This window comes from Paramormyrops kingsleyae, chromosome 23 (assembly GCF_048594095.1).
Source record: "Paramormyrops kingsleyae isolate MSU_618 chromosome 23, PKINGS_0.4, whole genome shotgun sequence".
Taxonomy (NCBI): Eukaryota; Metazoa; Chordata; class Actinopteri; order Osteoglossiformes; family Mormyridae; genus Paramormyrops; species Paramormyrops kingsleyae.
The window spans coordinates 24,551,564-24,622,599 of record NC_132819.1 but is presented as its reverse complement, the minus strand read 5'-3'; the positions used below and the strand labels follow the sequence as shown (position 1 = coordinate 24,622,599).

The 71,036-nt window shown below is 45.0% G+C and overlaps 3 protein-coding genes and 1 long non-coding RNA gene across 10 annotated transcripts; 1 reads left to right on the top strand and 3 right to left on the bottom strand.

Annotated features, from left to right (window-relative positions):
- Nucleotides 1-36,689: 36,689 nt before the first annotated feature.
- On the bottom strand, nt 36,690-41,124 carry arl4ab (ADP-ribosylation factor-like 4ab). Of its 5 annotated transcripts, XM_023809657.2 has the most exons (4): nt 41,051-41,124; nt 40,444-40,636; nt 39,456-39,545; nt 36,690-38,403 (listed from the first exon to the last, which is right to left on the bottom strand). In XM_023809657.2, exons 3-4 carry the CDS (start codon nt 39,513-39,515, stop codon nt 37,744-37,746), a joined length of 720 nt encoding a protein of 239 aa, XP_023665425.1. In that variant the 5' UTR covers nt 39,516-39,545; nt 40,444-40,636; nt 41,051-41,124; the 3' UTR covers nt 36,690-37,743. The 5 variants fall into 5 exon arrangements, with proteins under 5 accessions (XP_023665425.1, XP_023665424.1, XP_023665429.1 ...); XM_023809656.2 differs by lacking the exon at nt 41,051-41,124 and having other exon boundaries at nt 40,444-40,987; XM_023809661.2 differs by lacking the exons at nt 39,456-39,545; nt 41,051-41,124 and having other exon boundaries at nt 40,444-40,979.
- Nucleotides 41,125-43,624: 2,500 nt separating this feature from the next.
- scin (scinderin) lies at nt 43,625-56,144 on the bottom strand. 2 transcript variants are annotated; one of them, XM_023809886.2, is made up of 16 exons: nt 55,863-56,144; nt 54,092-54,246; nt 53,344-53,505; nt 52,306-52,455; nt 50,878-50,970; nt 50,620-50,752; nt 50,056-50,144; nt 49,631-49,846; nt 48,860-48,981; nt 47,868-47,958; nt 46,057-46,227; nt 45,788-45,965; nt 45,404-45,525; nt 44,678-44,755; nt 44,538-44,598; nt 43,625-44,265 (listed from the first exon to the last, which is right to left on the bottom strand). In XM_023809886.2, exons 1-16 carry the CDS (start codon nt 56,053-56,055, stop codon nt 44,093-44,095), a joined length of 2,187 nt encoding a protein of 728 aa, XP_023665654.1. In that variant the 5' UTR covers nt 56,056-56,144; the 3' UTR covers nt 43,625-44,092. The 2 variants fall into 2 exon arrangements, with proteins under 2 accessions (XP_023665654.1, XP_023665655.1); XM_023809887.2 differs by lacking the exons at nt 53,344-53,505; nt 54,092-54,246; nt 55,863-56,144 and adding an exon at nt 52,660-52,732.
- Nucleotides 56,145-58,213: 2,069 nt separating this feature from the next.
- LOC140581855 (uncharacterized) lies at nt 58,214-60,458 on the top strand. Its single transcript, XR_011984888.1, has 2 exons — nt 58,214-58,574; nt 59,776-60,458. It is a non-coding gene; the product is annotated as an uncharacterized lncRNA (long non-coding RNA).
- Nucleotides 60,459-60,703: 245 nt separating this feature from the next.
- Nucleotides 60,704-68,737, bottom strand: LOC111842799 (transmembrane protein 106B-like). 2 transcript variants are annotated; one of them, XM_023809794.2, is made up of 8 exons: nt 68,620-68,737; nt 66,473-66,695; nt 66,067-66,130; nt 65,282-65,441; nt 64,799-64,939; nt 64,206-64,255; nt 64,057-64,110; nt 60,704-63,194 (listed from the first exon to the last, which is right to left on the bottom strand). In XM_023809794.2, the coding sequence occupies exons 2-8, from the start codon at nt 66,675-66,677 to the stop codon at nt 63,056-63,058; spliced, it is 813 nt and encodes a 270-aa protein (XP_023665562.1). In that variant the 5' UTR covers nt 66,678-66,695; nt 68,620-68,737; the 3' UTR covers nt 60,704-63,055. The 2 variants fall into 2 exon arrangements, with proteins under 2 accessions (XP_023665562.1, XP_023665563.1); XM_023809795.2 differs by having other exon boundaries at nt 68,615-68,731.
- Nucleotides 68,738-71,036: the final 2,299 nt, after the last annotated feature.

The following is a 71,036-nucleotide window of genomic DNA, read 5'->3' as shown; positions in this document are numbered from 1 at the left end:
ACGGCCAGATTCCAACACTCCAGATTGCTGATTGTGATGGAGAAGCAAATAAATCCAGCCTGGCTGGGCCTCATGATTATAGAAACATTGATAATGATTCAACCGCAAAATGGAAGAAGACATAGACATTTGCCCAGGTGGAAAGAATCACAATAATAATACAGTCATCTTTGAGTGGGATGGGGGCTCCAATCTTGCTGTGAACATATGACAACTGGCATCTATGAAGTCTGTTTTACTGGCAGTATGGAAGAGTGGTCAGACCAGTAGGGGTCACTGTGGAGCAGTGGTCAATTATTATGTACAAAACATGGAACACCCCCCAGACTGCAAATCCAAGCCAAAAGCACGTGTCGCGGCCCAATCTGTTTTTACCGCATTTCCCCTCATTGTTATCACGTTCATCCACCCCCCCCCCCCCACTCCATCCAGGTTCAGCTTGTGATGTATTGCTTCAGATGAACGGTGCAATTGACCATAAAATTGGGGAGTGTTTCTGGCTCTGGGGCAGCAGAGAGCGGCGGGTCACTGCCGACCTCTCATTATTCCTCATCCTGTCCCGCCGTCGCTGCCCAAGCGGCCCTCCAGCATCTGGAATCAATTAGGAGCCCGACGCTAACTAGGGACTTGATGAGATTTGCACATGAGTTAAAAGAAAAAGAAAGAAAAATCTTCACTTTTGTAATGTTTCATACTTCTTTTATATCACATCTGCTGGCTCAGGTGTTACACTCTTGTGGGGATTTTATTTTCTCCCCACCAGGGTTTTATATACAATAAAAAGGATATTAATTTCAAATTGCAGCCATCCGCTACAGTGAAATCAATGCAAGATGATTAATAAAACTCAACTCTAACAGTTGACTGAAACTGAAACTTCTGCAAAGCAGGCTGCTTGTTTTTGTTTGTTTACATAAAACAACCTCCCCAGTCCCAGTAAGAAGTAGATCCACTAGACCCAGAAAGAGCCAGTAAGCCCAGTACGTCTGTGGTCAAACGCGCATGGGGGTCAGTGGTGACGGAAGTCGATGATGGATGGGTGGAGGCTTAGGGAGGGTTTACTGTAGCTTTCGCTCTGATGATGTAACACTTGGCCCCCTCGCTGAGTCAGGGCCGAGGGCCGAGGGCCCCGTGTGAGCAGCATTCCAGTAAAAATACACCTGCCCAGCTATAGCCAACCAACCTTTAATGGCGTCACTTTGAACCCCACACTGCCATGACGTCCCGACTGAAGGCGCTGGAGATTTACGGCCTCGCCGTGAGTGATCAGAGTCAGCTGAGCCCCGACTGGACATGGGCAGGGGGAGGTAAACCCCGCCTGGCGCGCACGCGGACTGTGGATTAAAGCCTCGTGTAAAAACCGCAGCTTTAAGAATTTGCAGAAAGGCTTTGGAATTCGGCAGTTACATGTGGCTGTGAAGGTTTATTAAAAGATAAAAGGAATATCAAATAAGATAATGGCTCTGTGAGAGACATTTAAGGAAGAACATTTCCCACCAGAGCTCTGCTATGAGATTTTAGAAGCTTAATTTAATTCAATTACTGGCAGTGAGTAACAAACAACAAGGATTGACTGGTGTCCTACTGTTGTTAGTTAATGATATACAAGTTATGACCACTTAAAAGCACTTAAAAGGGCACTTAAAAGTGAGGCAGAGATGGGGGAGAGATTGTCAAAGGGCACTTAAAAGTGAGGCAGAGGTGGGGGAGGGACTGTCAGAGTGCACTTAAAAGTGAGGCAGATGTGGGGGAGGGACTGTCAGAGTGCACTTAAAAGTGAGGCAGATGTGGGGGAGGGACTGTCAGAGTGCACTTAAAAGTGAGGCAGATGTGGGGGAGGGACTGTCAGAGTGCACTTAAAAGTGAGGCAGAGATGGGGGAGAGATTGTCAAAGGGCACTTAAAAGTGAGGCAGAGGTGGGGGAGGGACTGTCAAAGGGCACTTAAAAGTGAGGCAGACGTGGGGGAGGGACTATCAAAGGGCACTTAAAAGTGAGGCAGAGGTGGGGAAGGGACTGTCAGAGTGCACTTAAAAGTGAGGCAGATGTGGGGGAGGGACTGTCAAAGGCCACTTAAAAGTGAGGCAGAGGTGGGGGAGGGACTGTCAAAGGGCACTTAAAAGTGAGGCAGAGGTGGGGGAGAGACTGTCAGAGTGCACTTAAAAGTGAGGCAGAGGTGGCGGAGGGACTGTCAGAGTGCACTTAAAAGTGAGGCAGAGGTGGGGGAGGGACTGTCAGAGTGCACTTAAAAGTGAGGCAGAGGTGGGGGAGGGACTGTCAAAGGGCACTTAAAAGTGAGGCAGAGGTGTGGGAGAGACTGTCAGAGTGCATTTAAAAGTGAGGCAGACACGGGGCAGGCACTGTCAAAGGGCACTTAAAAGTGAGGCAGAGGTGTGGGAGAGACTGTCAGAGTGCATTTAAAAGTGAGGCAGACATGGGGCAGGCACTGTCAAAGGGCACTTAAAAGTGAGGCGGGGGGGAGAGACTGTCAGAGTGCATTTAAAAGTGAGGCAGACATGGGGCAGGGACTGTCAAAGGGCACTTAAAAGTGAGGCAGAGGTGAGGGAGGGACTGTCAAAGGGCACTTAAAAGTGAGGCAGAGGTGGGGTAAGGACTGTCAGAGTGCACTTAAAAGTGAGGCAGAGGTGGGGCAGGGACTGTCAAAGGGCACTTAAAAGTGAGGCAGAGGTGGGGGAGGGACTGTCAAAGGGCACTTAAAAGTGAGGCAGAGGTGGGGGAGGGACTGTCAAAGGCCACTTAAAAGTGAGGCAGAGGTGGGGGAGGGACTGTCAAAGGCCACTTAAAAGTGAGGCAGAGGTGGGGCAGGGACTGTCAAAGGGCACTTAAAAGTGAGGCAGAGGTGGGGGAGGGACTGTCAAAGGGCACTTAAAAGTGAGGCAGAGGTGGGGGACATAACTGGTAAATAAACTAGGCGAATGATTTGCATGTCAAATATCAAAAGTCAAAAAGACAAAATGAGCTTACACACAAATTCAATGATTTAATGAAGAAAATTAATGGGGATGTGGATTCGTTATATTTCTCATATTTCTTTTACTTTTGTGTTATATACATCAGATATATACACTGTGAAGTTTTTGTTTTAGTATTTGTGCTTGAAACGCTTTTCAAAAACGTAGAAAATGCACTGGGACAATACTGACCAGATGATAACAGAGTAGCTGTCATTTTTAATGGTTTACTTTGTGTGATTTCAAAAATGATCTAAAAAATTATTTCACTTGTACAAACTTTTTGTTGAAATAAGACGGCACGAAAACAGGACATCACAAGGACAGAAAAAAAGAGAAAGAAAGAGAAAATGTCCTCTGGGTTCAAAATAGTGACGGTTTGGCTCAGAAAAGATAAATTCCCCTTCAGCTTCTTGACAGTTGTGACACACAGTATATTCATTAAATGCCAAGGCTGCCGGTAGATGTTTCCTCATGTCACTTAAATGCCGTCCTTGGAAGACAGACATAACGAGATAACAGGGAATTAAGTCCATCTTTTATGAATTAAAGAAACACCCAGCACACTGAGCTTTGATTAGGCCAGATGTCCACCACAAAGGCAGTGTAAGTGAATCACTTCCATCCATTTCATTGTCCTGTGTTTATGGTAGCTAAGAACCTCCCTCATAATGCGGTTTACAGACGAACAACTTTTGTTAAGTAGCGATTTTCCTGCTACTTGGCTGAATAATCACCTGTCTGTGGGTCCCTGAGCAAGACCCTTAACGCCCAACAGGAGGCGCTGCACGCTGATTAACCCTCTGCCGTGACCCCCACGCTTACTCTGACACCTTCTTTTGTGTGTCTCATGGAGAACAGGATGGGGCAGAGGGTTCAGTGGGTTTGGGGTTTAAATCCCCCTCCTTCTCTCTCCCTGTGTTGCAGAAATTTCCCCTGGGCTCCCGTCTCCTGCAGTCCAAAAACATGCGGCTAGATGAATTGGTGTTTCTAAAAAAAAACACGTTCCATAGTTTGGAAGAGAGCGTGTTCCCCTGTCTTGTGCCCTGCGTTTCCTGGGATGGGTTCCATGCTCTGCGTAACCCTGTACTGGGTAAGCGGTTGGAAGATAGATGGATGGGTGGTTTTTAATACTCTGGGAATAATCAGTTTCCATACCAGGCAAAACAGCCACGGGCAGGCGGTCAGTTTAACTAGACAGTGCAGAGTAGGAGACCCAGAAGTTCATCTGGCACTATTTAAACATCTAAACAGCCTAGTAGCTGGGTGCATGCCCCCCATCATGGGCTGTTTCCTGGGGGGTCAATGGGTGTCCGCAGAGACGGACAAAAGGTGAGGCCAGACCCTGCACACCCCCAAAATACCGGCGCCCCCTGAGTCCACAGCTACTCAGCAGGGGCGGAAATACCTCCACGGTCCTCCTCGTTTAATTTATCCTCCTTCCTCCCCGTGGTGGGCAGCCCGCAGCTGGGGGGGCGTAGGGTGGGGGGACGTCACACCGCGGAGGCTGGATGCTGCCAAACTCAGCCTGGGGGAGGGCCCCCGGAGTCTTGTCCATCTTCACCCCTCTCTGGCAGCTCAGCGTTCCATTAAGCCACCCTACTGCCCCCCCACCCCCCCGCAGGACTTACCCTTCATCAGAAAATTGCTACAGAAGGTGCCTCATGCCAGCTTAGCTCTCCTCAGAAGGTCTGCTTGCCAAGGCTGTTTAAAATACATGGGACCCATTAGCCTGGACTGGCTTTGCCTCACTTTCTGGAACCTTCCACGGTGTCATGAGTGGACCCCCCGAACCCAGCTTCAGAGCCGACCCGCATTTACTGAGCCCTACAATTTCTGAGTCTTATGATTTATACAAACTGCATATCATATTCATTACCAACCCAAAGCTATGCTTAATGCATGTAATATTATACTGTATATTTAATAATAATATTTAATTATCAACTTCCTGGCTGAGTAAAGGACACCGAGTGTTGGGACAGAAAAGTAGCCCGAAAACACAAAACTCAGGCTGTGGAGTTTTGGCTGCCGTGTTTGACGTGTGATCCCCCAACCCCCCCCCCACCCCCACCAGGGCCCCGGTTCGGCGCCGAAGCAACACCAGGAGATTCACATTTTGCGCCTTTTCGCCGCACAGCGCTGACACGACAAAGAGCCCATTCAGAAGCTCCAGGTGTCTCTGTCAAAACGTTTGGCGGTTTTGAAACGATTGGGATCCATTCATATTTATCTGACTGCATCACGGGACTTGCTGAGATTAACGGTGAGATCTTAGACAGCTTTCCCCAACAAATTAATCATAATTGTAGCAATAACAAGATCAAGATGCATTCTTGCCATGTTGAAACCAAGGCCTGTTTTTAGGTTTTATGCAAGATCAGGGAATCATGGGACAATACTGCCTTTTTAAGTGGCACATTTTTTTTCACAGCCCCCTCCCTGAGCAATGGGGAGACCTAGAAAATCAGGGTGCTCCCTGTTATGTCTATCTATTCATTTGGCAAACACTCTAATTCAGAGCCATCAATAGGGAAAAGGACCAGAAACACGCACTTAGGTCAGCTGACATCACTAACTTGTCCCTCATGTAGCTGTGCGTGCCCCAGCCCGGCGTCCGGCCCCTCGCACCCGTGACCCTATACTGGATAAGTGGCTGGAAGATGGACGTAATGGAAGGATGTGTGAGTTTGTTTGAAATCCCCTACTGATCACTATATGTGCCAGCATTATTCAAACTGAATTCAGGCATTTCTCAATGTTAATCAGAATCCATTCCAGACAGTAGATCTAATGCTATGTTGGGCAACAAGTAACTGAAGGTCGTGATGCTTGCAGATGCCAAGCGAAGATCATGTGCCCTGCATCCTGCGCTGTGATGCAACGCATGGGCGAAAAATTAAGGTCTTCTGCTGGACGTCTTTAAATGAGAAGTTTGGACACTTCAGTGAAGACCCACTAGGGGGCGCTGCTGATTAAAATGTGCGGGCCATATGTGAAGCAGCGGCTCGCCGGCTCCGTAGGCGGCGTGTGTTAAATAACGTGTCGGCAGCCATATGGATGGAAGGTTCGGAAACAATCCCGTTACAAGTCGTACATCACGCGGCTTGTTTTGACTCCTGTCACGGACACAGCTGCGCAGGACACCTGGAGTTTGGCCATTTTAACACCCCACCTAGCTTGGACTTCCTGGGGTCTTCACACCCATGTGCTCCACCGGATCCCTCTCGGAAATACGCGGGGATGTAGCCCATGAGAGAGGCGGCGTAAAAAAAAATTACAAATAACACTCCTGGCTACTGAAGAACAACATGACTTCAGGCCGCAGACGGTGTGGCCGGGGGACGTTTACAATCCCACAATGCCCCTAGAAGCGGGGAGCTTCAGCCTGGGGTTGTCCTTCACTCCGTTTTACAGTCAGAAGCACAGGATCTGGGCAAACGGCACACAGCTGGACAGAAGATTTACTGCCCATATTCTGCGAGTTAAAGCTTCTCATTTGTGGTGACAGTTCTTAAAGGCCCAGTCCAGTCCAAGATGAAACAATAAAATTCATAAACATCTATATATTCCGTACAATCCGGTCTGTGACTTTCCCTTTACACGTTATAAAATTCTAAAAAGAACACAACATCAGCAGATGATGCTCCTAACTCAGTGCCTCTTTCGTTAGTGTGCTTCCACACTAGTTGTGGTGATATTCCACCATATTGCCAGTGTCCTACCCTAAGACAGTTCCCAGGATTAAAGGAGACTGCAGAAGTGGGAAGTCGTCCACTCCCCACCCCTCCCCACCACTCCTACGGCTCCCAGAGGGTGACCTGCTGCCAGGACAGGCTGTGGGGGCGGGACCTGGGCCGACACTGGCCCCACCCACTTTCTCTCCCTCTCTCTCCGAGGAGCGCAGCTGGGTTCGGTCCAGAGAGGAGCCAATCCTCGCAGACCGGCAGTCTGGGCTGGACTGGGGGGGGGGGGGGGGGGGGGGGGGTTGGCGCGGCTCACAGGATGAAGTGGGATGCAGACCGTGGCCTGCAGCTGGGGGGGCTGGGGGCCAGGGGCTCTCCATGAAACCTTTCAGCATATTTCCTTGGCAAACACGGCTGCCCCTCTGACCCTCTGCAGTGATGCATCTTGGGATATTTTTATCTCTCTTCTGGATGAAGTTTACAATCATTAACTTTAAATGTATTCATTATTAGCAATGCAGTGCTCTGAGAGCTTAATTTACACAAAACATTCTCAATGTACTCACTACTTCCTTATATTCCAATATCAAGTATAATTTTTCTGAAACATGTTTTTCTGCAGGGGGAAAATGAATAGTTTCAATTGCCTGATTATTATTATATGAGCAGTGTGGTGGCTCTGAGGGTGTCGCACTACATGCAGGGAATCCTGATAAATAAACACAGCATACAATGTATTGTGCCAGATGGGGGTGAAATGTGTCACCAACTCTGAAACATTAGTTTTTTTTTTTTAATGGTAAAATTACCGGCTCCTCTTGAGCCGGTGTGACAGTAAGCAGACACACGTCCCCAGGACTGCGGTTGGACTACTTCATGTCAATCAGAGACACACGCAGCTCTTTCAGTACACTGACTCTCTCAGCATATTGACTCTTTCAGTACACTGACTCTCTCAGCATATTGACTCTTTCAATACACTGACTCTCTCAGCATATTGACTCTTTCAATACACTGACTCTCTCAGCATATTGACTCTTTCAATACACTGACTCTTTCTGCATACACTATCAAAAAAGTTTTGACACACGCAGCTCTTTCAGTACACTGACTCTCTCAGCATATTGACTCTTTCAGTACACTGACTCTCTCAGCATATTGACTCTCTCAGCATATTGACTCTTTCAGTACACTGACTCTCTCAGTATATTGACTCTTTCAATACACTGACTCTCTCAGCATATTGACTCTTTCAATACACTGACTCTCTCAGCATATTGACTCTTTCAACACACTCACTCTTTCTGCATACACTATCAAAAAAGTTTTGAGGGTACAATTTGTTGTCAATGGGGCTGTACCCTCAAGCGTCTGCCAGATGTACCATAGTTGTGGGTAAATGTACCTTTTAACATACAGAAATGGACTCTGAGGAAATTTTTGTATCATTAGGGGTATATTATAGATATCCTACAGATACCCCCAGTGCTAATTAGCGTCTCTAATTTGCCTATAGTGTGTGGTTGAGTGTGAGTACATGCATAGCCTTTGTACTTTACCTTTCTGGCTTTTGCTGTCTCCAAGTTCATTGCAATCCCGTATTGATTAAACAATATAGAAGATAGATGGACGAATATAATGATATTTTATAGAACAAAACAAAGGGTGTTAAGCAAAACAATCGAATATTCCCTTCAATATCTTTCAATTCGAAAACTTCGAAAACGTATTTCTGAAAGGTGACATATAGTTCGGGATAGCAGAGCCCCCTGCTGGTGACTGCGCGCAACATGCATTCTCGTCCGAAAAACAGGCCCACCGGCGATGGTTTTGAGTTACCGCGATCGATATTAGATAACCCAGAACAAATTGTGCTTAGGTAACCGATGGCCCCACGCTTTAGCGGTTTAAGACGGTACATGTAAAATTAGTTACATTTTTCATAACTTGCTGACATGTTTGACTTTGAACAGCAGAGCCACAGAGACCTGTAACAGAAATGATCTGGAAACGCTGAAAGGACAATAAAAATTATTGAGTGCCTGTAGCCTGTTCTTATTCTATAACATTTTAATAACTAAAGTTATTTAATAACTTTGGATATAACTCATATCGTTTTTATTTAATCATTTGTCTTATATATAGGCCTAGCGCAGTGTGTACCTTGGCTTGTGGACACCAGGCTGTGAACGTCGAGTGAAAACGGCAGGTTAATTAAAATAGGTCTTCTCTCAGTTTGGAGCAGTGAAGGTCTTTTCATTAAACACTCCTTGGCTTAGGCTAGGATTACAGTCACATTTATCTATGACTTTGAAACTATCTAATGACTTATCTAAGAAAATAATTTTGTTTATTTACATTAAACCAGTTTGACATCCACCTAAAACAGCCACAACGCCATATATTTGCTTGTATACAAGTCAGCAGCCATATAAAGAAGTCAGGGTCAAAATCAAAATCAATCTGAAATTATATTAATTTGCAATATGAGGAATCTGGAATAATTCAACCAACAGTGATTACAAATGAATAGATTTGAGCTCAGTTCAAAAACGCTTCCAGTTACATAATTACAGCATGTTCGTGTACTTAAGCAAGAATTTAGACGACAGGACAGCCTGGTAACAAATATAGGCTTATTTCACAGAAGGAAGAGCACGCAGCTCACACAAACGTCGCGTTTCAAATCCGTCTGAGTCGATCCGTCGATGAATGTTTCCTATAATTATCTTTGCGGCTATGTAGATTCTGGCAGGACTAATCGCTCAGTAGAAGCTAACTCACAACTGATAAAACGGACCCAGAGGCACAGGCTCAGTGTGTCCCATGTAACCACAAGATTTTTTTATGATTTCATATAGATTCAGTCAAAATTCATGCAATATTCTGTTGTAGGCCGACTTGTCAGCAAAAAAACACATGCAGTGAATGTGCAGTTTTCGCTTCATGCTTTATTATTTTACACGCCATCGACAGAAGTATTTTACATAGATAATCCTCTGTTATAATAGTAAATAAATTAAATATCTGATCATTCCAGTCCTTAACTCACATTTTAATGCATGCCAGTAACGGTCCTAGCCGACGAAGCGCCCTAGGCGAGCATCAGCGCTGGTGCCCTCCGTCCCAGGCACAGGGAAATTGGCTGGCAAACGGCGTCCCCGAAGAAGTTGGCGCCCTAGGCGGCCGCCTATGTCCCCTATAAGATCAATTAATTATTATTACTACTACTTAATAGGCTTTGCTAAGCAGGTAAATTCATGTGGGCTTGTTCTTTTCATATTAAGACACATTAATACCAACTAGTTTTAAGAATAGTGGAATGTTACACTTCTTTCTTCCTCCGTTTATGGCCCCCCCTGGATGGATGGCGCCCTTAGCATTTGCCTATATTGCCTATGCCACGGGCCACCCTGATGCATGCAAACAAGCAGCTGATTTAAAATTTGCTTTCAATACACATGAAAAAATGTGGAAAACTCACTTCAACAATCAGCTAAAATGGTAATTTGAATAAATGTAAAGATATCATTTTGTTTGTGACAACTTCCTTCCTGAATCCCTACCCAGCCTTAACCTTAACAATAAACAATGTTGGTATTTTTACTTTTTTGATTGCATTCACAGATATTTCTGGTGACCTGAAAAATGGTCCCCACAACGTCAAAATAACAGGTTTTTATTACATTGTGGGGAACATTTGGTCCTCATAATGTAATATAAACATAATCCACACACACACACACACACACACACACACACACACACACACACACACACACACACACACACACACACACACACACACACACAGACAGCTGTTAGCATATACTATGCCGGTGAAAGGTGGCAGCACTAGTCGCTTAGCCAAAACGGCACCCTTTATTTTTACTGGTGCAGGTCAAACTGGCAAACTGCAAAGAGTTTATTATCATCCATATACTGAACTTGGCAGGTGTCCTGAGAGAAAGTCTGGAAAACAGCTGTCAGTTTAATCAGCACTTTACCCAGTATGAGCAATGTTTACACTCCCAATTAACCATTCTGTTCCCAAACAGTACTTCTCTGGTTTAATGTCTATCTGTCCAAAATGTGTAAGAAACAAAATAACATCAGGAATAGCAGGGATCACCATGGTTACACAGCTTCGGATCCATTTCCCAGTCCAAATATAGAGCTTTTCCATGATGAGTGCTGGATTGAAATCTCAAGGCACACTAGAATCGAATTTGATACGACATGCTTTGAATCTACTGGCATCCCATCCAGAGTGGCCCCTGGCCCAGACAGACACATGTCTCTACTAGATACGTAGTTATGGACAGTGGATGGTTTCAATCTTGCTGTAATATTCTTGAAACAACATGAATTCTGAGCTCTATATATATCAGAAACCTACTTGCACAACTCGAGCCAGTAAGAAACAATTTGATCTGTGCCATATTGTTGTATTTGGCTTATTAGTGTCTCTCGCACTACATTCCACTGTCTTTTCGGCCCACATACTCATTAAACACAGTTGATCATCCCCTAATGGACACCTGTACAGTTAGGTCCTCTTCTGTCTGCACACCATAACACCTAATGGTCTGTATGGCCCAACAGCACCCTCCAGTGGCCTCACGGTGATAATTCAACCAAATTCAGCAGTTTACCAGCACAGTCCTTCATAGGCTGCATATCAGGTTGCTTGATCGGTCAAATTTAGGTACCGCCTGTCTCAGTTTAAACCTATGCGTTTGTTTTAATGTGAATTTATTCAATATCCAAAACGTACCAGCGATGTCCTTACAGGCAGACTCAACGGCTGCCCTGTAACATAGAGATACATAACCCCAGATCTCAATGGTTGAAGGTTTTCATTGAGCTTCAGCTGCTGATTTGACTGGATAATAAATCACTTAATCTGATATTTTCAGAGGCCAATCAGGCTTAATTAAAATGCAGAGAAACAGGCCGGGTTGCATTACTGGTGTATATAAACCTACAGGTAAATTTCAGTACTTTGTGAAACAGGATATATTATGAAAGACGTGGCAGGCTATCAGGCTTCCCAGTGCCTTGTGTCCTTAGGTTCCTGAGACAGGCTGCAGGATCAAAGTGATTCTATACTAAATAAGCAGTCATGGAAAATGGATGATGAATATAAAGTTAGACAAGTGAAGTATTCAGAACTTTAGTGACATAAAATGCATTTAAATTAATGATTAAAATATCAAGAAGCTTTGAACAAAACTTTCTGTTTAGCTGCAGTGATAAAAGCTGCCAGTTCAAACTCAGCTTCCATTCCACGACTGCTTTCACTTACCAACTGACACTGGATGCCTACAGCAGAATTGTTAGACCACCCTTAACCTCACTGTGTTTTCACTTTCAGTTTGACGCTTTAGACAAACATGTCACTTCCCATTCATGCTACTGCTCAAGCTGACTGTGACATAAATGATTTTCTCCCTCTCAGCCAGCAGGGGGAGCCGTCTGCCTCCCTTCCCATGTATATATGCCCAGCTGCTAACTCTTAAAAATGACGTGGAGGTATAATATAACTAAACTGTCTATCCCTTTCATCTGGAGTGTGTTAAATAGTCACGTGTGGCGGGGGGGAGGGGGGAGGGGCACCATCAGCAGCACTTTTAGGGCCTGGAATGTGGAGAAGCAGATGGACCAGAAGCCGAAGACAGATCTTGCAACAACTGTTCATCGGAAAAGAAGAACTTACAACCAGTTACACACATTCTAGATGCTTCCATGTTCCAGGGTAGGGTCAGGGGGTACATTCTACATCAGACACGGGTATGGCACGCCATTAAGGATACTGCATGCTTCGTCATACCCTGGGGAGGGGGTTGGATTTTCAAGCTCTCAAACTATGAGGTCGGCAAAATATAATCTACAGGCTGGACTGGAATGCTGCGAAACAACCCGTAAGTCTATCAGAGCCAGAGTGACCCCCCCACGAAACCTCACTCCTCAGCTTACACAGACACCACCCACCACACCGTAATCAGCTGACCTCATACCACACAGAATACATTATTTTTTTTAGCGGGACAAACTGATACATTGGTTCTCAATACCCTGATGTTCGGCGTCAATGTTTATGCTATTTACAATATTGTCATTAAGAAACACCCTTTCTTAAGCAACACACATTAGTCTGATTGATCTAGGGGCGTCACACGAGCCCTCAGGACCGAAAGCATGTGTCACATGTATAATTCACCTTATATTTAAACATTCTATTTATACAGGGCCTCACTGGATTCATCAGTCTATAAGCCAATAAAGTGATGGTTATGTAACGGACACCTGCTCAGACACTTAGAAACACTGTTTTGCGGTCCAAAAATCATTAATGTATCCTAAACTACAGAGCTATCTGAACTGTATCATTACATATAAAAAGAGAAAAAAAATCCCTTTTCTTGGGATCATTCCATCCGTCTTCTTGACTCCTGTCTTGTCCAAGGTTAAGGTAGGGGAGCCTCCCACGTGATACAGGGAGAACGCAAACTTCTGGGAAGTGGGATTTAAACTCCTGAGCCTGGAGGTGTGACGCAATAGGGGTACCGACAGCGGTGCCATATCAGCCTTACGGGAAAAACAGATAGAAATAAGCCGTTTTTGCCTCTGCCTGAAAACCAGGGGTCCGTTAAAAAAACAACCTCCCACGAAAGTTCACAAACAACCAATATTACTGGCTGCAACTAAGCTGAAGCTATAAACTCAATAACGTACAAAGTTGTAGTTTTTTTTTTTTCCCAGGAAGAGCTTTTACTGCAGCCCGGAGCGCTTATGTGGAAGAAGGAATTATTAAAGGAGCTGCACTGGAGCTATTAGGGATTTATGCCTTTGTAGCCATTTACAGAGTAAAAAAAAAAAAAAACTTTTTATCATTTATTTAAAGAGACGTCCATAAGAGGGCAAACTGGCTGTATTGCGAAAGGGCAAAACGCAGCGGGGAACCAGAAAAATGAAGAAAGGTATGGGAAAAACACAAAAACTAAACACGAAACTTGCATATTTGCAAAAGTACAGAACGGTGTCGGCCTGCGCTTAACCCGGCTCACACAGAAGCGCCGGAGCGTGGCGTCCTTGCGTAAAGACGATAAAGGTTATTTAAATGAGCTGCTAAAAGGAATAAATGACACCGTGCTCGAAGAAACAAAAGAGGTACTTTTAATGGTGGGCGTGCTGAGCGCCATTTCCCTGGCGTTAATGCCACCCCATCTGGTCCCGTTCCTTATGTAGGTAAAAGTAAGCAGGACGCAATCCGCCCTCCGCAGGCCGAGCTGCCGATATAAACACATGGGGGTAAATTAACATCAACAGGAAAGACAGGAAAATTACGCTGATTTGCGGAGCCTCATTTACGTAGCAACATGTGCCGTATGGAGGGATGGATAATGTGTACTATGGACAGACATGGGCAAAATCAGCACAAGACATGTCATTCCCAGATATGATAGCCTGTTTGCGGTGGGCTGTCTGCAGTGCTGTAAAGAGACTGCAAACAGACTGCTGTGATCAGCAGGGCCGCGCAGCCTGACCGCCTCCAGATTTCTGCTGTCTTTAAGATTTAAGGGTCCCTTTCCGGCTGTGTTGTGCAACTCTTTAAACGTAGCTGGGGTCCTTCTTTTGGGGGACGTAATGTTTCAGTAATTCATGGCACTGGTTTCAGTTTCTAGGAACCGTCTGAAACGCTCCAAATCGGTGACGATTTTCGGATGGCAAAATGTTTGGGCGATTCTTGTTTTTTTATTAATTAATTTCCATTGCATTCCTTTGAAGCAACGGAAAGCGGCCTTATCTGTTTATAAATGCCTCAAGACAAAGAAACACATGAGAATAAACCGTACTGTATAAGTGTTACTGCGTAAATTGTTCCCTGTCAAACTTGCGGTGCAAATATTGCGTTTGACGGTGAGTGTTTCATTGCATCACATTGCTTAATCGTACATGTTTAATCGATTCATTCTGTCTCCTTGAAAAATATGTCACTTGGAAGCGAGCGAGCCGAGTCGAAAGTATGAGGCAACTTTCCGGTAAAGGCCCTGGCCGCTGCTTCCTTGGCAGGCGATCTGGGGACAAACTGCTTTGGCGGCCCCAGCTGCGGCTGCCTGCGCGTCAGATAGTCACCGTGCGGTCAGAGGTCCCGCTGGCGAAGGAGAGCCTGAGTCAGAGCTTACAGACGAGATATATATCCGCGTCCAGAAAAGGCGTCCTGCCAAACAGGAACCGTGACGCTGAAGAGGTGGAGACGAACTTAACTGGGGAGGGGCTAGGTTGTTTTGTCCTAGGCCCCCAAGATCTCTGTTTATTTAGAGGAAATAATACATCCATTGACGTCAGTACTACGCTGTGCAGATTTTTTTAAATAACTCTGCATTTTTTAATAAGGGATTTCACAAATTTGAAATATCAGGCTGAAATCCCAGGAGAGGCGCCATTTAATCTTTAATGAGCCTGAATTTATTTACACACACACACACATACAGACACGAACATGTATTGTAAACATATCCTTATGGGGACCGCTCATTCATTTCAATGGGAAAAATGCTAACGCTAACTATGACAACCTTAACCCCTACCCTGCCCTAACCATAACCATAAGTAACTAAACAAAATACAAGAGTTTTTGCATTTTTAGTTTTTTCATAGCAGTCACCGATTTTTATAAAATAGAGTTTTCCCTTATGGGGACCAGGAAACCGGTCCCCATAAGGGAAAAAAAACAGATATTTATCACGTTATGGGGACATTATGTCCCCATAAGGATAGGTAAACCCGCTCGCACACACACTCGCACGCACACGCGCGCACACACACACACGCACGCACACATGACTTCAGAGTGGTTAGGGTTACTCCCAAGTCTGTTTGTGTCCCTAACCTCCAAGGGTTGCATGATGCCAGAATGCAGAGGAAGCAGACAGAACAGACGGTTTCACTTGGGCAGGATTGTATAGGAGATCCCCCCCCCCCCCCCCCCCCAATTTAAAAACTGGCATTTTACTTTGGTTTCTGAATGAAGGGGCTTGTGGCTCAAAGTAAATCAGGCACAGATCTTTACTGGACAGAGAGATCAAGGCTTTAAAAGTTGCAGTGGATGGACATTAATCAGGGACTGTATGGTCACTTCATTGGCTGGCACTCAGTTATACCAGGCAAAGACTGAGGTTATCCAGTTTGCTGTTGGCAGAGAGCTCCTCTTTGCCTCATCGTTTCTCTATTTCATGTAGCGACAGCATGAGTTTGGACTGACAGGTTCATTCCACGTCCTGGAAAGGGGGAGTGTGCGTGTATCAGGACGGGGCACAACCTCTTGATAATCCCGCTCACCTAAGCGGCGTTCCTGCTTAAATGAAACTGGCTGCTCTTTTGTTTCTAGACCCAGAACACATGCTGAGAGCCGGATGCATGGCTGTACGCCTCCCAAGACCTCAGGACCGGGGTTCTGTTCCTATGATGCTACATGTTTATACCTTTAAAGCTAAAATCAGGATGAATTTTAAAGATAAACAAACTGTGAGGCGAGAGCTTTGGTTCCGTTAGACGTGTACCTTATCGAACTCTCCCCATCACACGATTCTCCTGCATTTCGTCCCTGGGCTTTGGGTGACAGGTTGATACCGATGTGCTGGACATGAGATTCATGGCAGCAGAACCAGAAATGCAAACAATGTGGTGGCTTTGTTTATAAACCCCCCCACCCCCCCAGGCCCACATGCTAACTAATCTCAGCTTTTCCTCCGAGCTAGAAACGCCGATCACATGATTACATCCCTGAATCCGATGGGGCGGGCTTTTTCCAAATCTGCGCATAATCCATGGGACGTCACGCTGTGTCCCACCCCTCAAAGGTGTCCCCCTCCAAAGCAGTGTAATTACAGTCACACTAAGGAGGGCGTCAAATACCAGGAAAGGAGGAGGATGGTGATTTGCATGCTGGATGAGTTTTGGGCGCCTATTTCACCGGCGAGAGGCAGCTGCAGCCCACGATGGGCATCGGCCCGGCGCTCCTTACGCGTCTGCCCACGATGGGCATCGGCCCGGCGCTCCTTACGCGTCTGCCCACGATGGGCATCGGCCCGGCGCTCCTTACGCGTCTGCCCACGATGGGCATCGGCCCGGCGCTCCGTACGCGTCTGCCCACGATGGGCATCGGCACGCCGCTCCGTACGCGTCTGCCCGACGTCGCTGGGTGAAAAGGAAGAGCGAGAAAAGACAGAGTGGCCCAGCTGGAGCTGCCCAGCCTCTCTGTCACGCACCTAATGACCTTTCAGGCAGTCATGAGATGGAGTCGCTCCGTGATCCGGAAGCCAGCGGCACAGTCTGGCCTGTCGTTTGCATGTCGTCTGCTCATTTGTCTGAGGTTTAGGGCCGCCTGATTGTTTGTTTGGTTAGGGGGGTGTGGCAAGGAATATTTAGCAGTGAGTAAACTATTCACATCAAAGCACAGGGTCTGGCTTATATGACAAATATGGAATACTGACAACAACCAACAAAGACAGGCTATTCAGCCCAAAGTGATTGTTTTATTGCTTGGTTCTTTAATATCCAAATGATGGTGACATTTTTATCTAGAGCTGATTTGAATGACATTGAGGTTTTTGCCTCTGCTATAAGGATGACTTATTCCAAACCCCACCATCCATTGTCCAGGTCTCAACTGGATTCCAGCTAGTTTTCATTTGTGGCACAATTCATGGCCACGTCTCCAGATTGTTTTAAAATGTATTTTTTCATCATATCTGCCAGTTGCCCTTGGGAAAGCCTGTACCTAGTCAGTATGAGACACCTAGCCCGTATTATTTACCCAGAAACAAATCCCATAATAAAGTGTCAGAACAAATTAATGGAGGCAAAAAATTGTAGCGTATATTGAGAGATTTTGAAAGGGAAAACCAGAAACTTTGTGTAAAAATGGTTTAATGTGATCCAAACAGTGCCCTGAGCCCTGGGGTTGGTATCTGCCTTTAAGAGGAGCGACTTGTTGTGTGTGTGTGTGTGTGTGTGTGTGTGTGTATATATTCTTTTTCATGCCATAGATTCCACTTGGCTGTCTGTCACCTTGGAGCAATAAAAAGTTCAGCTTTCTTCCCATTTGAGTAGCTGTTGAGGGGCTGCTGTCTCCCTTTATCCCACATATTCTCCGTGCCTGATGGTCCCAGACAGGGAGTTTTCAAAGCCATGACATCCTCTCTCTCTCTCTCTCTCTCTCTGTCTCCACACTGTCGAAAAACCGTGGAACAAAAACACAAAACAGGGGTGGGGAGGGACTATGAAGAGATGAGCAAGTCTCGGGGAAGTCAGGACGTCTCGGTACAGATTTATCCCCTCTAACTTTAGATTATTCGTTGGGGGAGGGGGGCTGGTTGGTTTTAAAATCATAACCTCTCTGCTATTCTGCTGAGGATTGATATCACACATTTACCATATGGGATACACAATATATTGGTCATTGTGCAACACACAATAGGATGGTCATTATGATTTTCTTTGTTGAATGTGTGAAAACACATTTTGCCAGATTTTTTACATGTGAGTTTAATAATTGCGGGTAAAACAGCACAAATGAGAGGATTAATATTGCCAGTTCAGGCTTGGCTGTGGGACAGTGGACCAGGTCCTTAGGGGCAGAGGGTTTGTGGCGAGTGCTGCAGGAGTGTCAGTCACCTGGGCTGCCGCTCTGTGCTTTCTCGGCCATGCATGAATGCGCCAGGAGTGTCAGTCACCTGGGCTGCCGCCCTGTGCTTTCTCGGCCATGCATGAATGTGCCAGGAGTTTCAGTCACCTGGGCTGCCTCCCTGTGCTTTCTCGGCCATGCATGAATGTGCCAGGAGTTTCAGTCACCTGGGCTGCCGCCCTGTGCTTTCTCGGCCATGCATGAATGTGCCAGGAGTTTCAGTCACCTGCGCTGCCGCCCTGTGCTTTCTCGGCCATGCATGAATGTGCCAGGAGTTGTGTCTGCAATACTTGGCAAAAACACAAAGCTGTTTCAGGTGGGAGTCGGTATCTTGCAAGTGTGAATCTCGTTTCCTATTTTTGATTTTAATGGACAGGACATCAGGGCACAGCTGAGGCAGGAAGGGTGACTATTATGGAAGTATGAGGGCGATATCACTGCTGTTAGCCCATGATCTTCTGGTCTGATCTGAAGAGGACCTCCAGGATGCACTAGAGCTGTGGTTCTCCTTTTCCATGCCAGCTCAGTCGCAACCCTATATCAAGTACAGGTTTAAATTAATGCTGTAATCAAACACGCAGGGCACTCTGCAATTTACGCCAATCGATGCCTATCACAGAAATCTGACTGGATGTGCCTGTGAATTTTAAATTAAGCATTTGTGGTTTGTTTTTTTTGGATTGGTTGAGTGTTTACTAATTTTGTGCTAAACATTTGCAGACCCAAGACCCATTTACTGTATATAGATTAATTCTAGGATTGGCTCTGGGAAATCTGATCGTGGATCAGCATAGGAGCTTGCTGGATTTAAAATGCTTACATTTCCACCACTTCCTCATGACCCTTTCAACTTGCCTCGACCCAAATTTGGAGTGTGAAGAGAGAGTCAGCGCCTTTATAACCAAGGTAACGGTGACCTCTCAGAAAACAGCGGACTGCTCCATTCAGGTGTGGGGGGGAGCCTGTTCTTAGTGAAGAAGCATCTTTTTCTTGAGCGATGTTAAGGGGGAGTGTGACACTGACAAGTGGATTGGTTTCCGTGCCTAGTTTTGCAGGCACTGAGGACGTTTGTGGTGGTGAAGTTGTCAGTCTCCAGTTAATCTTTGTCCCTCTCCTCATCTCTCGCCATCAGCTGTGGGAAACAACTGGAAGGACAAGGTCGCGAGGCACAATCCAGAATAACAAATACGGAATACGGTTTCTCCACGGCGTCGCCAGGCTCACACGCCATGGTGGGGTGAGGAGTTTTGAAAGCCAGAAGGACCTTCGGAGACTTAGAAACGTGCCGCCTGCTCTGGACTAACCTGTAATCGGTTGTCGGTGTTTAATTCTGCAGGGTTTTTTGTGATCCAACCCCTGCTTATCTTTCCCAAACTGTGGAGCAAGCTGGGCGAATCACAATCACAGGGAATGACAGGTCTGGCTTGCCGCCTTGCAGTCCAGCGGCTAAACGTTCTCCTAGAGCCAAGATGGATGCACACAACAACATTCTCCTCCATTGTTGTGTTATTCTCATTTTCCAATAATAAGGAAGAGAAAATATCTACAAATACAAACCGAAAAAAATTCCTGAAGCTGGACGATAAGCAGTAACAGACTAATCACCTTAAACTGGCAATAGTGTTGCACACTTTTTATCGGATAAAAACGAAACACAACAAAGAAGGATATGCTTTTACTGAAAAGACGTTAAAAAAGGGAGGAAATTAAATCATGTGTTTACAAGAATATGTTTCTGCAGTGTAGGATCATGAGCCTCCTAATTAATACCATCAGAGCCGTGTAGAAATGAGTGTGCGGCATCTGGGCTGGAACTCTGCTACGTTAAAGGGACAGTTGGTGTTTACCCTGAAGGGCTTTGATGGCAGCCGTCTCAGCGGGGCTCTGCACATCTCCACTGCTTCTTTCTCTTTGTAGAAGGCCGGCTGGTAGCTTCAAATCACAATGGCACCTGTTCATCCTTAATATAAGCAATGGCTGGATCTGACTTGGTTGTTACAGTTCAATCTCTCTTTGGTTGAGTCTTGTGTGGGTGATGTTCTGCCAGAGGCATATACAGGGGCAGGGCCACAGTGCACTGGCCTCAGTTGAATGCTGATTGGCCCATGGAGTGCTCCTTCCCCTGTCACTCACTGATCCAAAACATATCATTGGCTAATGATAAGGTTGGTCCCCTCTGTATAAATTATGCACCCCGACCTTAAAACAAACCTAAAATCGCCTCTGTGTTCTGCTGCCTTCTTGCTCATTAATCTTTCATTTAAAATATCCAGCTGTATAAATGATTAAATCGGTAAGCTAGTTCCACCCACCAATCTTCCATTTCCAGTGTGGGGTTGCTGGGAATATAGAGCTTCGGGATGAGAGGCTGCCTTAAGGAAGGCTATTTACAGAGGCAGGGAGGTGGAGGATGTTCATCGGGACACGTTACAGTCATGGTGCTTCAGCGTTCTGAAGACGATCCGTATTTCTGCATCTGTCAGCCACTCTGTCCGAATGCCCCCCCCCCCCCCCCGTTCTGTGTTTGCGAGACAAGCTAGTGTAAGCGCATTTTTTCACAAACTGTCTGTTAGGAAAGAGTGCCTCTCTGGCAACGAGTTGACCTACTTCCATCTTACATCGCATTGACTGTGCTGGGGTGGGGGGTGGGGGGGGGGCAGAGAGAGCCTGGGAGATGGGGGGGAGGCTCATCGCCAAGCACTGATGCCATAGCGTAGATCAGGAGATCAGCCACACTCCCAGCAACACAGACCAATCTGGGGGCAGCAAAGAGCAGAGTGGGGGGGGGGGGGGGGGGGCAGCGGCAGCATCAGACATGAAAGACCATTCCAGAAGGGGTTCAGAGCGTGGACCTGTGACCGGAAGGGGTGCTGGTTTAAGGTCCGGCATGGAAGTCTGCTCCTATGGAAAGGCAGGAAATGTTTAGCGGCCGGAAATGTCTGACGTGAAACTTGAGTGCCGAAAATTTCAGATATCACAATGCGTTTTTTTTGTGATAAATATTGCAAAAAGTTAAAAATAAAGGAATTCAAATACATTTCTGACACGATGACGACTCGGACAGTGCATGCAGAGCGCATGCAGAGCTCATGCAGCAGTAAACTTTGAACTGATTTGTAAACATATGATAGATAATCTTGAAAAGGAACAATTATTAAAATTGCAAGGCTTGCTAAGTTTTGTTTCCTATGACAGAGTAAAAATGCTTTAACAAAACTTAACCCCCCTACGTGCTGTAATGTCCAGACAGTATGAAAAAGCCTGATCCTAGCCTAGCTGGTGTGAGGATTGCATGTGCATAACATTAATCAGTATTAATATGCCGCATTACCCAGCCATAATTGTGATTGGTGGTTCATTTTGCATGCAGACCCTGTATGTGACTTTGTGCACCAAAAACCCTTAAATTGGAGTAAATTATATCAGACAGACTTCTCTTGTAGATTAGTCATAGAAGATGCGAACTGTGTAAGTTTTCCTTTTGTATCAAGCAGCAAAAAATTGTCGCATGGCATGTTTGATTTAATTTGTCTTACTTGACATCACATGTGTCGCGATGTGATTATTGCTACTGCGCACAATGCAATGACGTCGTTGAGATGATACATCATGCAGCCTGACTTTGGATTTAAGCCAAGATGAACATGTAGCCGTGCTGGTGGAAGCCTGTGTCGCACCCCCTGTGACCCCCCCTCTGCTAGCGGTTTGCTAGGTTAGCATCCCTCAGGATATGGATCGGACCTGATCTCCTTCCCCAGCCATGGTTCTCGAGATCCGGCTCCACACCACGACTTTCTTTCTTTCTTTGACATATATTCTGGCTGGTGGGGGGGTTGAGAGTATTAATCATCGGTCAGAAAATGCTGCAATAACACGAGAATAGGGGCCTTAACAGAGACGCAGGGTGTGTGAGAACATCCCGTGATAGGATGGGTTTCTGAGAGTGGGGGGGCAGTAATTTCCTGAGCAGAGAGAGGAACCTGCTATTGTCTCAGAGTGATTCTTTATGGGCTTTGTTCTGTGACCCCCCCACCCCACCCCCCCGAGTGGCTGTGGGCAGCAGCGTCAGGCAGACAGCCCTAACACGTCACCGGCTGCCCCCCACATCACCCATGACCTTGCCGCCTCTTAGTGGCGGCCGTTGAGAGTCTTGTGGATTTGAGCGCTGAGCCGCGCGTCAGCGATCTGTGTGACAGAGAAGTGCCCAGAGGCAACCGCTGCCCCTGATACTCTCATACACACACACACACACACACACACACACATACACACACACACACATACACACACACACACACACACACACACACACCACACGCATACATATACACACACGGACATACACACACACACATACGCATACACACTGTGTACTTGTGTGTGTTTGCATTAACGTGAGCTCAGTGGGGCTGCCTGTATTTCTGTAAGGGTCACCCTGCTGTATTAACTTCAGGCTGTTCTGTGTGTCAGGACTTGATTATGATTATGTATGTAGGTGCAGCAGCAACCAGATCCCAGCACTGTGGGCTCCGTGCCCCCCCCTGTCTTCCTGCCCCTGCAATGTTCTCCTTCCTTCCTTTTGCCGCTTTTCGATCGCCCACCCCCCACCCCCCCACTTCCCCATTGTGTCCTTAAACACTGTTGGTCCACTCTGTCCAGACACCCGACGTAAACAACCCTGCCGGCCCCCTCCCCCACTGCACACGGAAATGTCACAGCGCACGTGTGTGTGTGTGTCTGTGTGTGTGTCTGTGTGTGTGTGTGTGTGTGTATGTGTGTGTGTGTGTATGTGTGTGTGTGTGTGTGTGTGTGTGTGTACCGCGTCCATCAGTCTCTCCCCGCTCTCTGATCTGCGGCGTCTGATTGAGCTTAGCTAGCAGCTGTGCCCTAGTTTGCCGTTTCGTAAACAAATAATCGCTTAATCACATCGCCAGAGTCCCCCTTTCCGTTCGGACACATCGAACAATAACCTCTGAAGTCGCGTCTCTGTTATGACGGTCTGGCCTTTTCTCATTAGCGTCTCCAGCTACCTCCTGACAGCTGTAACCAAATGTAAAAAATAAAAAGGAATATTCCTTCCTGTTTTGGATTAGCGTATTTTATATCCGTGCATGGGTCCAGGCTCGCACATCAGAGGGAACAAATAAAAAAACATGTTGTTGCTTATCAAAGTGCAGGAAGAAAGCATGTAAAGCCACAGACCTTCCTCACAACCTCTGGAATGCAACCGATGTTGACTTCCTGTCCTCACAAAGTACTAATTCCTGCTCTTTCATCCTTGTAACCAGGGAAACCGCAGACAAACGACTTGTTCGATCTATATATGGATGAGACAACTCTTTTGGTTATCACAAGGATCTGGAGGCTTTGTACAAATCACTTAATCAGAGGAAAAATGGCTGATTATCCAATCGCATTTAGGTAACAGACCAAATAATAAAATCAGTTTGTGTTTGTTCTGCTCAAAAATCATTGTTGATCAGTCCTGCTCCACATAAGGACATTTCAGTCAATGACAGACCGCATATACTCACATAATGGAGCTGAAAAATTCCTATCAGCTAGTGACATCGTAGCTGTTTTAATGCATCACTCACGTGTTCGCAGTGATCCTGGTGTAAACAAATGTACGGCACTGTCAGCTGTGTGAAAGCACATACAATTATGTACAGCACATGATACTCGTTAATGATAATAAATAACAATGTTACTGTACTGTCCTTCTTATCGTTATTCAGGCTACACCATATAGTTCAAGTGTGTTATAGGCTATACCATCTAGGTCTGTCTAAGTACATTCTATGATGTTCGCACAATGATAAAATCGCTTGATGACGCATTTCTCAGGACGCATCTCTGTTGTCAAGCGACGCATGGCTGTAGTTAAGTGTTTGTGCTTTCTGAGTGAAGTCAAGAAAATCAAGAACGTTTCTTTTTGAAAGTGATGAAACCAACATGAAAGAGGGGTTTAATAGTAGGAAGCAAAATATGAAAAACAAACATTTAATTTCAAACAATGTGTATACAATGTATATATAAACAAGTGTGTGCGGCACAGGATGTGTCACACTTCACAGGCTAATTGATAAAGATCTATTAAAGAAATGGGTCACACACAGTTATAAAAAAAGATTGATCCGGAACCATGTCTGAACTGTGGGGTAAGTGGGTCAAACTGAGATGAACGAGCCCTAAGGTACGTAAAGACTAGCAGGTGTGCTGATGATGACCTTCAGAGGAGCTTCTTTGGCAACCAGCACGAGGTTCCAGTGCTTGGTGGGTATTTATGGGACTGCAGCCATTCTAGGTCTTACATGCATCTTAGCTTATTTATTCTCTTCTAAGACCAGTGGCACGTTGTGTTCCCTAACGGAGACGCCCGTCGGCTGCAGATCCCGGGAAGCGCTTCAGTGGCTGGTCCCCTCCCTGCCTCATCTGGGGGCATCGGGGTCAGGGGTCAGGGGTCAGGAACATCCCCAGCTGAAGTCAGTCCCTCTATTTAAAGTGGCTACTGCGCTCGTTACTCTGGGAGGCGACGGGCAGCTGGGACGACGGGCACCAGAGGGACGACGGGCACCAGAGGGACGACGGGCACCAGAGGGATGGCGCAGGCTGGAGCCGAGCGGGGGGAGGAATCTGGAGCGGGGAGTTTGTCAGGGCTGGATCTGAGGTGGGGTGGGGTAGGGGGGTATCTTTCCACCCAACTGGGTCATTTTATTCCAGGCCAAATGCTGCATGTGGTTCATCTCCCTGCCCAACAGCCAATCCACTTTCACTGCAAGGTGCAGGGGGATTATGGGAAATACGCCCTCTCTTTCCGTCAGTCCTGTCTGAGGGAGCTGCTTTTGCTTAAGTGGTGTCATACGCTGCCAGCGTGTTGCTCTTTAGACGACACAGGTGATCCCCCCCCCAATCTCTACTTCTCAGTGTCACTCTCCCTTCGGTGATTTAATCTGCCCGGGGACTGTTGGTCTGTGTCATCCTTGCTTACCCCCCTGTTATTGATTTTGTCTGTATGCGTGAAGGTGTGTGTGTGGGGGCTGCTGGACATGCTGAATAGATTATTTACAGCTGTGACAGTTGCCTCGTTACACTCTTGTTTGTAATCGAACCCCATCGGCTGTCAGCCGGCGTCCGAGCTCAGCCCCAAATGCAGCCGCGGTGTCGAGTTACATCATAAAGTGATAAAAATGTCAATATAGGAGTGAGAACATCTGGAACAATCACAGACTGCTAGTGATGTAAGAGGGTTCACCTGGACAGTTGTGGGCATTGTGGGTACGTCTGGCTCCTCTACGGTTTCCACGCAGCTCCTGTTGCCTGATAACGGAGAAGTATCTTCCTGGACAATTTCCAGCCCTGGGTCAGTATGGGGGATGGTGAGCAGTGTGTTTGCGGCCCCTCCTTTCCCGTGTACGATGTGGCCTCCTTCTGCAAACAGACCTTCGGCCTCTCGGCCTCGCCCTGCTTTCTGAATTCCTCCCACCCCCTCCTGGGGCAGAGGGCAGCACTCACTGCCCCTACAGTCCCGCCTCCACAGTGCCGGGTGTGATGAGGCGACTGTCACCTACAGTCGTCCTCAGTGAATGGTTTGCCCATGACATTGGTTAGATTGTTACACTGTATCCCTTGAACCCTCAAGGGCAGAGTATCTCAGCAGCTCTTTCCACTGTCCGAAAAATTTAAAGAAATAAACAGATATTTTAGCAGTGCTATATGTCTGCATGAAATCCTCTGTGCGTCTTTATGCCTTAAGCATTCACCGAGACACAATTCGGCAAGGCAAATGACTGCATCCACAAAACCGAACTTTATAAGCAATTATAGAAAAAGGATGTATGTATAGACATAATTACATGGTACTTTAGTGGGTTTGAGAGTGTGGGGGGTGTCACCATTCAGTCAGAGTCTGAACAATTTCCCACTGAGAACACATAAGGAAAGCAGACAGCTGAAGAAGACAAGTAGTGACAGGAGTTCGTTGAGTTAACAAATAAAATGATGAAAAGCACAGAACGTGTTTTTAACATGACAAGGAGCTGATTTGTTTTATTTAATCACAAACCTGTATTATCATTTAAAAAGGACCGTTTGTCCTTTTTGAGTTTGTATTGGAGTATTTAGTGGTTAATGACTAAGGATGCATCTTAAAGCAAAACATAAGTGCAGGTGAAAGTGATCCTGCTGTAGAAGCTTCTGTTCAGCTTATTGCCCCATGTCCTCATTTCCAGCTGCGGCGTCCTCAAGGACCAGTGCCTTGAGTCACTGGCAGTGAGTCACCAGGCGATGGGTACTTCCTGTCACAGATAACGCTGAGCGATGGGATGCATGTGGGGCAGGACGGTGACGTCCACCTCCACATAGGATAATCACTCGGTTTTATGTCCGAGATACGGAATGAGGAGACGTCCAATCATGCAGGCTCAGCTGTTTGCAGCTGCCTCTGCACCCGTCATGGGCTGGGAGGGGCAGTGATTTGAATCAAAGTGGCCTATCAGACTGGACCAAAGACCTTCCTGTGCCCAATCACGTGTCTCCGACCAAGACTCAATGTGATGCAGAAATCGATGTTGTCATAACTACCCAGCATGTGCCTGGGCGTGTCACTGCCAGCTGGGGGGGGGCTGGGGGGGGGTGTTGAAAGAGAAGATGCAGGCAAATCCTCACCCAAGCGATTCCTATACTGAGCTGTGTCTCTCTCCGGGGCACTGGCCAGATTCCAGAAAAAATTCCCTGCGGCTCGACTGCCCGGGTGGGGCCGTGCCGCCGCGTTCCCCGGCAGGATTCTCCCACTGCCTCCACAGCGTGAGCCCAGCTGTCAGAATGCAGGGATACGGGACGTCAGGAGGGACCGGATAACACACTTGCTTTCGGCTTAACTGTAGGCATCCACTGATAAAAAGGGAAACTGAAAGACGCATCTCCCGAAAGCGGAGGACTAGACGCTCTGGCAGCCATGCTGGAGGGGCTCCTTTAAGTGGGGGGGGAGGGGTTCTCCAGGCCGGCTCATGGTGGGGGGGGTCTCTGCCGCTCAGCCAGCAAGGGATCCTCAAGGGGGCAGAGCTCTGAGCTGGAGGTGAGGGCAAGGGACGAGCGGCGGGCGGTCTGCCTGCGAAGACGGTCTGCCTGCGAAGGCGGTCTGCCTGCGAATGAGCCAGCAGCCGAACCCCAGCTGCATGTCAATGAGCGATAGAAGGCAAACAACGGACCTGTTAAACGCGGTCTGACCGTATCAGTCTGACTGCATCAAAGTGAACCGCGGTCTGACCATGTGCAGTGACTTTAACCAACTGACTCTGCTCGTGTCTGCCTGGCTACCATATCTATACGCTGAAGCCTGGATGAGATACTGGGATTGGTCATGGAGACCCTTAGCTGCATACTAAGCATGGAGACCTGCTTTGATTACACGGCAGAATGGCACTGTGATGCTAGCCTGCAGACTTATCCGTCTCCTTAGGTGCTCTGTGGGAACAGGGTGGGTCGCTCTTAATGTTGATCATCGCGGAAGAGTTGGAGGACTGTAGATCCTGCAATCTGATTTCTGGGATCTTAGCTCTACCTGCTGTTTGACTTTCCTGTCCTGTTTGCCATGATAAATGGACTGAAACCACTTCCACAAACAGCAGACATGTACAGTACCAGTCAAAAGTCTGGACGCACCTACTAAACATCATTTGTTTTTCTACAGTGACCCTAAGCACCTTGAGGTTATGTAAGTGCTGTATTATCTTGTGAACAGGAAAGAGATGCAGTGCTGTGACAGATGACCTGGCCCCCGCAATCCCCCCCCCAACCTAAACCCCATAGAGCTGCTTTGGGATGAGTTGGATTCAAGCGTAAGAGTGAGGTAGCCAGCTTATACCCATAACTTTCAGGTGGCTACATCTGGAAGCTGCTGAAAGAATGCCAAGCGTCTGCAATGCTGTCATCTAAGCCAAAGGAGGCTATTTTGAAGAGTCCAAAATTGGAGAACATTTTGAGATGTTGAAAACTTCACTTCATTGATGCAACATTTGACATGTATTACTTCATTGCCTCGAGGCTTTTACTATAAGGTGAATTATATAGCAAATATAGAGACAAATGCATTAAAAGCAGATGTTTCTAGACGTTTGGCTGGTACAGTAAGCTGCTCCTGCACACACAATGCATGCTGCTTAAGTGACAATTAGACTGAGCCTGAAAGCACACAGGCTGACCTCCCCAAGACCCACCCTGACACAACAGCTGCCATATAAATTAGGGCAGACATGGCCAGCTGGGTTCAGAGGGCACAATCAAGCCCACTAAATGCCAATCACAGACACAGCAAACACGAGACCCGCCCCCTGCCCCTGTCTGCTGGCCTCTGCAGTGTCACTTAAAGGTTCTGCTTCAGGCTACGCAGTGAGCCGTTCCCTCACTTCTTTATCAGGGTGGGGGCCACGGCAGGATGTGGCTGCTGTTTTACCCCTGTGAAGGGGGCTGTTGGCCTCCCTGACTTCTATTGTACTCCTGTCATTTGAGGAGAAATTACATGAGCACAGCTGGTTTCTGAGAGGGAGGGGAAGAGCTGGAGAGTCCCGGACGCATTCGTCACTCAACACGGATTCCTTTATAATGAAATGTTTGTTTTCTCAATTTTTTTTTTAAAACCTCATTTAGCACAATAGCATTTGAAAAAGGCCTTAACGTCTGTGAGGGGGAGGAAAGTCACAGAGTTAGGGAACACAATGTGGCTTTAAGATATTGGTTCTGAATGCCTGTCCGATGTAGAGAGGTCTCTGAAACTATGAGTTCGCCTCTTCACGGGCCAGACAACGCATCCTGCAAGCAAGAGACGCTACTTAAAGACTTTTATCTGCTCCTGAATGTCAGCTCCATCCAGCCATGTGACTGCATTCAAGGACTACGCAGCAAAGAACCGGGAAACGGCGGCGGGATCTGCGTTAAGCTGCAGGGAAGGTCCTTTGTTTTCTTACTAGTGTGAGAGAGAAAAACTGACTCACAGCTGGTTGATGAATACTCTGCTATAATTACTTTCAGAGCACACAAATCATGGTGCAAATGGTGAAAATGGTCCTAATTACAAATAAAGAAAATCTTAGCCAATGAAATGAGTTGACAAAGGTTTTTTTTTTTACAAGACAGTGTGGAAATGTTTCTGGGCCTATGGTTGGCGGCCAGGAAATGCCTTTTTATTGATGGGGAGCTTTTTGTCTGGGGTCTTGGAAGAACAGTACAAGCTCTGCTTTGACAGAATGGAAGCTCTGGAAAGACAGAGGTGGGTCTTGGTAGTTTGTGGATGGGACTTGTAAGTAAACAGTAACAAAAGACTGTTTGTAAAGGCCAGGATCGCAGCAAATACATCCAAACAACAATGTGTCCTGTTGGGTCATGAAACTATGCAGATACCAAACCCTAAAAATAAGCACAAATAGGATTTTATAGTTGCCAGTGAATTACAGTTTCTAAGAAAGTACTTGGGGTTTTCTACACTATAAAAAGACATTCTTAAATCTTCACTCGCAATTAAAATGTGGCTAAATATATTTAAATCAATTACCCGGCCCGTTGAATTTTTACGGGTGAAGAATGTGACATCCATTTATAATTTAGCAAATACATGATTCTCCTGCCTGAACACAAAAATGGCAGAATTGCGCTGCAGAATTAACCCTGTTCCAACCTTCAGCCGGCAGTGAGAGAGGGTCATTTTATTACATTTTCATCCATAATTTAAAATTCCACACTGCACCATCATTTTGGTCCTGACACGAGCAGCCCCCCTGGAATGAGCCACCTCCCTCACCCAAGTGGTCAGAAAGAACCTCTGCCAACCAGAGACAGAAACAAACATACATGTTTATGGGATTATTAGGGGAAAAACAGACCCTCAAATGAGTGAAGACAACTATTCTATCTTTTATATTTTACGTTGTTGATTTAATTTTGTTTGTGGCATTTTACTTTTTCATCTTGCTGTATAGTGTTCATCGTGTCCAGTGGTGTCTCTGTCCATCTTTGCAGCTGAAACAGAAGCAGTTTCCCTTCTGGGATGAATTGAGATTTTTCTGATTCGGCTTTTAGCAGATGTTTCTTGATCAAAGTCTTATTCCTAACCTTCTGAGCTATACAAATACAAAATACAGTGGTAAGAAGATAGACGGGTAAAACACAATCTTAACCCCACTTCTAAGATAAATAAAATGAACTTTATCCATCCAATGGGGAAACTGCGGGAAGCGTCTGTATGGGATGTAATCTGTGCCCCAGGCGCTAACTAGCTGAGGAAACTGACCACAGCTAATCAATTCCCAGGCTATCAAGGTCCAAAGACCCCTACCTGCGTGTCTTTGGAGGGCAGGAGCACTAGGACATCCCAGAGGAGATTGGGGTGACACGCAGAGGAAGCTGGGACATTAACCCCTTCAGTAGGTGTGAGGCTGCACAGCAACCCTCTGAGCCACTGTGTCACGCCTTTGTGCTTAATTCTGTTTATTTATTGCTTATTTAACAAAGCAAAAACAGCAAATGCGACAAGGCCCATCTGTGCCCTTAGCGCAAGGTCTAGCATGATGACATTTGCTTGTGGGAAAGTGTTTGCAGTAGGGCTTAAGTAAACAGTGCTGTGGTTTTTGCTGTAACAGCTGCTGATAGTGTGAATGACAAAAGTCCAGCAGTGAAGATCCTCACCTCCGATTCCACCATCTCCTCACACCCCTGATGGCAGACACCAGTCCCTGCCTGCAGGGGGCGCCGTACTAGTCAGTGAGCACGACGCCTTCTCTCCTCCCGGAGCAGTATATATGTGGCCAGGGGGGTTGAGACAGATGTGCGTGTTGACACAGCGTTACATAACTTCTCCGCAGGACCTCCCAGAGCTCAGACCTCCGCGGCGGGAGGTGTGCCAGCGTGGAGCGGCAAGGAGAGCAGTGGAGACAATGAACTGCTTTCGGCTGCTTAGTTATTGCGAAGGACGAAGCCTGAAGCTGGAAATGAAAATGCCGCTGTGTGTTACACCTCCAGAGAGGGAGGGGGGTGGAAAAGAAGGGAACTCAAAATAGATCTTTAATACAGGGGCTTGTACAGAGTTAGGCTTTCGCATTTAATTCGAGAATTGGCCGGCCTTCCCTGCCTTTTCTGTTTATAAGGATATAGTGGTGACTACCATCGCAATGAGGCGTAGAGGTGGAGACATGGAGTCTCCAGTCAGCACGGAAATATTTACATTTCTTATTTATCAGATGCTATTATCCAAAGAGACGTACATTTTTTTGGAGGAAGCAGGGTTAGGCAGAGTCCCTGGAGCAATTCGAGATTGAGGGGTGTGCTGGTAGACCTGATGATGAAGTCACTCTGGCAAGACTGGCATTTGAACCGGTGACCTTGTACCAGAGACACGGCATCCTAAGCGGCTCAGTCACACACGGATGGAATCTGAAGGCAAGCTTCACTTTCTGTGGCCTCTCTGAGCTCCCAGCCTCTCACGCTCAGGTTGCCTGGCCCAGGGTGACTTCTGACCCCCATGTGACCCAGCCAGGGTGTCCCCCCCCCAACACGCCGGTGCAGTTCCTGACTCCCCTCTTCTCGGCAAGTTGGGGCCCAGGGCACCAATCCAGTCGCTTGGCTGGATTGCAGAAAAAATGAGCCAATGTGTCAGACGACTGAACTCTGCAGTTTCTGAGTGCCCATGATCTGCATTAGATCCCTTTGAAATGTTAAACACAAATGGAACGATTCAAAAAGTGAACATTCGTCAGGCCCCATAATGCTGGAAGACATAAACAGGCCTCTGATGATGTCATTTCTTAGCTCCCTACGGCAAGAGGTGTGAGTGTTGCCACTGACAGATAAAAGACGACGACGTCATGCTTACCTACGCGGCGCCACCGTTAACAGGGCGTTACGCCCTTGGGCTGTTTCCCACATGCCAGACTGTGTTACTCTGCTGGTTCTTGACCATTTAGCATATGAATTAGAAATGCAGTCCATTTACCAATGGCACCAGGAAGAGACCATGGAAAAATCAGAAATATTCTTTTTAATTCCAACAAACACACACACAGATCATAAACGGTCATGAATGCTGTAGGTCACCTGGGTTCGCTCCTCAGTTGTTCAATCACTCTTGGTCGACCGTAGAAAGAAGCCCTACCCTCAGTCGTTCTTGGACGACCGTGGAGAGAAGCCCTACCCTCAGTCGTTCTTGGTCGACCGTGGAGAGAAGCCCTACCCTCAGTCGTTCTTGGTCGACCGTGGAGAGAAGCCCTACCCTCAGTCGTTCTTGGTCGACCGTGGAGAGAAGCCCTACCCTCAGTCGTTCTTGGTCGACCGTGGAGAGAAGCCCTACCCTCAGTCGTTCTTGGTCGACCGTGGAGAGAAGCCCTACCCTCAGTCGTTCTTGGTCGCCCGTGGAGAGAAGCCCTACCCTCAGTCTTTCAGTCGCTCATTCGTTCTTGGTCGACCGTGGAGAGAAGCCCTACCCTCAGTCGTTCTTGGTCGACCGTGGAGAGAAGCCCTACCCCCAGCTTTTTCTCCTAGTTTGCTTTGGAAAAAGGAAGTGGCCGTGTTCCTGTTCACCACTCGCAGGCAAATCCTGAGGTCCAAAGCACTGCTCCTTTGCATGTGAACCCGAGCCATCTGGCTAACTGGAACTGGGGGGGAGGGGGGGGGGGTCCCATAAAGTAAACAACCCTTTAAGTGCTTCAAAACATGTAAGCCCCTAAACGTACAGTTCTCCAAATCACGTGTGGCTCTTTCTTAAATGCTGACACGCTGGTGTATGCGTGTGTCTTACTGCACAGATCCAAGGACAGAGAGCTTGACTTGTATGAGTAACTTATTAGAACATGCATCGGCCGGCCAGCGGGTTAACGCGGTATATAAGGGTAGGGGTGTGAAATTTAGGGCTGCTGGTTCAAGTCCCAGAAGAAATTCCTGCTTTTAGCATGGAGTCCAGCAAGCTTCCTGCAGTAAAAATTATCCAGCTGTAAGTATGGCAGCTTTCACAGACTGAACTTGACTGAAAATCTCACCAAAATGTATTTTAAATTCACTCTGATGTCCTGAAAAGCAAAACAGCATGGACAGGGTAAACGGAAGCCCATGGGCTTGAGTGTGTAACTGCGGCTGGACCCCGTGTGGGTGGCACAGAGCGCTGCTACTGTGTGGGTGGCACAGGGAAGCTTGACGATACGCTTGTGCTTCTGGGCCTGAAAAGCTGCCGCCCGCCGCAGAACCTGGCAGCCACGTTTTCTTACGGCCTGATTGGTCCGCTTTGGACTGCAGTGCCCAGTGGCTGATAAGAAGGACACAAAAGTGCATCCCAGAAATGTTCACAGAGGGTCATGTTCTGCACTAGACACCAACAGCAACTCCTCTTGGGATTTAAAAAAAAAAAAAAAACCTCTGGGTCATAATTTTGGTTCAGTGACAAACACGTCACCTCCATCTTATTTAATTTTGTTTCATTTGTGATCCTGTGGGTTTCTAAATGCCCTCAAACCAAGAACAACTAGGTCATCCTCTAGTGCATCTTCTCCTTGTGTTTTAAGTGGGTTTCCTGTGGATAATCCAGTTTTCTCCCACAGATATGCAGTTAGGTGAAATGGATGCCTGTTCGATTGTGTGCTTGCCCTGTAATGGACTGTCCCTCTGTGTTGTGGCCTGTGTTCCCAGGGACACAGGCTTACTGTGTCTTTGTACTGGATGAGCGGTTGCATAAGATGAATGGATATTTCATGAGGAGATTGTTTGTCTTATAAGGAGCAGCCACAAAGTAATTTATCATGAGCTTTTATGAAATTAAAATGCTTTTTGCGGCTCAACAAAACGTCACAAAACAGGCTGAGGCAGAACAGCAGGACCTCACCATGGACACCATGTTGTCGGGTGCCATAACGCAGAAGAAGCTAGAGTATCTCACGGAGCTACGCAGCAAGAGCGCCATTAAAAACAAACATCAGCACGATCCAGCCACAGGGTTTTTTACTGGATGTTTCCAGATTCTCTCTGCACCTGGGGGGGGGGGGGGGGGGGGGGGGGGGGAGCAGTGTTGGATGTGAAACGGTGTCGAGCCAAATCGAAACTGTCCGTGTCTCTGAAGCGGGGAGCGGACAGTATAAGGTTAATGTGGTGCGGATTGGTGACGCCGTTTCCTGCCTCTCAGTGGCACTGGAAGAAAGAAAAGATCAGGAGAGATGTGAGGCGTGAGGCCTCTTCTCAGGAAAGGCGGCGGGGTGGGCGGTGGGGGGGTTATTGCTTGTCACATCCCTTTCCTCACCAGACGACCACACCGGACCCACCAAGTCTGCCATGTCGGTTCACACACAGTGTGTGTGTGTGTGTGTGTGTGGGGGGGGGGGGTGGGCAGGACCACCACACCCCTGCTCTCAAAGCAAGAGGAAATCGACCCAGAGACACTTGCTGCTTGTGTGGGGAGGGGGGGTTGCTCTGTAATGAGGGTGAGCTAGAGGACGTCAAATGTCAAATGCAGTCGGCCTGAGCAATATCACCTTGACAACAGGTATTATGGTAAAGCTGACCCTCCCTAAGTAGGGGGTGCCATGTGGGGGGGCTTCATACACTCTATTTTTTTGTCTCAGCCACCTTGAAAAATTATTTTTCTAGATCCATTTAGCGATTTGACCTGTATTGTTCACCTGTATTGTTCACATTTTGTACATTTTTGTTTTATAGTTGCTCCCACCCAGCTCATTTAATCAGGGGGTCCTGAAATTGGCAGTCCTGCTCTGGGCTCTATGGGTCAGATCCCAGACCCCTCCCCGGGCCTTACAGCCTGGCCCGGGCCACACTCTCAGAGAGGGGGGTCGGGGGTCAGGGTCACCAACAGGCTGGATGGGGAAGTTTCCAGTAAAACGGCGACACTCCAGATTCAGGGCATTTGCACAGAATTGTTTTTATGGCCAGGGTGTGATGAGCTCCATGTCCGTGAGGCCGGGCGGACAGACGAGGAGGAGAGGGAGGTGTGGCCCATGCGATTCCGATTCTGACTCAGCAGCTGTGGGGCACTCGCAAATCCCGGGTCTCCGTGCCAGACTAATCCCCAGATAATTACCTCGCTGGATCAAAGCGACGACAGAGACTGCAGAGACTATGGCTGTGAGCTAAGCCCCCGGAAAAGGCCCGGAAACAGCCATTTATTTATTTATTTAGTGATTTGGCAGATCGTGATATATGGCCGAGTCGGGCCAAACCACTCCCTTCGCCGCTTGGGTCTCCAGTTACCACGGGAGTAACTGTGAGCTGCGCCCGTCCTCCATCAGGATCTGTCTGCACGGTCTAGATTAGCTCCGGATCGCAAACCATCCACTAATACCAAGACTCAGCTCACAGATCATAATTTCTAGGTTTTCTACACTTAAGGTGTGACCTCTATTGAGTTAACTTTTTATCTCCCATGTTAGCAATCTACAAAGTCTGCTTTATCATTATTAAGTAGCTGTTTATAGAAGACGCCTTCCTGCTTTTTGTAGAGGTCCACTACATTATTGACAGGTTCCAGAAGTGCTTTTCTATGAATTTAACATCCAGTTTCTTTCCTAAATGGTCACTTGCACAAACGCTAAGCTACCCGCTGCTCTGTCCATCTCTGAGTGTATTTTTTATGGCACTTTTAATATTGTTGCAGTCAGAGTTTAGAAAGCAAGGACCTGACTGTGCGCATTCAAATTCAAATTACTATTTGTCCCCGAGGGGCAATTAGGGCAGTTAAAGAAGGACAGGACATACTCACAAAGTGCAACAGTGTTTGAAGCATCACACATAAGCCAGTGGAAGCAGGAAGGCGGCCAGAGGAAAGGCGTGTCACCTGATATGAGGAGGGCTGGGTATCATTCAGAGGAAAGAATGGTAGGAAACACTTCAAAGGAGAATTTAGCAGCATAATGTATATGGCATACCTCCTGGCCTGTTAGACATGTAAAAAAGGTTCTAACGTGCACTGTGAACCAGAATGTACAGGATGTAACGTTTTTATTTCTTTGTTCCCTACCCGAGCCACAACCTGTGGCTTTAAAAATACATAACAGCTAAAAACCATTTTAAAAACTTAAAATCAGTTAACGCAAAGCGCCAAAAGCCATTTAGCACAACAGCTTAAAAAAAGGCAGCTTTAGCAAACATGACTCACGAAGACAGACATATCACACTGAGAAACATGAGAGAAAAAGTGAGCACTGCTTCATTCTACCTGGAAATGTCTATAGGACTGAAACCTCGCCTGGAAAACACTGGGGAGGGTAATGGATTTGGGACACGAGTAATAATGGAGCGAATACAACGACGTTAAAATCAAACATACCACGTGAATAGAAAATGAAAACAAGGCTTTCAGGTTGGTGTATACAGCGGTGACTTTATTCAAGATGAACAAACTGAACTCACGTAAACCACCTGACACTCAGTGACTGTTTGCCAACGGCATACCGCATGATTAAAAACCTTTCCTTTTACACTTTCCTTGAAATCTCATAGAAAAATCCCATATGGTGTAGAAGTGACACACAGAGATCAGTAAGGGGTCATTTAAAGTGCGCACAGGTGCCAACGCCAAAACACCTTAAGTGGACAAATCAGCAGGTCATACCAATCTGATCCTCCCTTAGTGGGGGGGGGGGGCCCTAAGTGGACTGCCCAATCCAGCGGATCCAATGGCACTTGTCTATCAACAATACTGTACTCCACACATATGCTGGCTTACCCCCTATATTTGGTTGAGGTTCTGTAAAATGCCCTAAAGCCCCATACACTAGCTTATTGCAGCCCTTAATGCATTTTCCCACCCTACCCCCAACCCCCCTGTGCAACAAAACTAAGGAAGACTTGCTTCATTCAACAGGTGTGTGGAAACTCTTCAATAATCCAATGAAACGTTCGTTAAACTAATTCCTAAAGGACATTCTGGGACTTTTTTAAAATACATGACCACGTATCCTGCAGAACTCCACGCTGTCAGTTATACATCATCATCTTCGGTAGAATACTGCTTTAATACTTTATGGTTTCTTTTCTTTTTAAATAAAAAACAGAACAATGAATTTGTATTCATGCGCCTCTTACATCATGTAACACCTCAAGTACAGTGTTTGTTGGAGAAACGTGTAAACACTACTCGCCACGTTCACCATAAGGCAGAACCCCATCCTCCTTTCATAACGTGAGCCGTGTCACTGATCCGACGTCAGCGTGGCACCATACAGTCCGAATGGCACCGTCTCGAGTTCATCTAGGCCTGTGGGTTTGCCTGGACAAGGACTCAAGTTTAACTTGGACTGATAAAACTCAGCCATAACCAGAACGCCACTGCCCAGCGCCGGAGAATGAGACTCAGATCCAGAAAGGAGCGGGAGGGGTTGGCGCCGCCCCCAGCACACGGTCCCGGAGATGCGCTCATCTCTTCCTCTTCTGCAGCCGCAGTGACTTTCTGCGCTTGACTATCATGTCGTGGAGCCTCTCTAGGCCTTCACCGAGGCCGTCGCCGATGATGGCGCACGCAGGCTGCAGGTGCCAAGGTGTGGCAGCACCCAGCTCGCTCAGCGCTAGCAGCTTTGCCACCTCGGAGAGCGGTAGTGCGCTGCGTAGGTCCTGCTTGTTGGCCACCACCAGCACGGGGACGCCCTGGTTCTCCACCGCCCGCGTGATCTTGTGCAGCTCCGTCTTGGCCTCCTCCATACGCTCCACATCCACCGAGTCCACCACGAAGACGATGCCGTCCGCACAGCGCGTGTAGGACCGCCACAGCGGCCGCAGTTTCTCCTGCCCGCCTACATCCCAGAAGTGGAACGCCACGGCCCGGGACCCGCCCACTGACACCTTGATCTTTTCCGTGTTAAATCCTTTGGTGGGCACCGTGTTCACAAACTCGTTGAAGCGCAGCCTGTACAGGACCGTTGTCTTTCCAGCGCAGTCCAGCCCAAGGATCACAATGTGAAGTGCCTGGAAAGTCGGCAGCTTCGGGAAAATAGCGGGCCGGTCGGAAAATCCATTCCCCATTGTGAAAAGAATGAGGAGATAAGTACTGTTTCGCCAGGTGTTCACAGCGCCTTTCACCTAACAACAGATAAAAGACACATTTATTGAAGGAAAGACAAAAGCAAAAAACCAATAAACAGAGTCCACGTTGCTTTACAATTTAAAGGACGCATTTCCCTTTCGTTATCATACTAATGCATTAAATCTTTTGACTAATTGGACCCATCAGGATGAATGACAAATAAAACGGTGGGGTGCCGACGGGTCTATTTTCAGTTAGCAAAGGCACAGACCCACCGGCCTTTGATATGCTAATTCAAACGTAGCAGAGTGTCTATATTCAAAGGCTAATGCATATTTCACCCCCTTCATCCCAAGTCAGCATCAGCTGTAATGCACATACCACCGCGACGAGCATGACCGCAGCCATTGGCCGCGCCGCAAGGGCACTGGGCGTTTAATGGGAGTTTGCACTGCCTCATAAAGCCGTCACATGAACCGATCGAAGGAGAAAACCCTATGCCGTCCATAAAAGTACCATTCATCAGCCATACACAGAAAAACGCAAAATAACTAGCGCAAAAAATAAAACAGTTACGCATCACCGCACGACGTGGGCGCAACTTAAAAACGCCCATAAATGCGGCCACGTTGGCTGTCCTTGCGTCCTACACCTGGACGTGCCATGAACGATTAACCATCTAGGTCGAAAATCGGTGCCGACACTGGGACGTCCTCGGAAAAAAAAACACTGCAGTCAACGCGGTTTCAGAGCCGGGTAACTACAGCCGAATAATTGCAGATTCGCAGCAGGTTATTATCAATTTAAAAAAAAAAAAAAAAAAAAAACCGGATCGCCGCTGCGTCGGAAGCTTACCTATGCGTTGTACAACATCCGCTTGTCAAAAGCAAATCGGCTGAAACAAGGCGCACCTTTCCCCTTTTCCCCATGTGAAGCCAGTACGCCTTATTTACTACTCCATTCCGTGTCCGCAGTCGCACTGATTAAACAGCCTGTCCCACTCCCTCGGTTATTCCCGCACTACAGGTTCAACCCAAAAATAACAGCGACCGGCGATTGGCTGCGCTCTCATCCCGCCCTCGTCCTTCCTCGGATGCGATTGGCTTACCGCTACGCTCGTCACCCCGCCGTTTCCCCGGGACACGCCGCCGCCACCTGCTCCTGTCATATAGCTTTCTGGGCCACCGAGGCGAGTTTGCTGTGTCGGCGAGCAAGTGAAAGTAAATTTAAACATTAATGCAGTCGAACGCATTCTTTTAGGATGTTCTATATTTGGCACGCTTATTATAAACTGTACATTAAAATGGCAGGTCATCCAAAGGTTCATCTCGGCTACGGCAGCCTGTATGAACCCGTTGTTTTGATTACAATGAGCTTCCTGTGCAACAAAACACAAACACGCTTAGTTTATAGTGCGTAAACTTTGTTTATGAAGGGGCATAGCATTATGCTATTAGTTACGTATCAGTTGACCACAAACTAAGTCTTAGTTACATACTGATGCCATGTTAATTCATCATTATTTAATCGTGTCGCATGTTTTATCTTAAGCAGTTACTATATTTACTACTATATCTGTTAATTCTGTAAATCTTCGTGAACTAACGAAGGAACTCCTATGTGGTACCACAGTTTAAATGGACTTCATATTCGTTCACTTACATTTTGCCCAGACTACCTTAAATCCGACAAGTTACCCCGATAACCCCGCTTCATAGTACAGGCCCCTGAAGGATCAATTAAGTAATGAATAACACGTGAAATACTGATCTTATGTTTGTTCATTAATGAATCGTAACAAATATTTAATCTGAAGTAGCAACTAGGCTATATTTGTTCGTGATTTCTACTTCAGTGTTGAGTTATTACCAAGTAGGGCCTATTTGTGCCCCATCTAGTAAAATATTACCAAAACATGGAATAACTAGCTGCCTTTCTACAATATCAAACAGATGCGAAAAATAATTGTGCAAGATCGAAAACCGTGATTAATAGCATTTTGACCTGGTCTGAAACCATTACTAGCTTTTTCGACGTGACGCTTCCTGGCAGTATAGGCCTACACATTCAGAGGGCAGTTAATAAAGTACACTTACTTGTCAAACCAAACAGCCTGCTCCTCCACCTGAGGTATTACATGCACACAGACAAGGTGCTTGGCTCCGCATTACAATGGCCAAGATGTTTGATCCAAGCAATTTGAATGCGTGTGATTGTCGGTGCCAGACGTGGTGGTTCCAGTATCTCAGAAACAGCCGATTTCCTTGGGATTTTCACATACTTTAGTGTCTAGAGTTGACAAAGAATGGCGCAATAAACAAATAAAAAATCCAGTTAATGGCAGGTATGTGGGCGAAAATACATTGTTAATGTAAACAGGAAGGCAAGAAATGCAAAAATAACAGTGTCACAATGGCTTATTTGAATGCACAGATCTTCTGCCCTTGAAGCGATGCAATGGGTGCCACCGGTGTAAATCCCACGCCTAAATGGAGGGCTTCTACGAAAGCCGCACTCGCCGATTTGCTAATTTAGTTTTAATGACTTCCAGAATTGCAGTTTGCTGGCAATTATTAAAAAGTAAAAACTTCTACCCCCATGAGATAAACGTTACGTCTCCGAGTACAGATAAAAAGAATCAAATATAACTGCATCAGTTACTGATAACACAAAGGTACTGGGGACGACAGGAGATAAGTTTACCAAACTGTCACGTCGCGAGGAAAAAAGGACTCGAGGGTAGGTTTCAGGAGAACAAAAAGGGGCTTTATTATACAAAACAGGACCGCGATGGGTCTAAATCTACTAGGATTAGGGAAGGACACAGGCAACAGAAGGATTGACATTAATGAACGGATTGGGGAACACACGACTAGGAAGCACGTATATGCGGGACTACCGAGGGACTCACACGATTTTGGTGTTGTTTACTACATATGGACCGGGGATTACGAACAAGACACTGCTGGGAAGAAACAGGATGATTCCTGAGGACCAGCAGTGACCCCTACTGGTCATACCGGGGGATGGACAGGACGGATGACACACTGCATTTTCAATGCGAAAGTGTAGACCAGAGGTCACTAACAGGCGGACTGCGGGCCGGGTCCAGACCAAGAAGCTGTCCTATACGGACCCGGACCGGCCAAAACATTAAGTTATTATAAAACCTGACGGGACGCTTCTATTTTAACCGTCGCAGCGTTTGTAGTCTTTTTAGTAGTGGTTTAGCAGTAGAACCGCTGTTTCCCACGCCAATGAACGTCAAACGCCTTTGACCGCCAAGCAATTCGGCGTATGCAGCCCTTTGCGCTAATGTGCCGTTAGTGTACGTTAGTAGCAGCATCGAAGCTAAAACCACATCCAAAAAGCCGTAATGTTCCTGACAGAGTGACTGGTCTGTCCTGAAATCGTAAAGCTGAACAGTTTTCAAATACAGTATGTATTATATAAGATATTGGATAAATAGACGTAGTTTATTGTTGATTTCATGTTCATTGAAGTTTCTGCTTTGTAACATATGTATAAAGTGATGTTATCTGTTATAAATAAACTCGGGTGAAACAAAAAATATACATTTTCATGGCTGCTAAATCTCAAGCATCTGGCAGGACACGCTTTCAGACTCACGCTGGAAATCTTACGGCAAATCTATATTATTTCATTATGAAACCTAAAATTAGCTATGTCAAAAGTGTATTTACACGGTTAAATACAAAAGCAGACTATTTACAAGGTAAGAACTGTTACATGTGTGTGCAGACATCTCGAATTGAAAATCTCACTCCAGCCAGCTGGCCGAAGTTCTTTGTCACGTGACAATAAATATTGTCAAAACGTTTTTGAATTGTACTGAATTAATTTGATTTGACAGTCAGGTACTGATTACATGCAATGTTGGTACAACTAATAGACTACTTAAATGTAGATCACACTAAATAGTTAGACAGTATGATCTTCTGGACCTTTGCTTCTAGAAGTTTTCTCTAACTGGACCTCTTTAAATTTTAGTTGAATACCCCTGGTATAGACGATACGTTTCACCGTCAGTTATATATTTTGTGAGCCAGCAGCAAATTTAAATACTGGTCTGAAATCTAACAGTGTGTGTAACTATGATGAATTCTAATATAACTTAAGCTTTGGATTTGTCATTTCATCTATATCCTCCTGAGACCCAAGGAAAAAAGTGTCCTTCAATTGTAGGTTATTTGTCTTTGGAGGAAATAAGACATCTTACAATTTAGATTTTTAAAAATGTATTCTTATTTTAATTTCACAGCATGTCCTCTTTAGTGCACAACAAGAATAAATACGTTTCCCAACATCAGTGAAAAAATAAATGCAAAAATACAATGTCCACTACAATGGACATAAATGAATAGGTCGGGTCTCAGGAGGATATTTGGGATATTCAAATCACGCTGCTAATGGTTCGAGCCCTGCTGATTATAAGTGTAATTAATTATTATACTTAATTTCCAGTCTTCCTTTACCCGTGAGCCAGGTGTGAAGCCTCTGACCAATCAGAATCAGTAATTATTAAACTAACTACCTGGGAGAACTGAAAACAAGGCCTGGATTTGGAATCGAGGTCCAAATTTGAAGATCCCTGGTCTATATGAAGAAATGGCGAATTCATGTGCACAATAAGCAAATTAGTGTTTTGTAATAAGATTTTATTTAATTTAGGATTAAAACTTATTGAGCATAACATGTCATTTAATGTGAAGACTAAATGCGATGCCACCAGAATATGAACATAATTGAAGAAATATGAAGATATAAATACATTCTGTCAACTTTTGGCATATGTAGGGTACCAAGGTGTTTACACGTGCAGGTTCAAGCAGTAGGTGTGCATACGATGACTAATGAAAAAAAAACGAGGGGGATGGAAGAGGCAATACCTGGACTTTAGAGTTATGTTTGCTACCTAGATGAAAACTCCAAAGAGAATAAAACATAGAAAAGGATTAAGGGCCTTATTTAAAGCTTAAGGCAAATTGATTAAATTTACTGAAATTATGCGGTTATAGCCTATAAATACTAATATGCACGTGTCCGTTGATTTTGTAAGAATTTAGGCAATGTGGTAAAATCACAGGTCTGAACTTTTAGACTTTATTGTTGCACCATCTAGTGGTGATGATGAGCAACAAGCATAGTGTTGCATTTTTTCGTTAGCTGGCTTCATTTCGTGCGTGATGAAAGCATCTCTCGTACATTTGTATTTAATTCCCAGTCATCCGAAAGTCACAGAAAAGACTTAAGTCATTTAATGCTGACTTATCAAGCAATGTTTATTACATGTAGTTTTTGAAGACAGTTTTTTTTGGAAAATTATATTTTAAGAGATTATTTTGAATGGAAAATACAAGCTGACCTGATATGTAGTTTGGGAGCAGTTTTACCAAACTGCTAAACATAAGCAATGCAGAATGTGATATAAAAAAGCCCATATATGCAGAGTAAAGCAAAGTAATATTAAAATGCTTAATTTAAAAGCTGTTAGAGAAATGTGAATGGATCAGGTTCTATCTAGAAAAAGAGCAGAATCAGAGGCTCCTATCCCGTGTCATTGGGATTTCAGGACCTCCCCCACCCCCCACCCCCTCCAAATCACCAAGGTATTAAAATTTCATCGTATAGTTTCTAGGCACTTTTCCTGTTATTTCAATGCTTCTGTCAAAACATGTAAAATGAGTATGAAAAGCTAAGCAGCCCCCCCTGTTTGTGGAGGTCTCACTCCACCCGCAAACGCGACATGGCCTGGCCCACGGCATCGCTGTTCCAGCGAGAGGCATCCCATCCTAGGAACCAGCCCGTGAACGTCGGGGGCTCATGCCCCTGCTTCACGATCACCACCGGGGTGTCCTGGTCTCGGCCCGCAGGGTCCGTCTCGATGTAAGCCTTAGCTAAGGTGGGAGAAAGGTACATCAGATGTACTGAGCCTGAGTCTCTAAAGCAAAATTATAACAAATTACCATATTTTTGGAGTGCTGGAGTTACTAAGGTACTTACTCCTGGTGAGATGAGGGGAATTTGCATGCAAATAATGACTTTTATTAACTAAGCAATAGAAATAACTAAATACACCACAAATATGACCTTTGACCCCAGGTATGCCAATGCGAAACGGATATTAATTTGGGCCAAATCCATCCTGACAGTATTAGTGATGCCATACCTGACTTCACCGACTCGGTCCTCTCCACCTCGTTGGCGTCCTTTCCGATCCAAATAAAAACCTGGAAAACATGGCGTCCACAATGTTCACTCCCCCCAACACAGAATGAAGCCTCTCAAGAAAAGCAGTAGAGCGCAGACCTGATCCCAGACGTCCAGCAGCATGACGTCGTCCTCGGCCAGGTCATCCTGGGTGAATTCTCCAGGCACCTCTTCGATCTGCAGAAAACCAATCGATACACCAAGGCCTCCCTCAGAAACTGGCTCTCTGTCCGGGTCCCAGTTTTAGCCACAGCCTTTATGTAGAGTGGATGAATGATGTGAACCTGGGAGCTTAATGTGCTCGATCGCTGATGTTTTTAGGAATAGCGATAATGGCCTCAAGCCCATTCAACACCATAATAAATGACCCCAATTTAACATTATAAATGTACATTCATCGATAGTGAAACAGGTCGCTGTCAACTTATGACTGCAATCGGTTCCAACTCACCGGTCATAAGTCGAGTTGGTTTTAAGTCAGCCCTATATGCACATGTATAGTATACTGTATAACAAAATGTAATATTTTGGCCAGATATCTCGGTCTGGGGACGGTCGTAAAGTTGATCATTTGTAAGTCGCACAGGTCCTAAGTTGATGACGTATATCTGACCTGTAATATCTGTATACCTGTTCCACTCACTAACGACCATACGCCTGTTTAACACAATAATGACTGTTCACCCATTTAACACAATAGTAACCATATACTGTACCCACCAATTAGTATTTAACCCATGTTGCAATTATTCAGGCACTAACTCTATACAACAGTGGAAGCTTAACTAGACAGACATATAAACAAAGGCTGAGTGAGATACTTACAATGAACCTGCCTGTTTTATTGGAGCAGGCAAACAGGCGCGGGGAGTGAATGACATCCTTGGACTCCAAGCCCACTGAAGTCTGATATGGCTTCTTACCCCCCAGCGCCGACCAGAAGGACTCTGCGGCAAGCAACAGTTATCAGCCCTCACTGGAGGGAGTCTCAGTGTGAGTATCAGTGTGTACTGATCAGAAGTGTTGGAATGTAGGAATATGAAAGTGGAGATCGGGTGCGTAGCAGTGCAAATACTTGCTAATCGGGTTTGTAAATGTGTAATCAGGGTTGCCAACTTTGATCAGCTGGCTCGTTGCACACGCGTTTTACACGTATGTATCACCTTCAGACGTGTCAGAGTTGGCAGCCCTGTGTAATAGCACATTCACCTGGTTCCTGCCCTTCTGTAATCCTCTGGCTTGTGCACTGCAGAACATGGCTGATGTATTGGGCACCACGCTCCTCCTCCTCACTGGCCCCCTTGCCTAGCCAGATGTACCCCTTCCCCTGGGGCGTCTTCAACAGGTAGGCATCGTTGGAGTTGAGGTTGGGGGCTTCAGCCTCCACCTGGCAGACGAGAGAAGCGCGTGCATGTGTGTGGTGTGCTTTACGCAGAATGTAACACATCTGCACGTCTAGCCAACCGTGCGGTACGCACCTCTGCAATCCGCGTGATGGTCGCCAAGTTTCGTCGCACTTGGAAGAGGCGGGTCGGGAGTACGGGCTCCTGCCCCCTAGCACGGGATGTCCCGTTCTTGTACACGATTAGGGGCTTGGCTTTGAACAGACTCAGCAAGTGCGCTGGCTCCTTACCCTGAGATACACGAACCTGGGGATGGAGTCGACAGGTGGATGCAGGTCCAGCTTGGCTCTGTTTGTCCCTCAGGGGCCACCATACCCTTAGCACATTCACACTTTAGCCGGCTAGTGGCCTTTAAACTGTCTGCCATGTTATTATTAGCGTGACAAACGCGCTCTTGGCTATCGACGGCCTCCAGGTGGCAGTATGCTACACTTAACACCGCATTTGCGATTCTAAAGACACGCTTGCATTATATTCTTATTTTATTAGTCGTCTCATTTATACAGGATGATAACGTAGATTATAGTGACACCCATTTTTTATCTGGATAGGTCATTATATTATGTTAAATCAGACTAAGAGTGTCTATAGATAATGCGGTTACTAATATCATCACTTTTTATTTTTGTCTTTGCTGTGCTTTATTTTTATTGTTACTTGTATTGCTGTTGTTGTATATTTTATTGATCTTTTGTATATTTTTTCCTTGTATTACATATTACAATCCTGGAAGCAGGTGGAAAAAGCATTTGACTCTACACCTGTACAGTGTATTTTTGTGTATTTTACAAATAAACCTTTAAATATTTTTCTTATGTGTACAACATAAATCTCTATTGCACTGTTCTATTTAAATTTGATTATTAATTTTTAAACTGTTTTTGATTGTATTTTTCTATGTTTTTAATATGTTTTTTGTCCAAGTAAATCGTGCTTAAAGTGTCAGATTGTCAGTGTTGAAATGTATTAATATATTTTTGGTTTATCACTGATGTCTTATACCTTCATCTCAGGCTATGACCCACAGCTCGCATAGCTGAAGCATAGCTGAAGATGACAATAGAGATCAAGGTGCAAACATGATTTTGGTCATAATATATGCCTGTTTTGGGAGGACCCTGTAGCCAAAAACTGAACGCAGGCCATGTGCTCTGGGTTCTTCTGATCTTGTGCTTCATGCGGCCTGATGCCTGACGTGTGAGCTGCTACAGATGTCTGCAGCTGAGGAACTCAGTGGTGCAGATGTGCACTTTAATGTTTCAATCACTCTTGAACAAAAAAAAACGGAAAGAGGAAACAGATTTACATGTGAAAATGAAGTGAAATAAGGAAGTAGCTGCATTTTATATGTCCCTCGTGATTTAATTATGGGTTATAAAGACTGTCATAATGTGGGATTCAATATAGAAACAGTAAAATGCAATGCTATCAATGGGGAAATGGTATTTGCTCACCTAAGGAGAAAAATATGACTTTAACTTCTGTGAAAAGGTGAAGTGAGGAAGTCAGCTTGGTTAGTGGAAATTTTAAGCCGATGCAGCAGAATCCCAGTACATTCAAAGCATGGGGCCCTCAAAGTGCTGGTTAACAGGTTTTGTTTGATGACAGAGAGGCTCAGAGTCAGACACACCTTAGGAGATTAGGATCAGTGCATGGGAGGGTAAGCATGTACTCTGGGGGATGTCTGTGTAATAGAGAGCCATGAGGTCGTTGCAAGTTCCTAGTTCATACTTATGTTATTTGTTTGGTTTGAGGCTTATTAATGAATCGAATGCTTATAGCTCTGAATGAGAATTCTCAGTGTTTGTTGCGCTGCCTCCATCAGAAACAGCTGGGAAGTGAACAGGATGTCCGGAGCCGTGTGTGAGAGTGTTTAACGTCTTCACCTGCACTGCGTTCCCCCCCAGGGAGCGGTCCAGCTGCACGGTGAGAAACGCCGAGGAGGTGAGCTCGTCCCGCGTGGCGCTGGAGCCCTGCCTGGACACGGGGGGGCAAATCAGTAATGACTCAGACTCGTTTCGACACCCCCCCCTCCCCCCAAGCAATTAAAACCACATACAGCAGATGTGTTACAAGCAAACTGCAAATGTCACACTTAGTTTCGCCGGTTTCGAACTGTCATGGTGAAATATGCTGCATGAGAAGTTTGCGAAGCTCAAAGACTGGTTTGTGTCAATATTTAAGTTTAACTGACTTTGAGGTGAAAGCAAACACTGCATGTTAAAAAATACCAAGAACACACAGATCGTACCAAGAACTCAATGCCAAGAACGCACAGATCGCATCAAGAACTCAATGTCAAGGACGCAAAGATTGCACCAAGAACTCAATACCAAGAATGCAAAGATCGCACCAAGAACTCAATGCCAAGGACGCAAAGATTGCACCAAGAACTCAATACCAAGGATGCAAAGATGTTCAAGATGATCAAAATTATGTGGACACCCTGATTAATTAGAGAAAATGGCTAATTAAACTACACTCAATGCTGGCATGGGTGCATAATTAAGCACGCAGACATGCCTTCTGCAGCAATAGCAGCAGCAGAATAGGTGGCTGTCCAGAAGAAGGGAGTGACTTTTGGACTGTGCATACTCCTTTTGTACTTTATGAACCTCACCGTTGTATGTAAAAGAAATTCTTGTGACCAATAAAGTATTATCTTATCTCTCTCAAAATGCCACTTTATTAACTTTTATTCACAGTGTATATCTCGGCTGTTGAAGCTTAAGTCATAGCGCCTAGCCATCGTACTATGTCACAGACGCTGCAAGATGCATTGGAGGTGCTAACAGCTAACTGGGGTGCCCCCCCCCCCCCCGCACCAAGCTGATGAGCTGGCTGGCGAGTCGTGGGAGAAACTCTGACAAGCACTCACCAGGTGTAGATGATGTGACCCTTGCCGTAGGTGTAGAGTATAATGTAACAGTCGCCTCCGTAGAACTGGCCGTATGTCTGTGGGTCAGTGGGGACTCTGCCACTACTCTCAACCCTCCAGATCTGCAGCACGTCAGACAGACAGACAGACAGACAGACAGACAGACAGACTTTATGAGTCCCTGAAGGAAAATTAAGGTTCAGTAATGCAGGACAATCGATGCAATTACCGGATGTAAAGCCAGCGATGGAGATCATGAGGGAAAAGCTCACAAACAGTGTTCATATGAGAATGCATTACCCAGTAATGATACAGAGTCTTACAAAGCACAAAATAAATCAGCCAAGATAAGACTCTTCTTCCGAGCCAGTTTCAGGTTTTACAGCTTGTTGTCATGGCAGCCCAAGCAGCACTCTGAGACTAATCACGTGCTATTCCATGCATTAACAATGCCTCTTTAACTGCTATTATGTTTCAGGATGGGGTTCTGAGAAAAAGGCCATTTTTACAGATTTGTACAGCCACAGCCCAGAAAAGTAAAATGATTTATCCTTGAAATAGTGATTTGAATGTTTTATTAAGTTGTAGCCCGGTTGCAACTTAATAAAGTGGCCATTTCTTCAAACTGTCTTCCATCACATCTCTCTTTCTAGAATATTCCAGAACTACTGACCAGAGCAAAATGGTGAATAATCGTAATGTGTTGGGTGGCAGCAGCCCCAAGCCTCCCACTTGCCCCCACATGGGTGTTTTACTGGGAAGAAGGTTCACCTCTGTTTCTCCAGTGCCGTCGTCCACCATGTTGTACTGGGCAGCCATGTGGTGAGACTCATGCAGCTTAGAGGCGTCGAACTTCTCCTGCGTGATTTTGGCGATTCTTTCCGTCACATAGACCTTCCCAAATCCCTCACTTTGGTCTTTGTCTTTCCAGCCCCTGAAGAACTGCTTGAAAATGGGAGTCTCACCTCCCTCAGGAAGTACTTGTATCTAGAGACAGATTATAAGAGACGTTTGCCAATTGATATATTCAGTGGTGTTTTTCTACTTCTAACAGACAAAAGTACAAGAAAAGGCTTGAAGAATAAAGTCCAAAGGACAAAGACAAATTCTTTATTAATGTGTCTTTAGAAACTTGATCTCCTGTTCATCCTACAATTGCTCTTGTGTTGGCAAATGCCAATAAGATGCACGATCACCTGTGTGTTTGGAGGGTAACCCATCTTCTTGATGAAACCCTCCGCCGTTTTCATCGCCTCCTTCCTTTCGCTGGGGTTGGCGTTTCGGCCTGATTGTCCCAGCAAGGGCCATGCAGGAAGGAAGTGACAAGACAGGACTTACTCCACATACTCACACGGACTCCAAACTCTTTAAAAATCCAGTGTGCAGGATGAACATAAAGGCACTTAAAAGATCTTTGTCGAGGCTGAAAAGACCAGGCAGAGTTTAGAAACTAGATTAGCATGACTGGGCAAGGGGATACAATGGGATATTAGGGAATTATACATTTATTTTATCTGGCACTAGTTAATTCTCTAGGTGCGGTTTTGGCAGTGGTATGGTTATTGTTACCATAAAATCTGAAATTCAACCCCAAGGCCCAGGCAAAACCTACTAAACTTTAAGGCAAACACTGTGAGCCAACTAGTTAATCTGAATCTGTGTAAAAAGTGTACATTTCCCATGTACACTAAAATGATCACTCTGGGCGATGACCTTAATTTGCTTAAATTCATGATATCAAACAGATCATTGGCCCCCACCTTTCCACACAAAAATCATCTTGTTTTTGCCGTGGTCCAGGATGAAGCACTCGTCTGTCAGGAGGATGTCCTGTGAGAACGGGTTCTCCTCAGCCACGACCGACACCTGCATGGTTCCGCTGGCGTCGGACACCTGCAGAACCCACACCAAGGCTCACTTCTAACTACACCCACGTTTAGGGTTACGTTTTATAACAATTCACGTTGTCGTTTTGGTTATTGGCAGCTGTTGGTACAGTATATCCGTCTCCTTCCTACCATGTACAGTTTGGCCATTTTCCTGTTGGACACATCAGCCATGACGTCATCATTTTCATCCCCGTCAGGGAGATCCGGCTTGTCACCAAGCACCTATGAACAGAAGTATTTTTTTTTTTTTATTTAATCCATCGGAGTAATTCAAACTTGATGGTAGCTCAAATGTTAGGTGAATGCCTTATGTAAATTAATTCCTTTCCAGGGAAGCGCAAACCCTGATGGAGTTTAACAAGGAAATCAGAATGAAACAAACCGGTATTTGTGGATTTTAGTAAAACAGACCACTGTCCTTTAAAGGTGTCCAGAGAGTACAATAATAATGATAATAATAATATATAAAATAAAATGCTAACACTTCACTTGAGGGGCACAAATAATGTAGTAGCACACTCTTACTTAATGTACTAATTAACCAGAAACTAGTTAGTTACAAGTTGGTAAGTTACATAGTGATCACCTGTTTGTTCATCATTAATGCATCATAACAGTTCATGTATTTACTGCAGTTACTATATTTGTTCATGATTTATACTTGAGTACTAACTGAGTTACTAAGTTACTTGTGTCCCTTCAAGTAATGTGTTACCAATAAAAAGTATAACAATCAAAATAAGATAAATCCCCTGTGTCTGAGTAATGAACGGAGTGCATCAAACGGGTTTCATGTAGACCTGTTGTTGTTGTTCATTATTCATGAACAAGTTGTTCATTTGGAAGCAAAATGATCTGTCACTGCACTGATTCATTCCGATCGTTCAATGAATGACTCATCCACCTGTTAAGTTCACCAGTAGTGTAATGTCCGAAAAAGTCTGGCTAATGGCTTTTTCCAATGGCTAATGTAGTTTCACAATAAATACAATTACTATTCTTAAGATAACATATTCTCGGATGATGTGTTGGAAATTAGTCTTTTATCTGAATGAACTTGAAAGAATCGATTTTCAGAGTGAATCGTGATCTCTGTCTCTAATTGCATGAGGGGCAAGAAATAGCCTTGCACAGTTAAGAACATAAGAACATAAGAAATTTACAAATGAGAGGAGGCCATTCGGCCCATCAAGCTCGTTTGGGGAGAACTTAACTAATAGCTCAGAGTTGTTAAAATCTTATCTAGCTCTGATTTAAAGGAACCCAGTGTTTTAGCTTGCGCTACACTAGCAGGAAGACTATTCCATACTCTAACTACTAGTTCGTACTGAAAGCACAAGGAAAATGACATTATAAGCACAATTGAACAATGCAGTGTGATATTCACTGGTATCTCTTGTGGTTTTAGTAATCTGACACTTTACAGCCTGGGTATAAGCTCGATATTTCTGAAATAGCTCACACTATGCATGAAAATGAAACTGCACTCTCACACTTCCGCATTACTGTCATGGACGCCGCACTGCGTCTCGCGCATGTGCTGCTGCTCCCACCTACCTGTGTCATCTCTGCTGGCTCGCTGCCCTCCTCCACCACCAGCAGCTGTGCCCGGCCGTTTCTCTCGTTGTCCCGGATCCCAGTGGCCACCTGCGCGGCCTTCAATCGCTCGAACTTGTTGCACATGGAACCACACCATTGATAGATCACCTAGATGGGGATGGGGGAGATGGGGAATTAACTCACTGTCTTACCACTGTGAAAACCGAGCGTTGTGCAATAAAAACAGCCAACAGTTCCGTCTTCTTATCCTGATATGCGTCAGATGACCAATAGCCCCGTTTCTCTTGTGGACAGAATATGACACGAGTGCACAAACCACAGTAAGTATCAGCATCTTTTATCACGTATTACATTTTGTGAAGCGGTCAAGTACAAAACCCCGTGGTATCGCTGGGGAGAAGTGCGGCTAAAGAGCACGGTGAATACTGGTGACTTTTCATCCTGGTCCGCAATAATAAAAATAAATAAAAGGAAGGAAAGTAGCCTTGTGCCATTAGTGGGGTTGTGGTGGGGGGGGGGCGGGGTGAGGAATATAAATAGGCTGCATGAATGTGCTTGTGTCATGTGTCTCTGGAGCGTGTCAGATGTAATTTGACTAATGATAAAATATACCGGTATTTGGCATATCTGGCAGTACTGTTAGTATGTGCTATCATATATCATATGTTATATCCCATACGCACGTGTGTTTCATTATATTGGACCACACTTATTATATTAAGTGATGCCAAACTTTTACAAAGGTGACGCCCTGGAAGCTTTCAAATATGGAACATGTGTAACCAGGAAGGACTGCAGGTTTCAATCAATAAAAAACTGTTAATCAATGTGGGCCTCAGGATTAGTGCTCATTGCAGGACCTAGACCTTAAACGCCGGAAACTATGTTCAAATACCTCTTTGTATGTGTCTTCAAGAATTAGTTTTATACGCTTGGTTCCACTAAGGAGAGCTCACTTGTTTTCCGTTTAAGCTTTACAGACTGTTCACAGCGTGAGGGTGACAGCTGCCGTGGGTGACGGTGTCGGGGCCCTACCGCACCCAGGTCCGCGATGAAGCAGTCGCCTCTGTTAAAGCTGGCCCAGCGGAGCGGCACCTCCGTGGCTCGCACCACCCTCCGGCCTTTGATGTGGAAGAGGCGCTGGGCCGACAGCTCATTGGTCACGACGTGATGGAACCCCGAGGCCACGCCTCCTGCCTGGGGGACAGTGGGGTGTCACACTGGGTCACTTTTTAATTCTGCAACACCACACTGGCAGAAGCGTTTCAGAGAGAGGCAGTAAAATGCATTTTGGAAAGATATAGTTACAGTTACATCTAAGTGACAACAACAAACGTGAATTCCATCCATCCGGTATCTATACCCGCTTATTCAATGCAGGGTCACGGAGGACTGGAGCTTATGCCGGAAGCTATGGGTGCGAGGCGCGGTATATCCCAGGACGGGGTGCCGCCGCATCACGAAAACACCAGATCTCTGGAGCGCTCCTAGTCGTGCAAATATTAGCGATGCACTCTGGTTGATGCAGTGGTTGTGTAAAATTTACACGACAGGAGCGGATGGCTGCAACTAAGCTGCTTCTGTGCCGACCCGATACAGAGAGACATTTTCAGCATGTAGCGAGACTGACTGACTGAGTACTTTTGAGACATTGCACGGCTCAATGTCTGAGACTCCTTGTCTTCAAACAAGCAGTAGTGACGAGATTTAGGAGGAACCTACAGCCTGCATGTACATTAGCTTGTCTGGCCACTAAAAGACACATTGGTGAGTGTTAGCTCACCTTGTAGGTGATGCCGCCCTTGAAGTAGCTGGTGAAAGCGGTGGACTCAAAGCCCTGCAGCTCTCGGTACTGGACCGGTTTGCCTCCCAGGTAGTCGTCCATCTGTACGGTGAAGATGGCTGCCGCAGAGCTCTCATCCTGGGTGCATTCCTTACCTGGGCACACGGGTATAGGTGGGCGGGGCCACACAGGTATAGGCAGGGCCATACTGTTGAAGGCGGAGCCACACAGGTATAGGTGGGCGGGGCCACACAGGTATAGGTGGGGGCATACTGATGAAGGCGGGGCCACACATGTATAGGTGGGCGGGGTCACACAGGTATAGGTGGGTGGGGTCACACGGGTATAGGTGGGCGGGGCCACACAGGTATAGGTGGGTGGGGTCACACGGGTATAGGTGGGCGGGGCCACACAGGTATAGGCGGGGGCATACTGGTGAAGGCGGGGTCACACAGTTAAACTACCTGTCCTCGCACTACGGACAGGTCCTAGGCTCTTTTCCCACTGACACAAACAGCTAAAATAATCTCAAAGATGAAACTTATGAAACATACCAGAGCATTTCCAGTAATAATTCAGAAGGGTTCTTTCCTCACTTTTTGTGAATAACATTACGAAGGTTCCTTATGGAGCACCACCAGAGACGTTAACACGCTGTGTTTATTTCTTCACAATTTTGCACCCTTTTTTGCACTTTTGAGTAAGCCCCACACAGCCATGAAAGTAAAATAGCTACAGGGCTAATTGTATGTGCTGGAAATTGTGTGTATTCTGAAAGGCCAGTAATGAGGACTATCTATGGATGGAGCACTGAAAGACAATCAACATCCTGCCGTGGCGGAAGAATGTACATTAAGAGCCCATTATTTGCCGGAGTGTCAAGGACAGAATAACATCTCAGCATTCCGGGGGACTCACAAAGGCACGGAGATCAATCGATTTACCAGATGCACTCATCCACGGCTTCAGTGTACGAAAAAGCTTTTTAGTCATCTATACACTTCGAACTTTACTCGGCATCAATTTTTTATGTAGTTAATGTGACCAATTTAGAGGATCCATTGTTGAGGGAATTTTAGCCCACGATGAGGAAGAAGATGGATGAAGAATAGAACAAAAATGAAGGGAGAAAAATAGTTTGTTGCTCTGGCGCTGTCAAAACTCATTAAGGAGTGACATAGCAAGTACAGTTTAGAAACAGGGGATGCGTAAACCACTAAGGAAACACACTTTCCTATGGGCGTGATTAAATATACTGTTAATTCCGCATCAGACCATTATCAAGAGGGCTGTCTGAGATGCTCTGATAAAAGGCCAATTGGCTCAGCATTTCAGGCCTGGTCTGATCACAGGAGCAACTTGTCACAAGGATGACACACTTTGCAGCATGGGGAGCTTTATGGAAAAGTCAGTGACCACATCATCAGCACGAGAGGTAAGCGCTCCCATTAGGGAACAAGAAGGGAGAAGTGAAATGTAAGCATTCCCGGGAAAATTCATGTTGGCACAGTCTTTACACCCTCTAGTTCGATCGTGGTGCAGGTTTGCAGATAAAACATGTTGCAATAAGAGTCTCGTGGTTGAAACATGGTGGAAATGCCGCACAGGAGCCCCAGCAGATGAGCAGGATTACATCGCCAGGGCGAAAACCGTCATGAAGTGAAATTCTAACAGAACTACCAGTATAGTAAACCAAGTTTCCTGTGGAATTTTACCACAACCCCCCCCCCCCCCCCCCAAAGTAGCATTACTGAGATGGATTCCTGCTCACCAAGCCAGTAGTGGAGGTCATAGAAGAAGGAGTCCCTCTGTTTGGATGTTCGGAGCACCAGGTAAGCATCTCCCACGTAGAAGCTGCCGTGCAGGTTATTCGGTACCTGGACCAGCTCCAGCTTCTCTATCCTCCAGATCTGGAGGCCAGCTGCCTTGCCGGCCTTCTCGAACTCCTGGTGGTACAGCACCATGGCGCAAGCCGAAGGGTCAGTGAGGAGAGCGTGAGGGACACAGTGCGTGCTTCTGTTCCCTGGGAGGACTGAGTCAGTAGCGGCAGTGTGCGGCGTTTTTCAAACAGGGAGACATGCAGTGGGTGTGCCCAGCAGCCGCCAAAGTACACACACACGCACACACTTTCCCCCCCTCTCTCTCTCACGCGCACACACACAAACTCTCACATACACATAGAAACAGACATAGGCAAAGAAAAATACACAGTTGAATTCCAGGGTAAAAATATAAACTGTATCACTGTATCAATATGATGTTGAAAAGGCTGAAAGTCTCTCTCTCTCAACTGCATTCACCTCCCCGAACTGAGATCCAAACAGATACTAAACTGCTTTAAAAAGAGAATGCAAACAGCTGTTAAAGACTGTTTTTTTTGTTTTGTTTTTTTACTGTATTTGTGTCCTGGAGCAATACTGAATATTTATACCATTGAGGCCCTGAACAAAAGATGAAAGTGGCTTCATAGACATGATATCTTAGCCAAAACAAAACAAAACAAAAAAAAACAGTGCAATGTGATATTTATAACATACAAGCGTTGCATTTTAGTATTCATCCCAAGAAGAACAGTTTGCTTTTATCTGAAGATTGCAGATACAGATCTAGCATTAATTATCTTATTCATTGTCTAAGAGTGGCTTTCTCTAAAAATTACTCTCCATCTCTGTGGTCAGCTGATAAATTGGTAAGTTTTATAACACCTGCTGACTTTTATAACACAGTACATGCTCCACCTTGTGGCCAAATTAAGTATTGAAAGCAGCTGCCAGTCAGACCTCCAATACACGTAAGTTGTTTCAGTTTAACGGGAAAATTACGTGCTGTGCGATGGATTTCCATATTGTCCAGGGGGTTCCCTACCTCGGGGCTCCTGGCTTCGTGTGTCCCTCTGCTGGACAAGTGATTAGAATGGATGGACATTGTCTTAATGTTTTTTCCTGACAAGCCAGTGCTAAAATATCTTGATCTGACCGAAATAAAGACTGGATTTAAGGAAATTGGATTTTGGTCACAGGTTAAACGAAAAACTACACTTAAGGAAGACATATATACTTTTGTCATACACTGGCACATGAAATTGACAAGTACGATGTTCAAAGTATTTCACAGTTCCCAACAAGGAAACGGCATTGTTAGGTGATTCTAAGTGTAAGAAGCTGGACAACCCATCCGTTGACAGGTCCAAAGCCCATACTGGAAGCTACTGACACAAGGCATATCCCAATACAGGCCCATATGAGAAACGGTTCATATAAGGCTATTAAGCATTTTGCTTATTTCAGTTACATATGACAACGTATGATGTATTTTAATATGTTCACTACAAGATTATGGCCACATTCAAACCAAAAAACACACTTTTTGGGAAAAGCCCATAAGAATATTATAATACTGTACTTTTACATGAAATTTACATTTCAACGTACGTGATAACATATAGCTTTAGAAGGAAAGACATGCGTACTCTTTAACTCTTTATATTGCTTTCTTGGAGTTAAAATATTGGAAGAAACTTAATGTCATCCATTAAGAAACTTAATGCCTCCAATGCAATCTTCCTTTCTAAATTCCTCTTAGCAAGTCTAATGTTATTTTTTAACAAAACCTGTAGACTTAGATACTGCTGCTTTATTTTCGAATCATTAGTTATTTTCCATTTGTATAACACAGCCCTTTTCCTCCTGACTTTATTCTTAATTTCCGTAGTAAACCACCTTGGTTGCAGTTTCCTAGATTTAGTTTTGCTGGAAACAGGTATGAAGTCCTCTTGCACTTGCAATAATGTGCTTTTAAAAAATTCCCATGCTATTTAGCTCCATTCAGTTTACAGTTTCTAGTTTCAGTCTCATACCATTAAAGTTAGCCTTCCTAACACTGTATACTTTTGTTTTGGACACTAAAATTACCTTCAAAACCTCAACCTAATTAACCACCGTTAATTAAGTTGTTAACTACAGTTTTACTAATCCACAAATGATGCAATGCAGTTTTTCATCTCTATGTGTCACAAAAATATAGCTTTCATTTCCGAATAAGAATACAATAATGTTTGCAGAGGGCTCTGAGGGCAGATAAGGATCGAGGCCTTTGTCAGACGAATCTGCGAGCAGGTGACACACCAGCTGTGGTCTAGTGACCCACGTCCTGCTTACAGAGGAATTGAAACATATGGCAAAATTTACATTTTTTTCTTTGGTTATTCTTCAGTTGGATGTGAAAAATTAAATATTCTGGGAGCCTGCCAAAGGATACTTCGATCGCAGACGATGCGTAGGCCAAAAATATATAAGCGATACGGGAAATGATTTGGATGACAAATCATATATCAATATTAGTGATATTTATTATTTGTTAGTGTTTTCAGTGCCGTTACGTTTACATTTTTAATAATGGGCCCAAATTTATTTGCTGGTTGTTATATTCGCGGGGATCTTCCGCCATTAGTGTAAACTTTTGGGTTGGTCCGTCTCAGGTGAGCGTAAGTATTTCTGTTGCCATATATGTTTCATTTGGGTAATTTTGGGGAGTGATGTGTTTTTTCTTTGCGAACGTCTAGAATTTTAATTTGAAATTTAAACACAACGGTACAGCGGCGGTGAAGCGTAGCAGAAACGGGCGTTTTTAAATGAGAAAACACGTTTTTTCCTTCCTTTTTCTTTTAGTATCTGGCTGATTAGGGCACAAGGTCTGCCAGTATTTTGTTGTACTTCTATTATATTAAATGGCTCTTTATTGTTTATATGAGTTTTAAACTTTAAAATATTACTTTAGCAAACTGCTATTTTAGATCGATGCCTCATACTTACGCTTTGCCTTAATCTCATGTATTCTTCATAATTTAATTCGGTTAATACGTGTATTTCATGGGGCTATTCCCGTTGTTTCCTTATGTACTGCGCTTTGTAAGACATCGCTAAATAGCTTATAGGGATATAGATAGGTCATAATATAAAGGGAACGTAATGTTTATTTTATTGTTTCCCTTCCCCATTTTCCTTTATAGCTCTTTTGGTGTATTCACCGTTTATATGAATCACAATAAAAACCCCTTTATGAAGCATCAATTGAGAATTTCACCATCAATCGGCCAGTGATGACATTTAGCCCTTGTGAATGTGAAGGGGTGACAAAGTTGTATAAATTCTCGGTAAAAATTAAAATCCATAGATAGTCTTGGCTTGGGTACGCCCCGCGTCTTCGTCTCGGCGGGAAGCCTCACTGCTTCTGTGAGCACGGAATCTCGCGATTCATGTTATAACTTTTAACCTTTTTAGCACCGTAAATTTTTCATTTTTAATAATGGATCCAAGTATTATTTGGACATTGTGACATTCGTGGGGGTCTTCTGCCCTTAGCACTCAAGAATGTGAAGGGGTGACTATATTAATATATTAGGATAATGGTTAGCAGTGCTGTTCCTGGCACCCCGTCCCCCTGCCAGAATGTTTTCATTCCAACCCACTTTGCTTTCAACCTGCCACATGTATTATTAGCTTATTAAAGACCATATGAAGCTGATTAAGGTAGAGGTGGACTGAAGACATTCTGGCGGGGGGGAGCCAGGAACAGGATTGCTAACCACTGTATTAGATATATTGTACAATTAAAAGACAACACTGTTACGTGCTATAAAACTTTTATTTAAGAATGCTCCCACACTATTAACAGTTTTTAAACAGGTCATCCAGGATCTGCGGCAGGATGAGCTCTTTGGGGTCAAGTTGCTGAGTTCTCCTGCTGCAGCTGGATCTGGGGCTCCACCATGATTTCCTGGCTCCCTTCGACTTGGGAGACAGGGACGTGTCCAGGTAATTGGAAAACATCCTGGACATCCAGTGCATGGGCAGTCTCGGGTGAAGTTTGGGTCCTGGAATATGTCGAGGTCCCATCCCTCAAACAAGTCAACAGGCCAGTCCGTTGTTGCAGCAGGGACTGGCCTCTCATCAGGCTGGAGGATGTTGTTGAGCAGCTCCAGGTCCTCCAGGTTCCAGTTCTGTTCCACACGGGAGGGAACAGCATTCCATCCGTGCTGCTCTGTAGAACTTCCTGGCACAGGATGGTTCAGGAACTCAGACGGCCGGCTAGCTTCAGTATCTGCAGCCATTTGCCTGCTCTGCTTGGCAGCTCTTTTCACTTCCTCGATTCCACTCTGACCACCATTCTCCTCTCTGCCCTGACTCTGGACCTCTGCCTCCATGCACCTCTTTCTCTTTACCCCACATCTTGTGCGAGTTGACATGTCAGAGGAACTTTCAGGACTGGCACAATCTAATCCACTGTCCATGGACCAATATTGTGCAGTCCCATATGTGACATCCATCAGCCTCTGGTATTGTGAGCTGAAGCTGTTTGGATATCTATACTGCTTGGTAGCAAAAGTGGAAGCTTGAGCCTCGTTTCCTCGCTGGGGCTAGACGCTCCACACTGGAGTAGGTGCGACCAGTTGGAGCTCCACAGGTCCAGGGAATGTTGGCATGCTTGGCCCAGAGGCGGCCAGTACTCCCCCAGCAGTGTATATGCTGGGACCATCACCGTACGGGATGAACATGGCTGCCCTGTCCATTCAGTTACTGTGCAAAAAACATACAAGAGTTCTTAACACATAAGTGAATGACAATATTTATTTGATTGTTTTATCTCTTCTTTCAATCCAAACTGCTGAGAAATCACAATAGAAAATTACAATTTCTATTTCATATGACAAAATGTATGTTTGTACTGAGAAATATATACGTACCATTTAGTTGATAAAACATATATGGACCATTAATATGGATTCTCAGCATAAATGGTAAATTTCTTGTCAAAAACACCTTGACAGTTCTAAGTGAAAATTAGTTTGATGGAATCAACTGACTTAATATAGCAATTCCATATCTGTGATGTCATAACTCCCCTCCCAAGTCATTAAGTAAAAACATGAAAAATAGCGGCACAAACACGAAAAAAAATAGTCATAAATGCAAAATTTAGCTACACATTAGTATTCATTGTAGTATTAAAGGAGTGTTAATTTAGAGAGTTATTTGAATTGACTGAATTCATTTTCTTTAGTTACTTAATACACTGAGTCAGAATTATTCTCATAGTCTATGTCCAATAAAAAACCAAAGGTTGAACAGATCTTTCTTTCATTCATATCCCCAAAGCATTTATTCTGTCCAGGATTGTACACTGTAGATTCTGGAACCTGTCCCAGGAAGCCCAGGCACCAATAAAGCCTGATTCGTTGTGGGTCAGGTGAGCCAAACCCAGTGACCTCAGCCTCAGTATGACACACTTATAATGATTCAAGTTGCACCTGTATGACAGTAATCTGTAACTGGGCCTTGTCTACCAGCCATTCCTCATGCCAGCAAGCCAGAAGTTCTCCCCCAATCATTTCAATGTTACAGAGAATATGCACTTTTATATTCCCCTCTTGAATTCAAGTATAGCGCATCTAATCATTTGGCTAAAACAAACAAACAAAAAATCTATCTGTATATATATGTATACAGAGGTTTCTGCGATGGGTTGGCGTCCCATGCCTTGAGCCTGTAACCTCCAGGATAGGTTCCAGAACCCCCATGAACCTGAACAGGACAAGCGTTTTCAGAAAATGAGTTATGTTTTTAATTTTCTACCTGTAACCCCTAAAGTGACACCAAGTCCCACAATCATGGATTCAGTTACGAATACCATAAAATTATCGCACACATATTTGTAGAAAGAATATCACAAAAATGTATTTGACAGATATTCAACTGTGAAGCATAAAAGTACAATATTCCACAGACTCTCCTTATAATAAACCAACAAAAATTTGCCAGGTGTTTTCCCCCATGTCAGTGAAGGATTTCAGTTTCCTTGCAAGAAACAAGTATGGGACTGGGTATACAATAAATGACCACTCGGGGTCCTTGGTTCATCCCTACTGATGGTGGGTCACACTTAAAAACAATAACGTACATTTCAGCATCCACACTCCTTCCAAGTGGTAAGCTTCTGCAAAAAAATATTAACAAAAATAATAAATAAATAAATGGAAAAATCATTTCCAAATTTCAAAGTGTGCTGCTGCCCCCTGCAGGCATGCAATGGGAAGTCAAGGCGAAGGTTTAGAATTACAGTGTTAATAACCACCAGAACTTTTGGCCCCTTGGGAAACATGACTGCATTTCAGACTACAGCTGAATGGTAAAATCAGAGGTACCACAAACACATTCGTATGTGAGCACGCACGCACGCAGGCGGTCCAAGAAAACTGAGAATTTGACTTTGAATGAAATAGTTTTCATTCTGTAAAATCTGTGTATTCCAGCTTCATAAGGTGGATGACTCAAACCACAGTACAAGAGAATAAAAGTAGTTTACACACAACAAACTCAACTGGTAATATGTGAGTATGGGTTGACTTTAGTAGTACTAACTCTGGCTCTAGTGCCTACATTAACACCCTACCTCTAACTGGCAGTTAATGGAATGATAAATAACTTAATTTGGCTTTTTATATATATATATATATATATAAATCATAATTCATATCAATGCAATGCATGAAAATTGAAGCTTTTTAAAATGTTTGTTTTTACTGACAAAGTGCAAATATGCAAACCACCAAAATATTGTAAACACCACATACAACAGCACAACCAGCTACACACTGGCCCTAAATGGAAATTTAAATGCATCTGAAAGGCATCTCTAATCCTCCAGAAACAGTTTAAGAGCAGCGGGATGAGAGCTTTCGCTGGCGAGGACACATCCTGCCGTCTGCTCCATCCCTCCGTGGCGGCGGTACTGTGGGAACGGGATGGTCTCCGGACCACGAGGCCAGAGCAGGTACAGGGCGGTCGGATGTGGAGGACGATCTGGGCTATGGCTCAGCAGGACGACACTGCAAACTGCTCCTGTGTGCCTGGGGGCCTTTGGGGACTGGGGTGGCAGGAAGTGTTTAACAGGGCCGGACTGGAGAGGTTACTGGTGGGCTATCAGACCACTGGACCCCGTGGAGTGCCGGCCTGTGGAGGTGCTGTTCCCACCGCAGTCCACATACTGGTATCTCTCCTGGGACACCTGTTCCGTATGGCTGAAGTAGGATGTGGTGATGGTCACCCTACAGGCAGGGAAGTGAGACAGAGACAGAAAACACGTGTGAGAAAGTAAGCAAAATTTATTTATAAAACATTTTTTTAAAACACTCAGTGTTTACCAAAATGCTGAAAAGAGAGTAAACAAGCAGCACACAAAATAAAGACATATGTTGAGTGCAAACGGACATTAAAATATCTCAAAAGCCCTAGAATAGAGATCCGTTTTAAGGCAGGATTTAAAAGGAGATATTCTGAGAGGTTCTAAGATGAGGTGGCAGACTATTCCACAGCTGTGGACCATAAACTGCAAAAGCACAATCCCCTTTACATTTTAAGATAGACTGGGGACAACCAAGGGAAGATTGTGTAATGACCTTAGTTAGTCCATTTGTGGTGAAGGAGTTTGCATATGTCAGAAGGCACCAGACCTTTTAAGGCCTTGAATACAAACAATAAAACTTTTAATTGGATCCCTGGCTGTGTGTGTGTGTACATGCGTGTAGATCATATCATAACTGTGACTGATCACATCCGCTGTTACACCCCACCTATCCGGATATCAGACTCTCCACAGGGACAACAGCATACAGGAAAATATGGAAAAACAGCCCCCCCAAAAAAAAGCATGAGGCAGTTAGGTTTTTATTAAGAAGCTCATAAAAATTTAAATAACTTAATGTAATATAAAATTCTAGGTCTGCGTAGTACTTTGGAACAAGACCAGTCATTCAATACATTCATTAAAAACTAAACAAATTATATGAATGTATAACAAAACAATCTACAAAATAGCAATATACAAATAATATAAAAGCACTAATAATGTATTATGTATACACACACACAGAAAGTCTGTGCTGTTTAAATACAAATCTGATCACTTACTGCATTACGAGCACGATGTTGTGCACCTTGATGGACTGCAGGGTGCAGTAATAACTGAAAAACCAAGCAAACACACAGACCAGTCACCTCTTCTGCTTTCTCCAAACACACAGGATGCACGGTGGAGCCCCTTGAGGGGAGATACTTACTATATGTAGCTAATTTCATCTGCTATGACGGTGTGAACGGTGAAGTAAATCTGAAAGCCAGAGGACAACAAACACAGAAGCTGCTAAGTTTGCGTAACTGTGCAGATTATTAAATATGGTAACGTAGAGGAGGGGTTACATAGCACAGGCAGTCTGCAACTACTGGACTTAGAGCCCTTGTGTAAACCCCCGTTAGGCACAAGTCATGGTTCACTTTTCCGCGTGCCGTCACAAGTCGCGCACAATGCGTGCAACGTAAATTTCATCATCAGCGTTGTCCGCGCAGACTGTGCACATGCAGCCGGGTATGGCTGATACCCGATCTGTCAAATACGTCCGGATTGGCGCGGATACCGATCTGAATATCAGATCGGTTCATCTCTAATATAATCACTTAACCTCTCCCATGAAACAATTTCTTTGGAAGTAAATAGAAAGTCGTCTTTTCATTCTCTAAACACCTGTATCCACGATCAAACATACGGCATACCGACAGGTATGACGGTCACCTAGCCGGATAACACAGGAGGGTGCCAATGCTGGGGTGTGACACGGCACCGTCCAGCCGCTGGGGACCAGGGCGTGTTGTGTACCTGCTGCCTGTCCAGCGGCCCCACGTAGCTCACGTTGCTCAGACGGGACTTTCCGATCACTGTCCTAGAGAACTGAACTTGCGCTGTGAGGTTGGCCACCTCCACGGAGTAGTAATTATTATTGGTGATGTTCAGGGTGTTCTGGGAGAGACACAGAGGAGGGAATGTGATCTAGTCCACAATCACCAGCTTCATTAGCAGCTCACTACCATGGGGACCTTCCCCTGGGATGGCGTCTAACAGCCACGGTAACCCTGCTAAAGGCTGGATGTTTATCAAGGCGGTTTGGGCTTTTACATGGAGATCAAATCCTTTGAGGTTAACAGTGATAATCTACAGACTTGCTAGATCATAAACAAATGAACTGTTTTTAAAAACACATCTTTCTTTCCTCTAACTGGAAAATGTAATACTGTCCCAGTTTTCAGAAACACTTCACAAATCTATTATGTGTCTAAAATCAGAGCACCCCAAGGGGCTTACCGTGATGTTGAGATAGACGATTTTTTTACTATGGTCATAGGTGACGTATGCAGACTTTAGCTCCACGGAGGACACGTCAATGGAGCGAGGGAACAGGAAGAAGAGGGCCAGTCCAGACAGAAGCAGGCACACGACCACTGACACGGTGACATACAGCTTCCTATTGGACGACATGCCTGCTTGTCAGCAGAGGAAGAGCGGGACGAAGCGCTGCTTCCCACAGAGGTATAGTTTCATACTGTCATGTGACTAAACATCACTGTTAACTTGAGCATGCTTGCGACTTGAGCCGTTTCTCTGTAATACAAGCCATCTGACAAGGCATCCAAATGGTGAAACTTGAATCATGATTGACATTCACCACAGTCATACATACATCCCTCCACAGAAGCATGTATTTAACAATGTCTCAGCCCAGGACTGGCCTCTGAATACATTTTAACTGCCTGAGTTTCTGACAAAATCGGTTAGGACTGCACCTCCAGCCAGGTTTGAGCCACATTTAACTACCATGTCCTTACGGGCATGAACTGTAACCCACTCAGTGGGGCTAATATGCTAAATCTGGGCTTGATATTCACCCAGTGCTGCTGGTTTGGACATGAGTCTCGTTTCTTGTGAGATAAACACAACACGTGTTAAAGATGACCAACAGAAGACTCACATTTAGCTTAAGATTCAATCAAACAATGAAAGTGACTTCAGCATCAGACTGAAGACACAGACAGGTCTGTGGTATAGCATTACCAGACTGAAACCTGGTGTGGGAGGGTCTCTGAACTCACGTTCTTTGTGGACGGAGTCTCTGGTCGCTGTATGGAATCAATGCAACAAGCTGATTTTCTTGTCCTGTGTTGACAGAGGCAGTTTATTATCAATGGCCTTTGGGTGTGTAGACAAAACTTTGTCAACCATTCGACAACAAACTCACCAATCGCAGTTTCTGTAGAAGACAGCACTGCCTGGCAGACTTACTGAAAACTTCACTAAAGATACTGCTCACGACTTAAAAATGAGGTCAAAATTCTTTTGCATCATATTGCATCACTTTTATCCAATTACTCTTTTAAATCACTATCTCTGAGTTAATTATTGTAATTAGCATCTGGAATTAACGATGTTTAAAATTACCGAACCGGTTTAATTTCCGTGCCAGGCAGGAGGGAGGAGGCGAGTAAGGCATGTGTGTACCTCGCGGGATCCTGCCCGTGCCCTGACACGTGGGACACGTGACACTGTCCCTGCCAGTGAACTCCATGTAGGGGTAGTGGGACACGTCACCATCCTTGCCATCCTTGCCATCCTCACTGTGAGAGTTAGGTGACTCCGGGGCTTCAGTCAGGCTGTCGCAGTCCTCAGCGTTTTGCTTCGTCAGCCGGGATATAGACGTCCCCATGGCGGGGGTTGCAGGATGCTGGGAGATGGGTGGTAAGGGGGGGCGGGCTTTACGTTAGGGATTTTCTGACTGGACTGGATGATCTAATCCCACTTCAGCAGATCAACCAGTGAAAAACCTGAGTCTTAAACTGCTACCTCCCTTGTTGCTTTTCATCAATCAACTGAACATTCATCACTGGACATTAATGAAGTTCAAGATATTTATGTCAAAAGTCAACCAAAATTAGCCAGGTCTTAATTCTCACCCTTCGTCCAATTAAACTCGAAATATTATAAAATTGTAAGGAGAAATGTAACGTAAACTTAATACACTGGGAATTATGTATTAAAAAAAAAAAAAAAAAGAAGTACCAGAAAGACCTTGGAAAGACCATATGAAATTCATTTTAGTAGAAGTTTGCATAAAGCTATAAATGAATCGATATTTAAAAGGAGTGTAATACCTTCTGTACTGCTATTCAAGACACAAAGAAATTGATACATGCCTTTGCATACAGTAGGATAGACTGCTGTAATGCTCTTATCTGGGAGCCCACACTGCACATTAAACACCTTGCAGTGAATTCAAAACGCAGCAGCTCGATTTGTCACCAGGAGCAGGAAGTTTGAACACTTAACCCCTGTTCTTAGTTCCCTGCACTGGCTTCCAGTTAGGTTCAGGACTGACTTCAAAGTTCTCTTACTTACATATAAGACACTTAAAGGTCTAGCTCCTGCCTACCTGACAGAATTACTTCAAGGTTACAATCCGCATTGTTCACTCAGATTACACAACGCAGGTTTCCTTGTCGTTCCACATATAAATAAAGTGAGAGTGGGCGGTAAAGCATTCTGCTACAAGGCCCCTATATTGTGGAATGGTTTACCAGTCTATGTTCAGGATGCCAATTCAGTCATGGTCTTTAAATCTTGACTGAAGACCCATTACTTCAGTTTAGCTTACCTGCAACCTAACACAACATAATTATGGCTGCTGGTGCTGTTGTACATGCCATTTTTATCTACAGTGCTTGTCCATTTATGTGTCAATGCATGTTCCGACCATCCATGCTCTCTGCCTTCCCACATGTCTGGGTGGTGCCCGGGGTGGGCACCATCTGAGCTGGAGTCCTGGTTCAGTCCCATGGAGGGGTGACATCACAAATGGGACATACAAACTATATCATCGTGGGTGCAGCCTTCAGTACCACCCTACACAGGCCAGTGTGGAGAACAGACTTATTGATGGACTTTGTCTTGATCCTTAATCACAGCTTATACCCAGCTTTCAGCAAGCAAGTCGGTATTACTCTCGCTAATGATGTTTAATGCATCACAACACATCCATGTAAAGCGCCTTCGGACGACTCTGTTGTGAAAGGTGCTATATAAAAATAAATTGAATTGAATAATACATACAGCCACTTTTGCCAGCATAATTTGCAGTTATCGGCGTGTGAACAAAAGCCAGCGAAACCCGATAATACCGCAACCTTCCAAAGAACTATTTCGTGAACTTAGTGACATTTTTTTAGGCTCGGTGATCAAAGCACTTCTCATATTTGATCGGCAGATCTTATGCGGCTAAACGCCATACCCATCGTCAGCGTAGTTATCCTTCCTTTTTAAACAAACTAGGCCAAATTGGGTGCATTCATACTAAGTACAGTTTACAATATATGTACTGATGCTGCGGTAAAGTTAAAACCACCCAATAATTGCTAGCCATCGCCCAAATAACGGCGGACAAGCACAACCTCCAGTGCCAACGACACCATGAGACGGCAGATCCCATTTATACCCAAAAAAATGACACAGGTTGCTGGTACTTCTGGCCTAAATAACCAGCTGCCTCGCAAATCTACACACCGTTGACTGTTGCCTCTAAGCATCACGTTTATATTTTCTTAACTGCGGACTGCAAAATGGGTTGAAAACACATAATCAATCTCCTACCTTACCGATATGATTTAGTCCCAATGCCAAGCACAGCCAAACCGCTCTTGTTTATTTCTATTACACAAGCGCAAAATATCGCGACTTCCGGTACGAGACCTGTAAGTACGCAATTTCCGGTCTTCCAGGGGCGTTTCCAGAAGGATCCGCGGTGGTGTGGGTACTGTATATTGCTATTACGGGATGCAATAGAAATAGAAATGTGGATTTGAGTCGCGAATACGCTGCCGATCTGAATCAGCCGTGTTAAACTATTAAACTATTCAAGTAATAAAGGACTTTAGACCATCTACCAAAGCTGCACCCTCTCCATCCCATGTATTTACAAAGATTTTCATTAAATGGCTGATTACCTTTAATTGTGTGCACTGACACAATTAAACTCAATTAAGGAACTGGACATTTGTTTTCCCCATTTGGCTTGCTTTTCGTTAGTTTTCAGTGTTACTTATTTTTTAGTTATTTTTCAGTTACTTTTCTATTTGTTTCTCACCAACGGCGCATGCGCCTGTTATGGACGCGCTGCTTCGAGTAAGTAGAACGATAAATGCGTATACAAAAGTGCACCTGTGTTACGCCACTTTAGTCACATATAAGTTAAAATGTTTTCCATAAAATACAAACTAATAAATATATTACCTGACTAACTACATATATAGTATGACCAACAAGCAGAAACGAAGTCTGTCCAACTTTGGTTTTCGATTACTATTGGGGGCGGGGGGTAAAGAACGCAATATATTGAAGAGGCCGGGTAAAGCCTTTTTATCTGGCTAGCATAGTTTAACATTAGAATACATCGAAAGGAATAGTAACGATAAAAAAAACAACTAGAACTTCTTCAGTTTTCCAAAAAGTCACTCATATCTTGTTGTAAAACTTCTCCTCAGACGCGCCCCAGCCATTCCGTGTATTCTATAGATTTCATTGCTGGCTCACATGAATAATTATAGTAATTTGACGAGGCATTGATTGGCCAAACATATGCTAACGGTAGAGTCAACAAATTGCATGGTTACTGCCTATAGTAGGGAGATTTTAAGAGCAGTTTTGAAATGAATCAGTCGGCACTCTTTGACAGATATAATATCATAGTTTTACATCAAGGTCGGAACATTAATGGTAACGTGCAATAAGCTCAGTACAGAAGAGACCAGTAGAAATGCTGCAACATGAAGAGGAATCTCACCAGTTAAGGAAACTGAATTTGTTGACCTTAATTAGTCATTATGTTACGTGCGAAATTATAAAACCAGCCAAGCAATAAAACGTGATACAAAAAGAATATAGTAATACTAACCTTGGGACCCTTATGTTCTGCGCAGGACGCTGGAAGATGAATGGATAAGTATTTAATTACTGTAGAATAATATTAGGATCTTTTTTTCAGAAATTCAGTGACCTGTGTATTGTGTTATGTCATTACAGTATAATATTAAGGCATTCTGCAGTTTGAGAGCAGTATAGGAATCGTACACATTGGGTTTTGCTGAAACGATTTCCCTGGTCATTTGCGCTGAAGGTGTGGAAAAGGGCAAAGCTTCTATTCTATAGTCAGCTCACTGTGCCATCATCTTTGAGATCGTATCTTAAATTGTATGTAATGTAATTCCATCTACCAAATATCCAGCCATTCAGGGCCATGCTTCCCGTCTGCATTAGTTTAGGCATCTTTTAAGAGAAATATGAGGAGCGTGATTATTCAATCAGTTTTTCTTTATCAGTATTGCCTTCATGATTGTGGGCATTATTTCGTCTTTGAAGACAGAGTATAAAAAGGAACAGGAAATCTTTATTGGCAGAAGGGATAAGCGTTCTCTTATGATTTGCCTTTGAAGCCCTTCCCTGCAATTGCAGCTCAGCACTCCGCTTGCATTTTTATAGCTATTTCGGCTTTCACCACCGTTAACCTCCGGCCCAACCAAATTCTTCTTCTTCTTAGGGGTCCAAGTAGCGTAGCTGATGGAACCCTATTATATTATTATTATTTATTGTTATTATTTATTATCATTATTATTGTTTTACGGGATTTGCTGTCCCCATGGAGAACTAAATACGAAAGTGTAGCCATAGTAAAGCCACGCAGAGTTTTCCATAATTGCTGTCCAATAGAGGCACACAGGGAGCCTGCAGCTTATACAGTCTGAGGCAGGGGGCGCCCTATACTGCATCCCAGTCTGTCACAGAGTAAACACTTGCACACAGAATCGATAATTTAGGAACACATGTTCCTCTAGCTGCATGTTTTTTAACTGCAGGAGGACATTGCAGTAGTCAAAGGACCCTCCAGAAAATGCTGGTAGACGGTGCAAACTTTAGATACACAACTGAGATTGTTAGTTTATGTAGCTTAGGCTGCATTTGTTCCTGGTTTGCATTGTAAGGAGAAATTGTATTTTTTTCATTGTTTTTTTCCGCAAAT

Excerpts from the sequence above, each read along its gene's own strand:
- arl4ab (XM_023809657.2), bottom strand. The coding sequence starts at position 39,515 with ATGACAGGAGCAGGTGGCGGCGGCGTGTCCCGGGGAAACGGCGGGGTG. Across the intron at positions 38,404-39,455 it reads GCGGGGTGACGAGCGTAGCG|GTGAAAGGCGCTGTGAACAC; the intron begins GTAAGCCAATCG and ends ATCTGTTGTTAG.
- LOC111842799 (XM_023809794.2), bottom strand. The coding sequence starts at position 66,677 with ATGGGGACGTCTATATCCCGGCTGACGAAGCAAAACGCTGAGGACTGC. Across the intron at positions 66,131-66,472 it reads CACGGGCAGGATCCCGCGAG|GACAAGAAAATCAGCTTGTT; the intron begins GTACACACATGC and ends CTGTCAACACAG. Across the intron at positions 64,256-64,798 it reads GGCCGCTGGACAGGCAGCAG|ATTTACTTCACCGTTCACAC; the intron begins GTACACAACACG and ends TCTGGCTTTCAG.
- scin (XM_023809886.2), bottom strand. The coding sequence starts at position 56,055 with ATGGTGCTGTACCACCAGGAGTTCGAGAAGGCCGGCAAGGCAGCTGGC. Across the intron at positions 45,966-46,056 it reads CCATCACGCGGATTGCAGAG|GTGGAGGCTGAAGCCCCCAA; the intron begins GTGCGTACCGCA and ends CTCGTCTGCCAG. Across the intron at positions 44,756-45,403 it reads ATAAAACAGGCAGGTTCATT|ATCGAAGAGGTGCCTGGAGA; the intron begins GTAAGTATCTCA and ends GGTTTTCTGCAG.